We start from the raw sequence: 72,089 nt of genomic DNA on the forward strand, positions 1-72,089 counted from the left end.
ATGTTCCAATCCTGTTGGTGCGTGTTTCCAGACAGAAATGCTTTCAGTAGTGCAGAACTACACAAGTTGAAAAAAGACCAGGTTCACTTCTTAGACGAAGAAGTGAAATATTCTCCTCTCCTGGCAGCATCACAAGAGCTGAATTGCTCCACAGACCCAGGATCTTTGCAAGAAAGCTCCTCAACACCAACTCTTCCTGATGGTCTGATGTCGCCACCATGTGGCAAGTAGAGAGCTTTACCAATAAATCAAAGGCATTATATTGAGACAGGCCAACAGGGCCTGTGTTGATTTCCAACTCTAGTGTATCGATTAAGGATTAAGATTTAGCTTAAAATGCACTGAAATGTGAATTAAAAATGCTTCATGTGTCCTCATCTTGCTTAGTACTACGCAATGTTTCAACATTATCTTTATATATTTGTTCATTGAAGTGGATACCTACGCAGTGCTGTATGACAAAAGGACCTCTACCCCAAGTGATTGATTTATGTAACAATTGGAATTCTTTTGAAGGAAAACTATGTTATTTTCATGTCAAAAGTATGCAACATAAACTACATCAGGAATGCAAACTACATCAGGGGGGGGGGGGGGCGAGAAGGGGAGAAATAACACAAATGTTCATCCATTTTCAACCCATCTTTGTACAATTGGTCCTCACTAATGCTCATAAGACGGCACCATTTCTGTCTACTCTGTCTCAGAGGAGGGTTGTCGACATTTCCGAAACCTGCCTACTAATGACATCACTGGTAGGCAGGTTTGGTCCTTTCAAACAAGATTTCAATCTTTTTTATTTAGACAGGCATGGTTGCAGAAACCACGCCTGTCTGTGGGTGTGTGTATGTCGTGTGACTTCTCCCAGGCATAACTCTGACACCGTCTGACCGAATTACCTAGTGGTGTGCAATAATAATTGGGAATTAGGTCGGAACAACAGTTTCGGAGAAGCAAGAATCCACGAATATATGTATCCGCCTGTCCAGGGTTCTGTGGAGGATGGACTCAATCTCTGTGCGTCTGTGGGGGGGTGGGGGGGGGGGGGGTTGTAGGCATCGGTGTCCCTGATTGGCCAATCTGAACCATAGGCTCCCTGAATTGGCTTAGCTTTGCGTCACATTTGTGCCGCTCGGATTTACTGTATCTCTGACATTTTATCCATAACAAGCTCCAACAGTGATGTAAAATACATGTGTTTCTGATGGGATAAATCAAGATAAGAGCTTAATGTAGCTAATAATGCCAGCTGTTGTCAGTAGGTTCTCTAACGAGACATCCAGTGTTCACCGTGTAGAGTCTGTCTGTTCCATTCAACATGTCCTCAGAAGCCTTAGATGATGAGGATACCTTCAAGATCCTGATTGCCACAGACATTCATCTCGGTTACCTGGAGAAGGATGCTATCCGTGGCAACGACAGTTACTCCTCTATGGAGGAGATCCTACAATGTGCCAAAACACATGAGGTGGATTTCATCCTGCTGGGAGGAGATCTGTTCCATGACAACAAGCCGTCCCGGCGCTGTCTCAACACCTGCATCAGTGCGTTCAGACAGTACTGCATGGGAGACTCTCCCATCCGCTTCAACATCATCAGTGACCAGGCTGTCAACTTCAGCAACAGCAAGTTCCCCTGGGTGAACTATCAGGATGAGAACCTTAACATCTCCATCCCTGTGTTCAGTGTCCATGGAAACCATGACGACCCGTCTGGGTCTGAAGGTCTGTGTGCGTTGGATGTGCTCAGCTCTTGCGGCCTCCTGAACCACTTTGGACGCAACCACTCAGTGGAGAAGATAGAGATTAGTCCCATCCTCATGCAGAAAGGCAACACCAAGCTGGCCTTATATGGGATTGGCTCCATCCCTGATGACCGCCTATATAGAATGTTTGTCAACAACCAGGTAACGATGCTTCGACCCAAAGAAGACCAGGACGAATGGTTTAATCTCCTCACCATCCACCAGAACAGAGCTAAACATGGTCCCACTAACCACATCCCAGAGCAGTTTCTGGATGACTTCCTGGACCTGGTGGTGTGGGGTCATGAACACGAGTGTCTGATCAACCCCACCAGGAACGAACAGAAGCTGTTCTACGTCACACAGCCCGGCAGCTCCGTGGCCACGTCCCTGTCCCCTGGAGAGGCCACCAAGAAACACATAGGGCTGCTGAGGGTGAAGGGCCGTAAGATGAACCTGCAGAAGATTCCACTGAAGACAGTGCGTCAGTTCTTCTTCCAGGACGTGGTGTTGGCCGACCACCAAGACCTCTTCACTCCTGCTACTTACCAGGTCACAAAGAAAGTGGCGGACTTCTGCCAAGCCAAGGTGATGGAGATGCTAGAGGAAGCTGAAAGAGACCGACTTGGCAGTCCTCTCACTCCAGAGAAACCTCTGATTCGCCTCAGAGTGGACTACAGTGGAGGGTTCGAGACCTTCAATACATCTCGTTTCAGTCAGAAGTTTGTCGACCATGTGGCCAACCCCAAAGATGTCGTTAGCTTCCTCAGACAACGTGAAAAAAAGGAGGGCATCAAAGATGAGTCGCCTAACATTGACTACAGCCAGGTGTTAAGAAACACTGCAGTGGAGGGTCTGCGAGTGGAGGACCTTGTCCAACAATACTTTGAGGCAGCTGAAAAGAAGGTGCAGCTCTCCCTGCTTACGGAACAAGGCATGGGGAAGGCCATTCAGGAGTTCGTGGACAAGGACGAGAAGGACGCCATTGAGGAGCTCATCGCCTTCCAGCTGGACAAGACGCAGCGCCACCTACGGGCCAGAGGAGTCAACTCGGAACAAGATATCGACACAGAGATCCAAATTTTCAGAGATTCCAAAAAGAACACAACTGAGGAAGAGGAAGAAATCAAAGAGGTTATGAACCGAGCCAAGGTGCACCGTCTGGAGCGGGGGGAGGAGCCTGCGGACATATCAGAAGGGCTGGACATCGCGATGGACTCCGATGAGCGTTCGGCCCCACCCCCTCCCCCTACACGAGGCAGAGGAAGTCGTGGTGGGAGGGGCAGAGGTGCATCTGACACTGAACCAAAGCCAGCCAGTAGAGGCCGCAACCAGAGATCCTCAGCCCCAACACAGACCAGAAACATCATGGAAGCATTCCAGGCTTCGTCCCAACGGCCGTCTCAGGCCGGAGTGGCCAAGTTCTACGCAGGAGATGACATAACCATTGATGACTCTGATGAAGAGTCTTTTCCCGTAATAAAAGCCACCCGACCCACTCCGAGAACGTCCCAGAGCTCCGCAGCGTCCTCACTCTCCTCCAGAAGTCAGAGCCAGAGCCAGTCCTTTAAAGGAGTGGCATTTGATGACAGTGATGATAATGAGGACGATCCATTTACAGGTCTCCCAAGTCGTGCGCGGAGATAACCACAACCACATTTGAATATAAAATCTGTTGATGGGTTTGATTAGCTGACAAGCTATAAAGTAAACAAACATAATTATGTTTCGCTAGTTAACAGCGGCTCTCAGTGGCTCCACTTGACCTTTTTGTTTGGGTTATTTTTATTTAGCACACTGTGGGTCTCTTTTTGCATAATTTATTTTGGTACCACCTGAGTGGACCAAGGATGGATATGCAGAAAGGGAGCTACAGTGTGCACACTTTTTTTTTGTCCACAAGTTTTGTAATTCAGCACCTGCCTTTAATTGGAAAATGGATGTGTGCGATCCTCATTGTTCTTTTTCTTTAGGACAGGTTGCTTAGACCTAAAACCTCCCCAGCTCTCACACTGTCACCACCTGCTGGCCAACTGTAGAACTGACCCGTGTTATGCCCAGCAGTTTTTGGTTAACACTAACCAGTGTTGTTTTGTTATTGGTCTGTGTTGACCCTCATTTTCTGATGGGAATCAATAAAAAAAAACATTTGTGCCGCTGCACCAATGCTATAAGTAGTTCACAATGGAACTCTGCGGGTCATCTGTCTCCCATTTATGCCCATGTACATCATCAACACGACATCATCTGACGATCTCCATATTTGGTTGATCTGTCATTAATTTTGGTGGATACACCACTGTGTACTTGGACAACGGGTACTCTGACAACAAGTACAATGGGTATTGCATTTCCCGACTCGCTTCGTTCCCGAGTAGGCGGGTGCCCGTGGTGGGGGTGACAGGGCAGTATAGAGATTGGGGTAGACAGACCAGGGTCTTGTATACGTATATGACTCTGGTATGAACATTATTCAGGTATCCTACATTATCAAATAATCATAGCTACATTAAAAAACATGGTGGCATCAACAGCACGAGTAGAGACAAAATATATACTTGTCTGTAGGGATGTCCGATATTATCGGCCGATATTAGCATAAAAATCGATATCGGGAAAATATCGGTATCGTTTTTTTTTTTTTGCGTAGGGACCAAATTCCAAAATGACATCCAGTTGATTTCTGGGTGGCTTGTAAGGGTATGAGGAAAACATTTTCTGGGTAAAACTGCGGATTTGAAGAAACCTAAAGAAATGGGACCTGGGTATATTATGATCTGCATTGAGTGTTTCAAAAGGAATGAATGTCTCGTCTGGGAAGAGATCACAGAAAAACACTGGTATCGGTTTTTGATTTTTTTTTTTTTTTTTTTTGCTTTATAAATAAGTTACAGGAGTTTTTACTGTATATGGTGTGTGTGATATGAAATTTAAGCTTACCCTAATCACAGTAATCCCCGAATATATCGGTATCGGTTGATATCGGTATCGGTAATTAAGAGTTGGACAATATCGGTATATCGGTTATCGGTAAAAAAGCCAATATCGGACAACCCTACTTGTCTGTCCATCATCTCTAAATCTATGTGCAGGAAAACAATATTATAGTAATACCCGGAGTACTTCAGTACTTGCAACAGCTCAGATTCTTCCTCACCTGTGATCATGTGCTCGTCCAGGGCAGTGGCAGAAGCTGCATGCATCTCCAGAGTTTTTTCTGGGGAACACGAACCACCAGAATACATCAGTGGAGCCGGGAAGAAGGTCAGGTTCCTGCAATAAGTTCACAAAAGACAGACAAACTGGTGATTTTGTATGCACTTCATTCAGTAAATACACACGGACACGGTTGCAAAGTGTTGCTTTATTCCTCACTTAATGACAGTGCATATATTCTGCAGCGTTTCCATCAACACAAACTTGTTGTTACCATTAGCAACCACAGGATGGCAGGCTGGGCATACAGTATACAAACAGTGACTAACAGTATTTTATGAATGATGGAATGGCTGTGCAGCGCCCGCACGCACGCACGCACGCACGCGCACACACACACACACACACACACACACACACACACACACACACACACACACACACACACACACACACACACACACACACACACACACACACACACACACACACACACACACACACACACAAATTAAAAACAATATTTCCCAGGGTATCCAGCCTTTCACTCTCAGGTTTCCTCAGCTGTATAATTCCTTGCTTGAGTTGTTTGAAGATTAAGAATGACAAAATTGGAATGACAGACTTTGAGAAAAGGCATTGTTTTCATGGCTTTGTCATTATTAAGCATTTGTTTGTTCTTGTATCAATGTCTCAGAGCTGTCAGAGTTATTGTTTTGCAAACTAAACCCCACAGCCCTGGGTTTCATGTTTTGGGAAGTTCATTCAAGGAAATGTTGGCTGTCACTGGTAAGTGGTAAACATCTCAAGGGATAATTATTGAATAAATTATGCAAAGCCGCTGCTATCCTGATACCAGAGACTAATATGTGGCTTTATTCATATATATTCATATTTAGGCTACATTTATATCATATGGATCAAAATGACTAAATTAATGACTTAAAATTGAGAAACTCTCTCAAAATAATGAGAGACTTTATCAAAATGATGACTTAGTAGTAGTACTAGGCCTCTTAAAATAATGGGAAACTTTCTCAAAATAATCGAGTCGATAAAGTTTCTGACGCCGACCATATGACTTATAGCATTGGTTCTTAAAGTGGGGTCCGGGGACCCCAGGGGTACTTGAGGGGGTTCCAGGGGGTCCTCAGCTAAATGATGGACAGGAACCAAATGGACCATTATGGGTCTGTAACTCTGAGCGTGTACAAATGGAACCAAATGGACCCGGTCCCAGAGGTATAAATGCCATTAAATGGGGGTCCGTAGCCTAATGCATGTTAAACTGGGGGTCCTTGAAATTAAAATGGTTGAAAATCACTGCTAGAGAGCAATAAAAACCTTCTCTTATTGGAGTCCCTGGCTTATCTTTTCAAATGGGGGTCCGTGGGGTAATACGTGTCAATTTGGGGGTCCTTGACATGAAAAAGTTTGAGAACCACTGACTTATAGAATCTTTTTATTTTTTTCCAACACATTGGTGGAAATGGCGGGCTTCCATAAGTGTACAGACAGTATATATTCGTCTGAAGTGCCTGTAAGCACAAACAGCATAGGTTGTTGGTTCAAACATCACAGCAGCTTTTATAGAAGACGTTATATGAAGAAACAACATTGTTTTATGACAATGACGGACCCTTTACAGTTACACAGCTGACATTCTGAATGCTAACCACAACCAGAATAGGTCACGGTAGGCTGTGGGTGTGTTTCATTAAAGTCATTCATTGGTTCTCAAAGTTGGGTCCGGGGACCCGCAGGGGTCCTTGAAGGGGTTCCAGGGGGTCCCCAGCGAAATATGTTATAATACATAATTTTAACCACTTTAACCATGTTTTATTGTTGGCTATTCAAAAATAGCAGCGCTAAGAGCGCTTGTATATCTTGTATTTTTTTTTTTCAGATGGGGGTCCGCGGTCATAATAGATATCAATTTGGGGGTCCTTGGCACGAAAAGGTTTCAGAACTACTGAATTAAGTTACCTGCTGTGTGCCAGCTATGGACACACAGCTGTAGTCTATAGTTAATTAAGGTGGCAGTGTGGCACACAAACACAAACAGCCCGCCAATATCTAACTACTACCGCTCCAACAGTCTGTCTGTCCGGAGAAGTAGCCTACCGTAGGCTACATTAAATTAAAGACGATATTTCCCAAACAAACCTTCTTACGGTCCTGACTTTGGTGACCAGCAGTAACTACATAAACTAGAGACCAAAAGTTTGTTCAACGTTGTGTACTCCTCCTCGCGTGCCGCTAGTCAACGTCCTCCCGGACCATGGGATCTAACCACGGGACGTAACCGTCAGTGTTGCCAGATTTTGTGAGAGAAATAAGCAACCAGGTCCATGAAAACAAGCCCAAAAGAAGTCCAGATGAGCTCTTGATTGAGGCTATTTGAAAATAGCCGATCTACTACAGGCTTGTAGATCACAACACAGTTTTTTTTTGTGCTATTTTTTTAAATAGAAACAAGCATATAGCATAAAATGTTTTCAGATGGGGGGCTCCACAGATAAATACATTAATTTGGGGGTTCTTGACCTGAAAATGTTTGAGAACCATTGGCAGAGGTGGACAGAGTACTCGACCCTAGTACTTCTGGTTAAATTTACTCCACTACAAGTAAAAGTAGCTGAATCAAAATATTACTCAAGTAAGAGTAAAAAAGTCCTTGCTTTTAAATGTACTTAAAGGTAGGGTACGTGATATTTTTTTTAAACAAAAAAACAAAATGTATTTTGTTAAAAGGTTAAAGCACTATATTCTGATAGTAATTATTGCTATAGAGTGTTTGTTCAGTAACAGGAGTCTCCCCATCTCTCCAGCTCTTTAATAAACAGAAAATACATTTTCTGGTAGGTGTCAAAATCTCAGCCAATCAGGAGAAAGTACCCATTTTTAAGCTTAATTTTTATAGTGTTCCAGTTCCAATTTTGCCTGCTCATTTCTTAGTGTCATCACTTCCAATTTCACTTGTTTAAGTACAAGTTAAAGTACATTTCTTATTTTTCACATCAATGAATTGCTGTATTTTTTTTATATGGCTTTTTAAAATCACAAGTCAAATTAGTGCAGCATTGGTTCAAAAGGAGAAATCTAAATGAATGTCTTTATAGCCTAGTGGTGCAGCACAAAATAACCAAATAACCACAAAGTATTACATTTAAATATACTGTCTTGAACAAACGAAATTATGTCTAAAACCTCAGCAATGCCTATGCAACAAAATAACTCATCTAAGCAGTAGCAGGGATGTTAGGTTTTCAATGTAGTTAGTGGGTGTCAGGACCCAGGAGTGGTCATTTGAATGGGTCCCAGCCCAGGGACATTTTGTGATTCTATGAGTCCTAATAAAAACGTTTCCCCATTACCCCATACCATATGTCACTGCTATGTGCTAAATACTAGTGCTACTGCTAGCCTAAACTCCAGTGAGTTTAGGCTGAGAGTGAACCTGGGGACCACTGTTGTGTTGGGTGAGATTAGAGCTAAGATTAGTGCTTTGCTAACACTTGCTACTGTATGCATGCATCCCATGATGATACATCCCACTGTTTCTCAACCAGTGGTCCATGGACTACACAGACACATGCAATTATATGGCCACATTTCCTAATAATGATGACTCCATCAGGCAATTCGGTAAACTTCCCCTTCTTGAGATTCTAACGCCCTTTTCTGTGGAATTTCTGGACCCACGACTTCCCAGAAATTGACAACACTGACATGTCATCATAGGTCACCAGGTCGATAATATGCACTGTTCCATGGAACAAGAAGAAAAAAACATATTGCAACATGGTCAGGGACCACATGCAATACATTCAGGGACCACAAGTGGTCCACGGACCACCTGTTGAAAACCCCTGCTCTAAAGGGATCTAAAATGTTGCGCTTACCTCGACAACAAGAGTTTCCCTATCTACTTCAATGGACTACTTTGTTTGGGCTGTTTGCTGGATTCTTTTTTTAAAACGGGGCAATATTGGGCACACACACACACACACACGCGCACGCACTGATTATTATATTATTGATTTCAGCTGTTACAATTCCAAACATGCAAACATGACCCACTTCAATTACTTCTATATACTTCTATACAGTCTATATTAGTAGCTTATTGACTAGTATTAAAGTGCTGTCATTTTTATGTCCAATGTATTTGTATTTAAGTTCAAAAAGATACACATAGAACATAAGTATAACTAAATGCATTTGAAATTTAATAAAAATGTTACTTTTACTTAGAATTCCAGTTTAAAAAGAAATCCCATGCACTTTGTGTGACATAGAATGACGAAGTACAGAAACATACGGAGATAAGAGGTTTCTGCCCGACAGTATATGCAACGTGGCCCTCTGGAGTGAGTGTGGAAATATAGTGGCCCTCTCCATCATCAATGTTGCCCACCCGTGTGCTAAATACTAGTGCTAGCCTAAACTCCAGTGAGATTTATAGTTTTAAACTCTAAAGCAGGGGTTTTAAACTGATTGTGAACCAGGGACCACCACCCTGATTAAGAATCAACCTGGGGACCACTGTTGTGTTGGGTGCGATTAGAGCTAAGATTAGTGCTTTGCTAACACTTGCTACTGTATGCATGCATTCCATGATACATCCCACTGTTTCTCAACCAGGTCCATGGACTACACAGACACATGAATTATATGGCCACATTTCCTAATAATGATGACTCCATCAGGCAATCCGGTACACTTCCCCTTCTTGAGATTCTAACTCCCTTCTAACACCCACACCCACACCCCCCCCCCCCCCCCCCCACACACACACACACACACACACACACACACACACACACACACACACACACACACCCGTCCTGGCTGCACTTACACAGACTGAGTGGTTGTTTTTGTCTGTGTGCCACAGATTTCAGCAGGGATTTTTTTCATCGTTCGGCCGTGTGCGCATGGCCGAACGAGCGCACGCTACAGGGAACGGACGCTACAGGGAGGGAACATTGGATAGGGTTCCTGCTTTGACGAATACAACGTGTGGCCCATTGCATTTTAGGGGGAAAAACAGCAACCAGCGAACTTAAAAGTGACGTGTACTTTTCAGCCTTCCTTGAAATTTACTTGAGTAAAAGTAAAATATTTGTCTTGAAAATGTACTCGAGTAAGAGTAATAAGTATCAAATAAATCTATTACTCAAGTAAAGTACAGATCCTCAGAATATGTACTTAAGTACAGTACTCAAGTGAATTTACTCCGTTACTGTCCACCTCTGTCCGCAGCTAACCAATATTTACAAACAACTTTACAGAAAAGCAAGCCCAAAGTCGCTTATAAAAAGCAGACATGGCAACGTTGATCAGCGCGGCGCTATCGTCCACCCGGGCCATGGGATCTAAACAATAACGTGAACGCAACGTAACCATGGGGACGTAACCAAGGTGAGCCCACTTCCGTTACCTATCTGAACGGGGCGGGGCCTATTATTACTCAGGAGATCATTGTAGCTTCATTCCTCTGGAAGACTAATCTACAGTAAAACGGGGAAACTTTTAATCAAGGTAAGACGAGTTTGACAATACTTACCTTTCAGTGTGAATCGTGTCTTTTTCTTTTTCCAGGTAATAATTACACAATGTCTTGTTTAGGCTACCTCATCGAATGGTTATACTATACTTTCTAGTAAATCTGTGTTGTTAAGAATAGGCCTAATAATAGCCTTATTATAACAATGTTGAATATAGTACAAAATACGTTCAATATACCAATTCCAGTCCATATGGGCCTATGTTATACAGACATTATCATTAGTTGGCTACTACTACTCAATTGAGGACACTAAAACAGTTAGATGCAGCATTTTCTCCCTGGTTCATGTTTTCATGGAGCCATGGAAATCTGGTAGTTTTTGCAAAGTGCTCTTGCGAGGCCTACCATATCTTCATTTGAAAGGGATTGCCTTCCTTCAGATGTCTTAATACAATGTTACCATTTTACCACATGACTGTAGATACACTCCCATCCCCATACATTTTATGCATATTTCATATCTGTTATTTGATGTATTTTATTTGCACAAGAGACTGTGGAACTCTGTCTTTATTACACAATGTAGGCCTATGTATATTTGATCATATTTGATTACATATTTCATTTGACTCCTACTCCTTAATCTTATTTATGTAATGTAACTGCAATGTGTGGGTACTGTAGCTTGCACTGAAGAATTTCACCCACTCTTTTATACCTATACATTTTTGCCAGTATAGTTTACTCGAGGGAATTGTCAACACATCACTTATGCATGGATACAACTTTTTGAAAAATATACCTTGCAGCTGCATACAGGGAAGGTACAGCAGATATTGAAAAATGTATTCATAAACCTAGCCTGTAGCCTACCCAATCCATACCCCCCCCCCTCGCAACCAACCTTGGCAGCCCTGGAAATATTAAACAGATAATTTGTACTTAGCCTCAGGCCACAGAATACCAAGTGTAACTGTTAAAGCATGTGTGAGTGTGTGTGTGAGTATGTGTGTGTACACGCATGCGTGTGTCCATTGCTCACCAGGTTCTGCGAGAGAGCGTGTCACTGTAATATTGCATTTATGCATATGTGTCTGTGCATGTGTGTTTTGTCTTTGCATACCTGCATGTTTATGTGTATGTGTGCTGTCATTGCATACCACCTTGGACGTGTGTGTGTGTGTGTGTGTGTGTGTGTGTGTGTGTGTGTGTGTGTGTGTGTGTGTGTGTGTGTGTGTGTGTGTGTATGTTAGTGTCATCATTGTTCAGCAGATATCTTTTGCAGGGGGTTCCCAGAGCTGAGGTGAATGGGGATGAGGACGCTGGTGATGGCTGTTGTTGTGCTTCGTATCCTCAGCTCCAAGTCATGTCCCTGCTCGTTACACATTCCACTACACTCAGCCCTCAGCATTCCTTCCTGCCCTCCCATCTTCTCTTCTCTTCTCTTCTCTTCTCTTCTCTTCTCTTCTCTTCTCTTCTCTTCTCTTCTCTTCTCTTCTCTTCTCTTCTCTTCTCTTCTCTTCTCTTCTCTTCTAATCTGCCTGCCTGTCTTGCCTGCCTGTCTGTCTGTCTGTCTGTCTGTCTGTCTGTCTGTCTGTCTGTCTGTCTGTCTGTCTGTCTGTCTGTCTGTCTGTCTGTCAGATAACAACAGATACATTTAATGAAACTGAGCTGGTTCTAGCGAGCAAAACTGTAGAGTAGACAAAGTACAGTATATGACAAAGTATTGTAAAGTGCAGCTCAGAACAGCAAACTTCTCTATAAGCTGTATTGTGGATAACCCTGGATAAGAGCTGCTCCGTTGGTGGTGTTTACCACGTATTATGCTGCCTCATCACTTTTCTCCTGCTGCCACTAGTCAATGCATCTGACAGGTTCTTTGTGCTGTTCACTGCTATTTTATTTGTCAGTCCATTGATTTTGATGACTTAGGACGGGGGCTAGCACTGCGTCAGTTCAACCAGAGTACAGTAGAGAAGCAGTGAGTGAAGTTTTGCCTTCTATTGTGTGGGTATATACAGTTAGTTGAATGAAGAAGCACTGTTTATATTACTGGCCTGGTTCACTGTGTGAACTCCAACTATACAGAATGAGAGAGACTTTCTTTGTGCTGACTATTAATGTGCTGTTTTCATTCCGGTTGTTTCCAAACAAAAGACAGCAAGAGATTGAATCCACGATTCATTGTGTTATCAGTCCTGCTTTGGAACTGAAGGTTTCCCTAATAATGAATGCCTCTTGGAGTCTACCTTTTTACAATAATGATATTGAATACGTAGGAGCATCTAACCCAGTCCATTCCCCTCTATGTGACCAGGGCCATGATCACAGCGGCAGAATATGGCAACACATCATGGGAGCTGGCTGTGCAGGTGGACCAGAGGGAAGGAGACGAGGGCATGAGGTTCAAAATGAGGGTGAAGGGCGACTTGCACATCGGAGGTCTCATGCTCAAGCTGGTGGAGAAAATCAGTAAGTGGGCGTGCGCGCAAGCGGGAATCTGTCTGTCTGTGTAGTAGTCTCCCAGACAGCTGCCCATAACTGCTCATTGTTTACCTGGAAATATATCACCCATATCGTGTGGTTGGTGTAGGCACAATCACAGCGCCTCAACCTCTTCTTGCTGTATCAAGGAGAGATGGCGGGTGTGTGAGAGGTGTACCACACCCTTGTTTGCCCCGCATTCCTCATGTACTGCAGTGCCATTGTTCTACAACAATACTCTGGCAGCATAGCCCCAGGGGACAAAGTTTATTATCTGATATCAGCCATTCACCCATTCAGATCTCTGAATGGGTGTCCCCGCTGGATTTCACCGGGGAAGAGTTAACAACATGAAATTGGCCTCGGCACCGCTGTTGCTGGCTAGATACTGTATGTTAGTTAGGGTTGCTGTCGTGGAGCATGCAAACAGGATGAATGACTAAACAGCCTGTCATCAAAATACAGGATTTGTCTTTGTCTGATATCAGCTCAGAGTCATAACATGATGTCACACACAGACGCATAAAACCACACCTTTTAATGGTCTGTTTATGGTCGACTCCTGTCCGCGTCCATTTGTTAATGGTAGTAATAGTACCAGAGTAAGATTACAAATATGAAGGTGAGGTGAGTCACTGATATGCAGACATGTCATCACAAGGGTGGCTGCATGAATTGTGAATATTGGTAGTAGTAGTACTACGCCTAGTATTGGTAATAATAATGATAATAATAGTAAAAGTAATACAATTTTCTCATATTTTGCTATTTTGTCTCATCTGTTTAAGAAAGTAGGTAGCTGATATATAGCACTTTTACCTTAGCGCTAGGTATACTCTTGGTTGCTTGTTTTTGCAGGAAATGCACTTAAGACTTCTGGTGATTAGTAGTTTCGTTCCCTACCTATGTTGAATGCACTTATTGTAAGTCGCTTTGGATAAAAGCGTCTGCTAAATGACTGTAATGTAATGTAACAATAGTAGTAATACCGATGCTGCAGCAATAATAGTAAATTATGAGGAATATAAATAATGTTGTGTTCATTAACTCCCTCTACAGAAAGAAATACGATATGTTCATATATTATAACAAATAAACTGTCCAAAAGATATAATTGATGGGATTAGTTGTCATATATATATATTTGTTACCTATATAATATATATATAAGTAATAAATATATCATGAGAGGCCAAAATATCAAAAATAACATTCGTTTAAAGTCAATTTACAGGGTCCAAAATATATGTTTGCCACTTGGTTCCATTTGTACACTCTCAGATTTACATAACACTGAGGATTTGCCGCCAGTATCAATATAATAACGTTGTGTTCATCTCCATCTACCAGAGGCTCCTCAGGACTGGTCGGACCACGCCTTGTGGTGGGAGCAGAGGAAATGTTGGCTGCTGAAAACTCACTGGACCCTGGACAAGTATGGGATTCAGGTACAACACTCGGTGTCCTTTTCCTGGTACTGTAAGCACTCCCCAGTTCAGGTGTTTCCTGTCTCCAGTTGTTTATTCTGTCCATGAATACTGTAGCACCTATAGGAGCTGATGATTTCGCAACTGCTTCTATATAGCTACTGCTATATAACTGCTAGTTTCATGATAGTGAATGGGTGAATTTAATGCACGCTGTTCTGTAAATCGCTTTGGAGAAAGGCACTTTATAAATGCACAATTTTTATCATTTACATGCACTAAATCAGTGGGGTCCGGGGACCCCCAGGGGTCCTTGGGGGGGATCCTGGGGGTCCCCAGCAAAATGTGTTAATATGTAATACAGCATCACAAACATTTTAATCACTTTACCCATTTATACGTTGGCTATTCAAAAATAGCAGATCTGCAAGCTCACAGTGCCTCACTTTGTGCCGCGCTGTAAGCTTGTACATCTGCTATTTTTGAACATTTAAAAAAATATATCTTTTACATAAATCTTCACTTCTGGCAGTCCCTGGCACAAAACATTTTCAGATGGGGGTCCGCGGACAAATACATCAATCTGGGGGTTGTAGGCACGAAAAGGTTTGCCTAGGACCTAAACTAAGTTTAGACTTTAGACCTAAACTACAGTAACTGTGTTTCCCAGGCTGACGCTGACCTGCGTTACACACCCCAGCACAAACCCCTGTTACTGCAGCTTCCCAACATGAAGACCATCAAACTGACGGTCAGCTATTCCTGCGTGGTGTTCAAGACGGTGTCTGAGATCTGCAGAACGCTCAGTAAGTGACTCTCATGCTTCAATCCATGAGAGTATAATAATTTCAGGATTTACTGTTTGAGGATTTCCTTTAGTTTTTTGATGATTCGTGCATGTCGAGTGACACGTACTTGTGGCGTAGCTCTACGCCTCTATCAGCTCAATGGTAAAAATGTCAGCACTTGCGCGGGAAACCAGGTTCAAATCCGGGGTAGAAGAGGAAAGGTACATAGTGCAGCTTTAAGTCATGGGTTCAAATCCTGACTTACTGTTGCAGCTCATCTCTGCTGTAAAATAAACAAAAATGCCTTAAAACGGCAACACGTGAAATGTCTGTCCCTCATATTTGACTTCCTTCTCGCACCACGTCAGACATCAGGAGACCAGAGGAACTGTCCTTGCTGAAGCCTCCAGACGATGGGTCCAAGAAAAAGAAGAAGAAAAAGGACTCTGCCCTGGACGAGGTCTTGGACATGGAAGAACTCAGCGGAAGGTCAGGAGTACCAGGTACTGTAAAGTATATAATTGTTTCATAACTACACTAAGCATTCATTTAAGTCTGAGAGTGATAAAAATAGACCTATGTGGGTACATTGTTACACTCTCAGAGTATAACAAAATACAACAGATTGGAAGCTCCTTGCGAGGACTTTCATTTATACTAGAAAAGTGCATAACACGAAATTAGCACATAAAGAGAAGGTGACAAACATACGTATAACATGCAGGTGCGCAATGTGGTTCAAGCTACATTCTCTTCCTCAAGGAAGTACAACTGAGGATGCGTGTTGAGCTTGAACAACACCCTCTAGAGTTAAATTAACATTCAGGACGTTGCTGTGTATGTTATAAAAATAGAATCGGGTTTCAGCCCGATCCGAACCCCATTGGCTATCATTATACGTTTATTATGTGTTTTTCTTGTTTAGCCTATTGGCAATGTGCACAATAAACTTGGTGGTGATTGGTCCGGGGCTCAGAGAAACAGACAGACACACCTACACAGTACACACACAGACCAACTCTCGTATAGACAGATAGCCTCCTGCAGAGCCACGCTGTAAAAAAATCCTTACTGTCCAGTGTTTAGATGCAGAGCCTGGGACAAATTTCTTTCTTTTTTTCCTTCCTTCCTCCAGCCTAGGGAGCCTCCTTCAATGCATGTCATGGGGGAGGCGGTATAGTGACCAGGATTACTGGGACGAATTTCTATCCTTGTAGAGTGCGGGAGTGCCAATCTGTCACATAATCCTTGATGTATGACTCCAAATTTGGGCAAGGTTTCAGGCCCATCTGAGCCCCATTGACTTCCATAATAAGATTCAAGTTCAATATTTCAAAAAATCTGAAAATGAACAGGATGAAGGCAACTGCTAGTGATGGAGAAAAGTTATATGAATAATGGAAAGGTTTATCTGAAACTGTCCACTGTCATTAAGCATTGTTTAGGTGATGTGGTTACATTCCACTGTTATTTGTTATTCATGTATTTTTATTATTTGTTGCACTTTGTTATTGTCCTGGACAACCTTGTAGTTTTTGTCCATGGTGTTTTCTAGTGGCTCTGTGAAAACGCGGTTGTTCTGTACATGTGCAAGTTTCATGACTCCAGTTTAATGACTCCACTGGCTACATCTGAGAGAATTATGTTTTTCTTATGCTACAGAAGCATTTCGCAGAAATAATAAGGCACATCTATACTGTATGTACTGTAGGGCCTCTGTAGATCTGAAGGACTGCAGTTTTCATCACTGACATCTGACAGAATTGTTCAGCGTGGTGCAATATTCTCTGGGCTTTCGTTAGTGTTTCCCCTGCTTTCATTAGGGAACGGATTTACACACACGCACACGCACACACACACACACACACACACACACACACACACACACACACACACACACACACACACACACACACACACACACACACACACACACACACACACACACACACACATACAAACAAACATACAGTTCTTCAGCTAAGCTTTAACACAGACCAAGTTAATGAGTCTTTCTGTTTCCCCCTTAGCTTACTTAAATGTCTATCCACTGCAATAAAAAATAGAAAATAAACAGATAAATTGGTACGAGAATGAAAGTCTCTGAATGTATGCTTTGTTCATAGCTCAAACTTGATTTGACTGAAGCCTGCCGCGCATGTCCACCAACAATCATCACACCCTTGACTGCAACCACAATTCCCTTATTAACAACCGTCCTCATACCAGTCTGTGCCCTTATTGCAGGACATAGAATATTAGCATGTATTTTTATAAGACCTCTTGTCTTCTTCCAGGAAGCCCCATGTACAGTAAGACAATGGTAGCGACCTATGATCCAGAGAACGGGATGCCAGTGTCCGCCACAAGCATGTGGTTTGGAGATAACCCTCTCACTGCCACCCAACCCAACGTACCCCCTGCTGAGCTGGCCAAGATGTACCAGCCCCTTTCAATGGTGGACAAATCCGTTGCCAATGCAGGGTAAATGAAATTACATAACCTAAACAAAAAAAAAAAGAAAATACATTATGCACAAAGAGATCCAGGGCTTAAACCACAGGGGTTAGTTGTTTATGCATTTCAGTTGAGTTTTGACAGTGTAAAGATAAAAATCATGTACAGAGAAATGCAGCTTTGTGCAATTAGATGATAGTAAAGTAACTAGTTAGTTAATTTTCTGTGGAGTCTGAAAAGGAATAAATATGAATAAAGTAATGTAAAATGAACATTATAGACCCCAGAGGGGACATTTGGTCAGTGCCGCAGCAAACAAAGAGATTTAAAGAAAACAAAATGCTAATACTGTATAAAATATTTAGTTATTTCATACTGAATAAAGTGTCCTCACCACTGGCCAGAGGTGCTTTACTATTCACATTGTCAGATTTACATATGTCTACTGTTATGTACAGCATATGACATATGATATATGCACTGTGTAAGTAAAATACAAAATTATTTTACATTGACAAATTGTTATTTGTCAGTGGCAAAGACTGGAGGATATTTGTACACTGTCCATAGCTGAAATGTCTGTTTGTTGCTGCTATTGACAGGTGGTTGGACTCATCTCGTTCTCTGATGGAGCAGGAAATTCAGGATGATGACAGATTACTGCTACGCTTCAAGTATCACTTCTTCTTTGACCTCAATCCTAAGGTAAGAAGAACTTCAAGATTGAAATTCTTCTTGTCTCCCAAGTGTCTGGCATTAATTGACATGCCTGAATTTACAACAAAATAGACCTGGCTGTTACAAAACCTTTTTAGAGTTAGGCTTATAATTAGGAATTGAGGGTTAAGATGAGGCGTTTATCGGTTAGATTTAGGCTTAGGGTTGGAGTTATGCCTGATTCATGAGCGTGTAGATCGGACATTTTCAGCACACAACAATTACAGTTACAAACGCCAGGAAAATGTGTAAAAGTGGCATTCATGAAATTGCTGTACTAAAATGTATTGTGTGTGTGTGTGTGTGTGTGTGTGTGTGTGTGTGTGTGTGTGTGTGTGTGTGTGTGTGTGTGTGTGTGTGTGTGTGTGTGTGTGTGTCTGTGTGTCTGTGTGTGTCTGTGTGTTGCAGTATGATTCCGTCAGGATAAATCAGCTGTATGAGCAGGCTCGCTGGTCCATCCTACTGGAGGAAATAGACTGCACCGATGAAGAGATGCTCATGTTTGCTTCACTACAGGTAAAAACAAACAAAACAACAAAACATGTAATCCATTTTTTCAACATGACCAGAGTCCAGTCAGGTAAAAAATAGATTAATATATTTATTGCGACCGTAGGTCGCACTTACTACAGAAAGCTGCTCCAGGTGTCCGTCCGTCACTCCGTCACTCCGTCACACACGTCACACTTTTGCCCTGCTCATATCTCCGCACCCATTGCCCCGATCCATGCCACATTTTGCACACACACTCCTTACCTGCCAAACTACACCCTCCAAGGACCCCCGGAGCTCCAGGGACCCCCAGCTGCCTCGGGGACCCCCAAGTGTAAAAAATGAGCACATGTGGACAAATTACCAAATGACCACCCCAACGGGGCTGCTCACGGGGCATTCCCGGGGACCACCCACTCCTGGTGCTCCAGAACGGATGCAAAAGTGGTGGCGCCCCCAGTGGAGGACCCCCTGCCACTGCAGCTCACATAAAATGCCTATCCATTGCCCACACAACTAGGAACCAATCGCCGTTACAGCCCTCTTCTGTATACATGTGACCTACGGTCGCTTATCTCCCGATTAGGGAGTCTTACTGGTTAAACTAGAAAATGTGCTCCTCGGAGCACAGGTCTCCGCCAGTACTGTTCCTGATTAATCCTAAACCTATTTATATTACATATTGTCACTTGTCACTTGACCAATGTTAGCTTGGCTGATGGAAGCTCACTTCAAAAAATATAAATGATTTTTTGAAGTGACACACCTATTTATAGGTTTCTATTTCGTCATGCGTCTCGCTAGCCAATCAAAGCACACCCTTTCAATTGTCACGTGTCACGTGAAACTTGACCAATGTTAGCTTGGCGGACACACGGAAGGACGGAGACGAAAACATACTCTCCACCTCTGGCGGAGACAATAAAATAAGGGCATATGAGCCCATTTATCTTACCCTGCCCTTACCTTATCTACTCACAAGTGCACAAGTGTGGTGATTTAAGTTGGTGTTGGTGGTAAATGGTAATGTAGGCCCATCATATCTTCATGGCTAGTAAATGCATCCAGATGTTAGGGACATCTGCTAGAAAACATTTAATCTGCATTGAATTAAGTTCTCCTTGCACAATATTAATGATCTGAGAACAGTAGAAATACACACATTACACAGTATACTGTAATACATATGGTGTAGCAGAGTATGCGTATCCTGGGGCTCAGAATATTATGGGAGAACCAGTTTGGTTTGTCTTAATGCATGGGGAGACATGACACAACATGAGGAGAACCCCCATAGGGGGAAGGGAGAGAGTTAGAGAGAGGCGGGGGAGACTGAGTAGAAAATAGCGTACTGTTAATTTGAGGTGATCAAAGGACACATTTTTCCTGCGAGGAACAAATTATTATAATATATAATGAAATGTGACAAATGATTAGGAGAATGATCATGATGATGATGATGATGACATTGCATCCGTGGGATTCTGGCTGTCTGGCTTTTGATCCCACATGTAATTCACCGGGCTGACATGTAGCAATGGTTAGTTCACAGCCATTTAGAAATCACAGAGATTAAGGTTGTGTTCACCTACATGCACGTCTGTGCCATGACTTGTACAGAGAGGTGGTTTAAAGCCTCTCTGTGACTCATCCCCGGGCCTTGGCTTGCATCACCTCTAGCTAGAGTCTGTTTTATGACTTGTACTTCTAACCGAAGCTCAGCCTTAGCCTTTCTACCAAAGTTCCTCTGACACTTCCAAATGTGGATTAAAGACAAGTGGGCGATGGTATACGTTTTTACCTCAGGGCCCCAGAAATCCTACCCAAAGATATTTCAGTGCCTTGTTTCAAGAAACTGATACAAAACAACTTTCTTCCCAGTCTTATTTAACCACTTAAGCCCTATATAGCCCTATATAGTATACTCTTCCTTTTTTCCTTCTACACCAAATCTCTTTGTCGAAAATGACAGATCTACACTCAAGTGAGACTGTTGAGACATACTGTGAGCTTAGATCTGCTATTTTCACAGAATGTTCGCACATTATGACATGCCCAGGACGCAAGGGTTCAAGTGGTTTAGCCCTGTTTCAAAAATAATTAAAAGCTCACAACGCGTCGCATCGCAATGTGTTGTGAGCGTGTAGACCTAGTAGTTTAGCTATTTGTGAAAATGGATGAAACTCTTTGAACATTTTTGAGACTTTTGATAATAAAATAAAAAAAGTATAATGACTTGCACAAAATAGGGATGCCAGGTTAGGGTGGTCAATTGGTGTTTTCACCATGATTTATTCTTATTCTTATTATTCAGTTTGTAGGTAATCCACTGCACATTATCTATGACCTTTGTTATGGTTTTAAGTTAAGTGAATAATGTGAGGCACTAAATACTAACGCAATGCAAACATCATGTAATTTCAGTATCACATTTGCAAACTGACCATGTCAACCGAGCAACTGGACTACTCCAACGAACCAGAGATAGATGAAGTAGAGGCAGCTCTGTCCAACCTGGAGGTGACACTTGAAGGAGGAAATGCAGACAGGATTCTGGTAAATGTAGTTTTTTTTTACACACAGATAATGACTACACAGCACAGAATACAAACAAATAATTTTGAAGGTTTCGGTGTTACTGTGGCATGGTGATAACAGCTGTTTTGAAGCAGGGGGTTGATGTGTTGGGCCTCTGCTGATTGCATGTCTCGACACGATGATGTCATTGGAGGACACAGGATAATTGACAGTTGTTTGTCCCCGCCCCTAGGAAGACATTACAGACATTCCAGAACTGGCGGACTCCCTAAAGTTGTTTAGGTAAACGCAACACACGCATTACACTCTCCACCTATCCTGTTGTATCTCTGTGCCCGAAACATGAAGGCAGGCAAGGCAGGCCAAGTTTATTTGTGTCGCACGTTTCACACACAGAGGCAATTCAAAATGCTTCACATTAAATTCATAAAAAGAAAATAGTACAGAAAATGAAGTAGCAATTAAAGGCAGAGGTGAACAATGAAAGACTTTAGCCTGTTTTTTAAAGATGTTCTGGACGTTTATTCCAGTTACGTATGTGTAGCATAGGAACTGAACGCAGCTGTTTTAATCCTGTAAACAGTTAGCAGATCGGTCCCTGGTGACATAAGATGTCTAGAAGGTTCTTAGTGTGGGAGCAAGTCAGAGATGTAATTATGAACACGTCCTGCATCCTTTCTGCATGTAATTGTATTCCATCTGCAAGTGTTTAAAATGCTGTCATCTATTTATTGTTTTTACCCGACTAGTCTGTCATGTTTGTAAAATAAAATAAAAATCTGTCTTGTCATTTGTGATGTAGCTTTCTCTACGATGTATTCTCCCGTCTATTAGCTCCACATCAGTCTGTGTATCTTGTGTATCTTAAATCAGACATATCAGAAACATCTACATAAAACTATTACAATAGATTATAATAGGCATTGGCACCTGCCACCCTCTCTTTATTATATTTTCACCTTGTATGCTTTATTTCTAAGAGGAGAGTGTCGAGAGGCAGGAAAACAAAGGCAGAGAGAGGAGTGAAGATTATAGGCATTGGCACCTGCCACCCTCTCTTTATTATATTTTCATCTTGTATGCTTTATTTCTAAGAGGAGAGTGTCGAGAGGCAGAGAGAGGAGTGAAGATTAGACAGGAGTCAGATTCTAACTCGGGTCATCGCGGCTCACAAGGAGCACATGGTCTGTTCACTAACTGACTGGGTCACCAGGCACGCCCATTCTTTTTCTATTTTGACTTTACAAATCAGTCTCACAGACAGACAGACAGATACGCATCCTAGCAGATACTGTATGCTTACTTTCTTTGTCTTTTTTTGTCAAATTTCATCTCACATCTCAGGCCCAAAAGATTGACACTGCGTCCGTACAAAGACTACTGGTTTGTGTTCAAGGACACCACCATCTCTTACTACAAGAACAAAGAGGCCGCCATCGGAGAACCGATAGAGCAGCTTCACCTCCGAGGTCTGTTGTCTGTAGAAGGCCTTATTGTTGTTTAGTACCACTCCATTTTTATAATTCGTTCCTGTGCCCTATAGGACTGCTTTGAGCATGAGAGTATGGAACTGCACATTGATGTGACATTATAGATTGAAGAGTGGGATTTATTACTGGGTATGTGGGAAGCAGCCTTTAACCATTTAAACCAGCATCCGTATTGTGAGGAAAGCTTTTGCTGAATATAGCAGATTGACAAGCTCACAATGCGGCACGTTGTGAGCTTCTCGGTCGGCTATTTTCTGCAAAAGCTTTCTCCACAATAACAGATAACAGAAAATACACTAGTACAGATCCCTGAGGGACTCTGCTCAACCATTTTACCGGTTTAAGTGGTTAATACCAATTCATACAAATCTAAAATAATATGAATACAATTTAATTATGCATAAGAAAGCATAGCTATACATATTAGATATTGATAATTGTAATAATAAATGTTACGTTTGTTTGTTTGTTAAAGTAAATTAAGTACTTAGAAATGATTAAAATTAAGTACTAAGAAATGATTAAATGGAGGATTAGGACTATTGATCTAATAAGAGCTTGAGTCTGATTCAGACATTGTTAGATTGAATATTAAATGAAAGTATCAGTATTGTATTGCAGTGTTTCATTTAGCTACCAGGCTACTGCTATAGCTGGACCTTTATAGACGGCCTTCTACACTGTCGACACCAGCAGTAGCTTCAACTTGCTAAGGCGCTTCTGCACCTAAATTCGCTGTCTCTCCCTGTCACTGTGCCAGGCTGTGAAGTTGTCCCCGACGTCAATGTGACCGACAAGAAGTTTGGCATCAAGCTCCTGCTTCCAGTCGCTGACGGGATGAATGAGGTTTACATCCGATGTGACAACGTAAGACCCCAAATAATGTCACACAGATTAAGACAGAGAGGGCTTGGGGGACACACTGTTGGCTTAATGTGACGACCACACAACAGGGTTTGAGTCCCAGCTCAGGATCTTGGTTGCGTGTCTGCCCTCATCCGTGTCCTCACAGTTATGTTTGATTGATTGATTGAATACTTTAGTTTGCAAATAGTACGATAATGCTAAAAGGATAACACAAAAAGCCCTAAAAATAAGAGCCGCATTTTTGCTCCGCGACACTTCGTCGTTGATGTGAAAGCTTGCATTGACTTTATAGCATTAAAAAAAAAAGGAATTATACGCGTGAAAACATTGCCCCCAGTGTGTAAGGGCCTTAAGGCCTTGTTTCCATTGTGGTCCTATGTATTCAATTCATCAAGACATTTAAAGACATACAATAACATACAAGAAATCATCACCACTAGTATAACAATAAACGTTATACTGTCATTCTTTAAATCCCAATGACAGCATAAATGCCAGAATAACATTTTAAAAACAATATTAAAGATATTGGTTATGTTGGGGCCTTAGGAGACGCAGTATGCTAAATGGAAGGCAGCCTGCATCCTGGCCTCCAAGGGAAAGACCATGGCTTACAGCTCCTACAGGTCAGAGGTGAAGAACATCCAGTCCTTCCTACAGATGAAGAGCCTGGCGCCCCCTCCTGGCCAGGCAGCCCCCAACCTGGAAGCTATGGAGATGAACGCAGAATGTTTTGTCTCCCCACGCTATTCCAAGAAGCACAAAGCCAAACAGGTATGTATTTATGTTTAGTGTGTAACAAGCATTATTTCCCCCCTTTATATACATTTGTATATTTGGGGCGTTTTGAAAGGTTTTGTTTTATATCAAGGCTACATTCGTGCATTTGAAAACGGAACCTGTTCTATTCCTGGTGCTGTTTCTCACCAGCTGACGGCGCGCATTCTGGAGGCCCATCAGAACATAGCCCGGCTTTCGCTCATGGAGGCTAAGATGCGTTTTATCCAGGCCTGGCAGTCACTGCCAGAATTTGGCATCAAGTACTACATCGTCAGGTACAAATTGTCATTTCTTATTACAATGATATGTGGTGAACTGTTGCTCCAAAGTCCAACTAGATAAATAGATTACGGTTCTTAAAAATGAGTTTGTACTCTTCAATAATTCCTGAGAAAACATAATCCAGGGTTGTTGGTTGAAAATGTCCATACTGATGCAAGAAATGTAGAACTATTTACGACAACATTTTGATATATTATACAATCATCAGTTCTGTTCAGTTTATCATAACTGATGATGGCATAATATACTGAAATGTTTTTTGCATTGGTAGCCTTCAGTTTGCAATTCTCCTATTTTATATCTTATTATTTTGACCACATAAATAAATGAATAAATAAATAAACGCAGGTTAAAATGTAAAGCTTATTCTGAAATGCATCCATTTCACTCAGCCCTGAATTCATATAATTGATGAACAATGCATTCATAGTGCATCTTCTTATGCTATGCTGCAGATTCCGAGGTAGTAAGAAGGATGAACTTTTGGGAATCTCCTACAACCGTCTGATCCGTATCGACATGTCCACTGGCTTGCCGGTCACCACATGGAGGTTTGCCAACATGAAGCAGTGGAACGTCAACTGGGAGATCAGACAGGTAAGGGCCGGTACCTCATGTAATGGTCTGTGTGTATGCAGCCAGTATATCTTTGTTTTCATGCTAGATAGAAAGCCGTTTGAGAATTTCACCATAGATATTGCTTTCTGTCAGTTATGATTTATGAAAGAGTACAAAGATGAGAAAGGAGAGAAGAAATGAGTTGCCAGAGACTGATCCACTGTGCCACAATGAGGACTATTTTCGTCAGCTGTAGGAAATGATCATAGAATGTTATGTTCACACTAGCGACAACAAAGCAACAGGCTATAAGTCATTTTCAATGGAAGCCAGCTATAATGCAAGGCCCAACGCACTGCATGGCGAGCTATAAATCAAAGCTAATCTGGACTCAACTTTTTTCTATGCTCCAATGACACAGTGAAGCATCAAATAATCATGTTTTTGTTTCACCATTTCCACTCCCCGTCTATCTCCCCCACAATTCCTCCTCTGTTCCATAAATGGAAGAGAAAATGAATTCTTGCCGTTAACCAGTTCCCTGTGCTATTTAAACTGAAACCAAACCGTTTCATTTACGCAGTGTGGCTTGAGCAACACGTCAACAGTGACTCTGTAGCAATGTGGCTGACCACGCTTGGACATTTTTTGTAACTTTGTCGCCGCTTGCGTGAACGCAGCATTATACTGTTGGCCACTGAGCAGCTCCACACGAGCAGTTATGGGTTCTGTGCCTTGAGCAAGGGCACTTCACTGGTGGGTGTTGTTGAGGGAGGGAGGGGTGAGTGTTCATTCACTTCCCCACCGAGTTTTGTCCTGCCTGTTGATGGTACACTTCCAATACTGTTCACACTGCCCTCACACGCTATATTCCTTTTATTTATATTTTTAGTTTTATACTTATTTTGCTGTATATATTAAAGTATGTGTATATATGTATAACTATATATGTATTATGTATTCATATTTATATATACATAATGTGTCTGAGAGCAATTCACAAAGTCAATAAAGACAATAAAGAGATTCTAAATTCATTTCATTTTTTTGTTTCAGGTGGCCATAGAGTTTGACCAGAATGTGACGATAGCCTTTGCGTGCATCAGCTGTGACTGCAAGGTGGTCCATGAATACATTGGCGGCTACATATTCCTCTCCACGCGATCCAAAGACCAGAATGAGACGCTAGATGAGGAACTGTTCCACAAACTCACTGGAGGACAAGAATGAAACATGTGTTAAGTGATTTGATTTTCATGTTTGGATGTTCCAACGATCAACATTCGCCTGCATTCTCTTAACCGTGAAGCACCAACCACTGCTGGAGAATATGTGATACTAGAAGAACATACTTCATCCATATGTTCCTCCAAAAAGAAAACTGGTACAGGATCAGTGTTTTTGAAGTAATGTTTTATCACTGCAAATCGTATTTTACCTTTTATTTAACCAGGAGAGTCAAGATTAAGAATCTCTTTTTAAAGGCAGACCTGGCCGAGACATAATTAAAAGCACATTGTCACAGACAGTGAAAAACACTGGCATGTTAAGGAATCTGCCTCTAATTATTAAAATCAAAGCAAAATGGACATTCTGCAACATACTGTATTCCATGCCAAGGATGCAGAATACACAAAAGCCCAATTGTCCTATTTCCACACAGGCATTTGGGACATAAATTAATGAATTATTGTCTGACACTTTCTCCTGCACGATAAAGACACATAGGGTGCGTTCGGAAATACAGCACTGAGTGCCCTGGCCAATACAAACTAATAGGCGAGTGCACTCCGGTACGGAATTTCCTAACGCACCCAATAGATAATATGGGAGCAGACCAAGAATTGCCTTATAAGGTGTGCAGGACCAATGACTGAGCCTATGGGTGGCCAGAGTGTGTCCTGAGACACACAGTGGTGAGTCAGAGATTTACAATTGGTAATGAACCTCAAGTATTTAATTGTGCACAACTACTGAAAAATACAGTATGCTTGTGAGGATTGATATTGTTGTAAATAAACTGAGAGAAATGTTATTGTTGACTGATGTTTGACCAACTGAGTCAAAGGAATGTCCATGGCTAAGTTGATCATAAAGATACTGTAAACAGAGACGTGGAAAAGCATTGTTTATCTACTTATTTGCTGACATGAATACAGATCATTTTAATGACTTTAATGACACATTTTCTATGACTCAATTTCAATTGCATTTTATGTGAAAAGATTGCTTGCTTTTAACAGTAAAATGTCTGTGAGAATTGTTTTTATATGTAGCTATTTTTGTATTTTCACATCTGTAACCTTGCTGAAACACAGAACTGGTGGTTTCACTTTTAAACTGATTATTCTGGTCACACTGACCATTGTAGGACAATATCTCAAACGCATTTTCTGTATGTGGATGTGGGTGAATGTAGTAGCAAGGTTAACTTTAATAGCGGATTTTTACTCTTTCATTAAAAACATTCTTCTACAGCCTTTTTAACAGAGCATTTCTTTGTGAATAGGGGCTGCACCCACTAGCACTCATTTACTGTGTGTGAAGCCTGATCTCATAGAATAGGGTTGCAGCGTGTGTGTGTGTGTGTGTGTGTGTGTTGTGTACAGGATATCTAATGTCACTATAGCTGCTTGGCCTGCTTCTGCCAGCAAGCCAAGGACCTCAATTCTCAAATATGTTTCAAATTGGAGTGTGTGTGTGTGTGTGTGTGTGTGTGTGTGTGTGTGTGTGTGTGTGTGTGTGTGTGTGTGTGTGTGTGTGTGTGTGTGTGTGTGTGTGTGTGTGTGTGTGTGTGTGTGTGTGTGTGTGCGTGCGTGCGTGCGTGCGTGCGTGCGTGCGTGCGTGCGTGCGTGCGTGTGTGTGTGCGCGCGTGTGCATATACTGTACTGTATACATATTATGTACATATACATATGTACTTTTCCCTAATTTAAGCTGTTTTATGCAACATGCTATTATTTGTCACACATATTTGTTGTAATAGACGCATTTATTTTGATATCTACCAACCAGAAGTCATGTCCATACTACTAACTAGACATAATCTGTGTGTCCTACATGAATGATGCTGGTTTAATTGGGACCATAGGCTTGAGACGCACGCACGCACGCACGCACGCACGCACACACACACACACACACACACACACACACACACACACACACACACACACACACACACACACACACACACACACACACACACACACACACACACACACACACACACACACACACACACACACACACACACACACACACACACACAGTGGTCCCCTTCACCCCATGTGTCGAAGAGACTAGCGCGGCGATTGGCTGTGTTGGTTGCCAGGCAACAGCTGTCGCCTGGAAGAAAACACATTGTGGATGTGTGTTGCATGGCCGGTCTGTGAGCTATTATCATTGATCTAAAACGACAGTTTCATTAATAGGTCATCTTATTTTGACTACTTTTTCCTTCTACAGTCAAAGTATTTGAACAACATTACTACCTAGACAGTTCCCTGCTGCCAACTAGCCAATCACAGAGAAGACCGTCCCTCTGGTCTATGGGATGAATCGTACCATCCGCGATCGATTGGTCGTCCTGCAACGCTAAGGAAATAGAGGAAATACAAGCTAACACGTGTGTGTGTGAATGCCTTTTCTATCAGGATTCAGGAATCATTTCATTTTGTATGCAGTAGCTCGTTCAAAACAACACTATAAACAACTAACAGTCCATAATAGGGTTTATCATGGCAGACGATGATGAGTCCCAGAACAGGATGAAAGAGGGAGACTACGTTGTGTTGAAACGTGGAGATATCTTCAAAGCTGTCCAGATTCAGCCAAAGAAGTGAGTTTTTTCATTCGATTTTACATTCAACTTTCTAATATGTTTTCTTTTTCTTATTTCTTTCTTTCTTTTATGGACTTATTATAAAGATTATTGATTGGTTGATTGATTGATTGAATACTTTATTAACAGTTTGCAAAAAAGCACAGAGGTACAGTTCCATACAAAAGGATGCTAAAAGGATTAAACCTAAGAAAGCACTATGGCTTGTTTCCATTGGGGTCCTGTGTATTCAATTCATCGAAACAGTAATGACAAACAATAATATAATACTATGCACAAACATCATTAAAACGAGTAATCAACGATTACTACTCGTTACTAGCCTTAGATCAAGACTCGTAGATGTATTTTTATCGAGTCTGACTTTTACGTTCATATCTACGAGTCTTAGCGACTACCCCACCAGTTTGCCCTGGAATGTCACCAGGAAATCCCGTATTTCTCCGAACATGTACACATGCAAAATATAAGGTGCTTACCCGCTTTTCCCAAATGTTACCTAGGTGTATTTGTGCAATTTATTAGTCCATATGTTTCAATTCAGAAGTGTTTTAATCCCGGCTGTGGCCGATTCGGTTGGAAGTTCCCAATGGGCGGTAGTGACAAGGCGCATCCGGTGAAAGCCGGAATTGGACTTAATGTAAACAGGAAGTAAACGAGGGGGGAATGGCGTTCGGCCACAGACGAGGTTAAAACACTTATTTATTGAAAAATATGGACTAATACATTGCACAAATACTCCGGACACCTAGTTAACATTTGGGGCCAGCGGGTAAGCACCTTTTATATTTTGCATGTGTACTTGTTTGGCGAAATACGGGCTTTACTGCGGGGGTGGTCGTGAAGACTCTCGTAGATACGAAAGTAATAGTTAGACTCGATTAAATACATCTACGATAGTCTTGATCTAAGGCTAACTCGTTACTACTATTAGCAAACATGCACCTAAATGCTAGATATTGTAGAAGAACTAATGCGTATATATTCAATTAGTTAGTAGGCCTATCTAATCAAGAGATGAATGTCATGTCATGCCATATTTTACCTTCTCATTTTCCAGGAAAGTAAACTTTGAGAAGCAGTGGTTCTTCCTGGATAAGGCGGTGGGAGAGTTCTACAGCACAACGTTTGAGATTGCTTCTGGAGGCAATCTACAGCCACAGAAACCTAAGAATACAGAGAGCTCCACAGGTATTGAAATAAATGTCATATAATAACACCACTGCATGTACAAACTACAAGCCTTTAAGACCTGAGGCTGATTCTACAGATGTCTTCTAAATCCTAACAGTTTTCTGCAAAACGTATGTTATATCAGTGGTTCTCAAACCTTTTCATGTCAAACCTTTTCATGCTTCTGGAACCCCCAGAAGCAAAGATTTGAGTCAACTATATTCACTGTAAATATACTGTGTATATATATATACTCAAAGATTTGCACACATTTTCACGATTTCTTGCTATGAGCTTGCAGATCTGCCATTTTTGCCAAGTATAAAATATGGTTAAAGTGGTTGTTACACAGATGCTTTCCCGGTTTGAATGGGATAATAGAACCCCTACATGGCTGTGGTCCAGTGCAGCGTACAGTGTTACAGCTGTGCCTCACTATCTGTCGAAGACTACCTGTATGTTAACAGCCAGAGAACGTCTCACCATCTGCACTTTAGTGACTGACTGGGCAGAATTCCCTTTCATTACTCACTGAAGTAAAGACATTTTTCAATTGATCGAAGACTGTTGTTCATGATGGCAATGGCATGGAGAACAGTCTTTCATCACTTTTATACTGCCTTTACCTAAGTGAGTAACGAAAGTGTAAGGCTAGATATACAGTAGTAGCCTAGAATATAAGTTAAAGCACACGGTCACTAAAGCAAGATGTACACTTGGTTGCGCACCAGTGTCACTGATAAAGATCTACAAGCTCACAATGTGTTGTACTGCAATGCGTTTTGTGAGCTTGTAGATCTGCTGTTTTTGGTGCACAACACTGCATGCAACATCAAGCCCTTTATGTATTTGTGTAGCAGCATGAAATATTCTATGGGCTCGCTCTTAACATTGGTTTCAAACAGTTCAAGAAAACTACTTGTACTACTAAGGTACTGGTGGTGGTGTGTGTGTGTGTGTGTGTGTGTGTGTGTGTGTGTGTGTGGTGGAATAAATGTGCAGTGGAAAATGTTGGAAGTATTATGTTAAACCATACCACATTCAGGAAAGCAGTTTACTACATTAATATCTTTACAGTCTTGGTTTGTACTGATGTTTCGTTCTGTAAATACCCATCCATGTCATTTCAGTTTAGTTTGTTCAACATCAGTTTTGGACAAAAACATCTCTCTGTTCCTTTTTGTAGATGCAAAGGAGGCCGGCACGGACAATCGAAACATTGTGGATGATGGGAAATCCCAGAAACTCACCCGGGATGACATTGAGACGCTCAAAGAGCAAGGTCTGAAGGGACAGGTACATGCAAACACTTGTATAGCAAGTTATTAGATATTGATGCATGGCCTTGTGACGCTTTGTGAGCTTGTAGATCTGCTATTTTTGAAAATCTTAGAAAATATAAAAAAAAATATTGTAATCATTGCTATAGAGTGTTTCAGTAACGGGGTCTCTCTGTCCCTCCACCTCTTTAGTAAACAGAAAATACATTTTCAGGTCAGGATACAAATATCAATCCAATCAGGAGCGAGACCTCATTCAGAATACAGGATAAACATGGGAAATTGGAAGTGATGAAACCAAAAAATGAACTCTACACTATAAAATTGAAGCTGATGAATGGGTGCTCTTTCCTGATTGGATGAAATTGGTGACCCACCTAAAATACATATTTTCTGTTTATTAAAGAGCTGGAGAGAGGTGGAGGCCACTGTTACTGAACAAACAACACACTATAGCAGTGATTATTATCAGAATATACAGCAGCTTTAACTTTTATGCTGCAAATTATCACTTGCAGCATTCCAGCCGAGAGAACAAACCAATGTCATGAAGTGCATGTAGGTTTTCATTGTGCCTTGAAGGTCCCACAATGTTCTTATGTTCTGTACAGGAAATCGTCCAGCAGCTCATAGACAACAGCACAACGTTCAGAGACAAGACCGAGTTTGCACAGAACAAATACATTAACAAGAAAAAGAAGAAGTGAGTCATTGCTATTGATTAATACATGGTTTGTGTTTATAGATTTTAATGTTCGCGACCCTGATAACAAAATCATGTAGCTATTCTTGTGCTTAATTTTGTATTATGAAATGCAATGCAATACAACCGGGATAATTGGTACATCACTTTTAGCTAAACACCGTTTCCGTTTCAAGAGTAACTTGCAAAATGCACTTATTATTCATAAATGGTCTCTTGTATCTGCATAGGACAACATTAACTGTATGTGTTATGTGTTCCACATAACACAACTGGATTTGCAGTTGAAAGATTCTCCTTAGGGAGTAGTGTCAAATACCACTTTCTCTGGGTTAGGGTAAAAAAAATTAAGTATATTCAGCATCTTGCAGTTGATGCATTTGTGTTTGGTAATAATATTGTGATTTCAATGCGTTCATTCCTGTGTTGTATTCCTGCAGGTATGAGAATAACGTCACAATAGTAAAACCTTCCTGTCGTATCCTGGCCATGATGTACCATGGCAGAGAGCCAGGGAAGATATGGTGAGTCAGCGCATGGATTTGCTACATCAAAGTGTATGGAAACACTCTGCTCTGCTGAAAAGAGCTGTTATAACCCCAGGTGTGTGTGTGTGTGTGTGTGTGTGTGTGTGTGTGTGTGTGTGTGTGCGTATGTCCCCTTCAGTCACATGCGGTATGACACATTAGCCCAGATGTTGGCCCTAGGGAACATACACGCTGGCAGCAAAGTCCTGGTGTTCGAGACGTGTGCTGGTCTGGTGCTGGGAGCCGTTATGGAGAGAATGGGAGGTATGCTAGTCGGCATGCGTTATGCTGCAGTCAGTGGTGAAAGTAACTACTCATTATTCATAATGTACTTAAAGTTTTCAGTACTTTGAAGTATTTCCAATTTACAATACTTTTACTTCTACTCCACTACATCTCAGAGGCAAATATTGTACTTTTTACTCCACTACAATTGTTTGAAAACTTTATTTTGTAGATTTTGATTATTATTACAAAACATACATTAACCGCTTCAGCCCTATTTAAACTTTGGCTATTTTAAAATAGCCGATTTACAAGCCCACAACGCGTTGCGATGCAACGTTTTTTGAGCTTGTAGATCTGCTATTTTCAAGCATTTCAGACATGAAAACTTGTGAAACGGGGCATTCTGCATAATGAGTACTTTTACTTGTATGAATGAATGAACCATTGCAAAGCGCTTTCAGCACTTGGAAAAGCGCTATAAAAATGCAATTCATTATTATTATCATTACTTAAGGTACTTCAAGTATATTTTGATGCCATTACTTTTGTAGTTTTACGCAAGTAAATTTTGATTACCAGACTTTTACTTGTAACAGCGTGTTTCTACTTTCCAGTATTGATACTTTTACTTGAGTAAAACATTTTGAGTACTTTTTCCACCACTGGCTGCAGTGAAGCTGTTAACAGAAGGTCTTTTTACAGTCCAGTAAGTTCAGAATTCCTTTTGTTGTCGTCGATTGGCTGCAGTTGGACTCGAATCGACTGAGCAGCCACACTCTCTCTATATTTCTAACTCCAGCTCTCGTCTCATTCCCATCCAGGCTACGGTTCAGTGGTCCAAATGTATCCAGGCGGAGGCCCGGTTCGAGCGGGTATGGAGAGTTTTGGCTTCCCTGCTCACTTCCACGACATGCTGCATGAGTTTCCCATCTGCCATGTCAACGCTCTGCTGGCAGGCACCTTGGACACCGCTGCCAAGGACACCGATAATGGTAGGGCATTTTTCTTTTTATTAGCGGCCTTTTTCTAAAGTGAGATGGAACAAAGAAAGGGATGGAACATATAAAAGAAAAAGCTTACTGCTCGTCCTGCTATGACACCTGAATTTCACCACGGGGCTCAATAAAGTTCTATTTAACAAGATAAAGAGAGAAAATTACTGCTTATCCCCAAGGGGGGATTGTTTTGTTACAGAAGCCAGTTGCAAAAATAAAACGGGTAGACCAGAAATGGAAGCACTACGATTCATTATGTCATTCGACTGCAGATGCCAGCCAGTCTGTCAGAGAGGAAGCGAAGCAGCCTGTTCCAGCAGAACAGCAGGACAGTTCAGCGGAGCGGAAAATGGAGACTAACTCTAGTGCTGACCCAGCACTGGACAAGGAGAGTGAGGAACGGGAAAAGCGCAAGGAAATCAAAGTAGGTCATCTGTGTCCTATCCAGACAACAACACATCTTGAAAAATACTGGCCAATTAATTTGCTGTGCACCTTCATGCTCCCCAGAGGATGATTTAGGTGATGCATTAGCATTACTTGTTTCTTCCCTTGTGACAGAAAACTAGCATAGACCTATTGTATGTTATACGCTTGTGTAGCGCAAGAATACATTCATTGCTGTCACACACACACACAACACACTCCCTTAAAAGGAGGGAGGCCACAGAACACTACACTTGAGGAGTTTGCTCGGTTGTGCCAATAAACATAAACACTCTCTTTGCAAATTGAAGTAATCACCCACAACTAGTTGTGTCTAAGACAACAGTAACACCACGGGCCCTGTCTGTTTTCTTCCCCAGGCTTTTAACAGAAACTCCCTAAGTTTACTGAACACTGGTTTGTTCAATCAACTCTCTGTAGCTCCTCACTGGGGGGGAGGAATGATATTATAGTAATTTGGTCACCACTCTTTGGGGTGTTTTTGTCACGGTATATTTGCACATACATTTGTACTCATGTACTCATTTTCCCATCCTATAACTACTAGGTCCAGCCATTAGTACAGTGCTCGGGGAGCAGCTATGGGTTAAGTGTCTTGCTCAGGGATACTTTGACACATTGCTGAGGCCTGGAATCGAATCTTCCCATGCGAGCTCTCTAACCATTCAGCTATTGCCGACCAAAGGCAATACCATTACCTGAGCAGAAAGCAGACAAGAAAACACACACACACACACACACACACACACACACACAGCTACAGCTGTAACATTTACAGTGTTGTGCAACAGGACTAATAGATAAACTTCAATTAAATCCAGGTTAAAATGAATCCTTGTTGAGGCAACCCACCCTCAGTCTTTATTTCTTTCCTTATAACCGACAACAGACATTGATCCTGAGCGTAAAAAGTTGTTGCATGAGTAACAACAACGCAATATGTTTATGTATGTGTATTGTAAAACATTGAACGTATGACCATGAATTGGAAATTGATTATGACGATTATGCAAAAATAATTGCGATTAGGCGGTTATGTAATAATTGTGACAGGCCTAGTTACAGATCAAACATCACACATGCTGACTTATGAAGACTGTAAAGAGAGTGAGAATCAGAAAACACTCAATTCTTTTGACTGATGAAACCATCTTTTGTCCTGGTTTGAACGTGCAGGCCCAGGAAAGGAGGGTGAAGATGGAGGAGAAGAGGAAGAAGCTAGCGTCCGTTGCTGCTCTGTTGGAGGGGAGGAACGCAGACGGGTGAGTGTCATTTCTGCCCCATTTTCATACATTCTCTTCAATCTCTTCCCCAGTTCCCAAGTATTTTTCTTCTGTTCCTCATCGTCTCTCCCTCCAGCATTACTCTGCCTCTCTTTGTTCTCTTGTATAATTAACTTTCGATTGGGCTCTGGAAGCAACGTGCGCTAGCTAAAATTGATGTGTCATGATTAAGGCAATTACTCGGTTACCCTCTTTCAGCATAGTCACGATGAAACCTCTGCAATCATCCAAATTCAGCACGGTCACGATGAAGGCTCTTGCTATCATCCAAACTCGAGGCACAATGATTAGAGGCTGAAATGTCCTCGCAAGGTGAATGTGCAGTTTCCTCGGACGTTTCCTTCCCATACCAAGTGATAAAACTTAGCATTGCTAGCGATGTTATGATTAATAATAAAAAAAGACACATTTGTTTGGCATGCCGACATGTCTCTGGGTCACCTCTAACTTCAACACAACTATATAATAAATTATACGCAAGTGACACATTTCTCAGTCGATCCCAGAAGAACCTAGCAGGTGCTATAAAGTAGTACTGCCTTAAGGTTTCAAGCACAATCTCACCCCTAGCCATGCAGGGATTGCCTCTTGGATGAGCAGTAGAGATTTGCTGTCACAACCTAGCTCAGAATCCTGGGTTGGACATAAGTTACGGGTAGCACATTTAATAAGCATAGCGGGGATAATGCACATAAATCACTGGTAAGCTAACTTTAAGTGGTAAGTTACTGCAGTAAGCAGTAAGTTACTGCTTACCGACGCTTTTCCAACAAGGAACTGTGCTTTAGAATCCATTTCCTGTCAGGCAGGTTTTGATTGATTGTCAGTTCAGGTATCCTTCCCTTTCTACTCTAGGCTGATCATTGCCAGTCGGTTCCACCCGAGTTCAGTTCTTCTGGGACTCCTGAAGTTCCTCGCTCCCTCCAGGCCATTCGTGGTTTACTCCCAATACAAAGAGGTAAGACGTTAAGATGACGTGAGACTTAATTTATCCATAATGTCCGTTTCAGTAGCTTTAAAGGGATCGACTGTTTTTTTTCCTATCGATTAGTCACCCCATGGAGACTTGAATTCATGGATATTTTTTAGTTTTTGTCGCATTCCAAAGCCAATAATTTGATGACTGGCGGCGGTTCGTGTGGGAGACACAAAGAGTCTCCTTTGTATCGCCTACCGGTCCGCTGGTCATCAAATTATTGGCCTAGGAATGCGACAAAAACTAAAAAATATGTCTCCATGCGGGGACTAATAAAAAAAAGGCATTTTGGGGGTGGACTATCCCTTTAAGCACCACAATAGAAATGATGGATATGTATATATATATATATATACACTGCTCAAAATAATAAAGCGAACACTTTGATCCCTTAATTCTTTTGCGCAGTTTTCGTTAGCATTATGTACACAGTTCATGAAAAAACTCAAAACAATGAAGGGATCAAAGTGTTCCCTTTATTTTTTTGAGCAGTGTATATGTATATATATATATATATATATATATATATATATATATATATATATATATATATATATATATATATATATAGCAAAAATAGACACTTCAGTAGATAGCGGAGTGCATTAAAACTCCAGAAATACTGTGGGACACCTGACCTCGCACTGATGGAAGCTCATTAGTGTTCTTTTAGATGGATTTCTTATCGTTCGCTGCCATTACACAGAGCCTCGCCTCATTGCTCAGAATTCCGCAGGGACAGCTCTTTTACTTTAACTGCTTGTGGACTGTCCTGCCACTGCAGAGGAGTTCTAATGCCAATCACTACATCGTGCCTATTACTTCTGTTGTGCCCGTGTTCCTGCCTAGGCTCACACTAAAACCCCTTTCCCTTTTTTGTTTGTTTCCCTATTTTGATTTATGGTTTCTGAGCTTTTCAGCCTCTTTTCATAGCTGTAATTTGTGTCTGTTTTTGTTCACTTATCTACTTTGTAATGCATTGCTTCTCTGCAGGCCAGTGAAGCGGCTAGATTTCCCCATGGGGATTATCTACCTCTTTTTATATTTTGTGTGCTTTTTCCCCGCAGCCTCTCATCGAGTGTTACAATAAACTCAAGGAACAAGGAGGCACTGTCGGCCTCAAGCTCACCGATTCCTGGCTCAGACATTACCAGGTGACTGTTCTTGTTCTTTAAACTGTTCTCTGAAGAAAAAAAAACTGTTCCCTCTTGTCCGTTTCGCTCAAAGTGTTCCACATCCTATCCTAACTGACCTAACGGTTGTATTTCTGTCATCTCCCCCCAGGTATTGGAGAACAGAACTCATCCCGTGCTGCAGATGAGCGGTGGCGGAGGCTACCTTCTCTCAGGAACAACCGTCGAGGCGGCGAGACCCAAGCCCGCGGGCTCACAGAAGGCAGGGGAACCGGCGCCAAAGAGACTCAAATTGACAGAGACCGAGGGATAAACAAAAAACACGACTCCCAGACACGAGTGACATATAAGGGAGAGTTTCCAGTAGCCCAGAGCGAACGGCGCCCCGCAGGATGGAGCCCCGCTTTTTCAGCTGAACTGATTTGACATTTCTGGAACGGCGGCGGGGGTGGACTATGTGTCCAGTTAGCGTTCCATCAGAATAGCCCCGCCGTCCCTGTCTTGTGTTCTCAGATCAGTGCAGATGAAGGCCTGGGGGGTGAAGCGCACTGTATGCCTGTGTGAATTATCACAGGACTTATTGTTTGTGTTGCGCAATGAGCCGTTAAATGGGTCGCAACCTTCTGTTGGTTGCTTTAAGTTGTTGACAAAATATTTTTTTGGGGGGTGTGAATCCTCTCCCATCTTTTAGGTTTTATGTTTTTTATTTTTAAGCATAAAAGTGCCATGTAGAATAAAGGAGTCAGTAACTGACGCATCTTTACAATATTGCTTACATCTGCCTTCTTCACAGAATAACATGCGTGTACTATGTCTGTGTAATGAGCCCTGGTATGATGAGATGCGGTAAAAAAGAAAAGAAAAGATTGCAAGCTATTCGTTTGGTCCCAGAATATAATCATTTCTCTTTTATTGAACGCAGACTGAGCAAACATTTAGAAACGGAATTAAACAACAATTTGGGCTCGGCACAATTTGAATATATATTTTATACTCTGAACAAATTAGCAAAGCTCATTTCATAGCATTTTCTTAATTACAGATATGTATAAATATGAAAACCATTCCCATGCTGATTGATTTCAGAACATCAAAACACATAAGATGATAAGTTAATAGAATCTTTTTGGCAAGGCTTTTGTCCTTGTTTGTTTTTTTACACATGGACAGCACAGAGTTGGTAGCCTCAGGGTTGAAGTGTTGCCAGGGCCACAGCGTATTCACTTCACTTTTCATGCAGCTTGGTAACGATCTTCTGCAGCTCCTTGTCCATCGCTGTCAGATTCTCCAGCTGCTTTTCCTGGGAACGATAATATGAATTGTCAGCAACCATATTTTCTCAATTTGGCCCAGGGTCTTGAATTGGTCTGCATTTTCAGACCAACCATATGGTGTAGAAGTCAGCATTGTGTGATGATGGATTGCCCCTGTTTATTTGCTAAATCTCCTTAATTGACTACTGGGCATTTAGTGTTACTATTGTCTTTGAAATCCCAGGAGTGGAGTGTGTCAATGTCAGGCTCTACAACCCATAAGTCATCCAACCCTGGCCTGGGCCCATCACCCTATCTCAGGTGTTTGACTTATCCAAAGAACATAGTCACAGACAATGTTCCCTAATGGGTTTTTCATAACACAGTTGGAGAGATGGAGTGGATATAATTGGGACGTTTCTGGTTCAATTAAGTGAAGACATGAAAGACTGTGGTTGAGGGAATTAAAAGAGACATTCAAGATGAGGAAAACGAGAGATGCCGTCTAGAATGGCAAACGGTAACTGCCATTTATCCTTTATAGCATAGAATTACCTGTATTTCACTCAACGAAACTATCAACAACGGAGTGTTAATATATCAGTGCCGGCAGTAATAGTTCTTTATCATTTTGAAGACTGCCGGAGTCGCAGAGCAATCCGTTGCACAGGAATACATTAATCACTTTTCCTTTTCTTACCCGACAGCCTATCTAGGGCACGCTCTGTTTGTCACAGAGGTGGTTCTGAAGGCTCGAACTGAGACCTAGTCTATCTAGCCCAGAAATTTCCATAACCATGGCTCCTCCTTGCCCAAGAGAAACTGTCCCGTGACTTTATTGGGTCAGTTAAATATACAATAGACCAGTTTATCAAAACCTCCTGGAACAGAGGTCCATGAAACAGAATGACTGATTTCCACTATTCAGAACACATTATCTGTACTGTAAATGCTTTGTAGAGCTTTTGCCACGTACGTAAACGTCATAACTCGAAAATGCTGTGTTTTTACTTCCACGCCACAATACTGTAAAGTTGGAATCAGCGGAATACACTTTCAGTCCACATGAGTTAGCTTCTCCTCCTTTATATCCTATACAGGGAAGGCTGATGTGTGGTGAGTTGTGTAGGGGTTATTCTGTTAGACGCAGTGCAGTAGAGAGAGAGGGGGGGGAATTAAAGACTGAGTAGATGGGATGCGACACAGTGTCACGATGCAGATTCAAACCCGTGACGTCGAGATAGCCTGTGTGTGCAGTATGCACTACTAACTGGTTGAACCAGCAGAATATACTGATGTTTTGAAACTTAAGTGAACTTGGCAGCACATTCATGTTCAGGAATGCGCATCATTCCTGAACCACTGAAACCCTACATACTTTGCCGTACAACAAATAGTGAAAATGACCGATCTACACGCTCACAACACAACACGATGTGACTTGTGAGCTTGTAGATCTGCTATTTAAGCTATTTCTGAACATTTTGACATTTCTTGAAAGGTTTTTGAATGTTTATGACATGTCCAAAATAAGGTCGCCAGGTTGAAAGTAGTTGAAGGTAATTTTCTGCTTTTAGTGAATGTCATTAATGAGATTGGTACCTCCAGGGGGGTAAGCGGTCTCCGGGGTGTGATTCTCTGCTCTTCATGGTTGGCTAGCTGGTTCATCTTTTGGTTCAACAGTTTGGCCACTTCTTCCATCTGCACACAGAAAGACAGTCTTTGTTTATAACTCTGACCTGCATAACGGAGGACAAAGATGCTGATCTACAGTGCCTGTCTTAACAATAGTGGAAAAAATACTAATGAAAAACTGAACAATGCTGAGTTGGTGCATCAAAACAGCATGCAAGGTAAGTGGAACAAAAGATAATGTGTAGTCAATCTTACATTAAGATTTGGAAAAGCTTATAAACATTTTTTTTTAGACCAGATCAACTTTATTATCCTCCTGCTCATGGAAATTAATTTAGTTTTCCTGGCGTATACCTTTTATTGGTTAATAAATGAAGCCCACATCCTTCATCACACTGTCCAGGACATAATAGGTGGAGGAGATTATGTGAGGCAGTTATTTTTTACTTGTATATCTAACGGGCAGATTTGTGTCCGATATGCCATGTAAGTGTTTTATTATTTTATCTACAGTATGTGCTATCGTGAGCAACATTAAATACACTTCTGCATCTGAGTGGCTTCCCACCTTTCCTTCTTTATCTATATTGCCCTTTTGAGGACCTTTTTTTACTGGTTACTAGTAGAAACTTCACACTGAACAAACACAGAACCTCATTAATCTACACATCATGTACCTGGTGCGATGTCCCCTCATGTCCCTCAGTGCTCCTTTTCCAGTCAGGGTGGTAGAAGCTACGGTAGACCCAAGGATTGCGCTTCTCAAGTTCTTCCCCCTCTCCCAGCAGCTTGCTTCTCTTGTCCGCCAAATACCTGATGAACAGCTTCCGTTAGATGGTCATCTATTCACACTGTATCTCCCTTACATGTATCTCCCTTACGTGTGTATGTTATTTAGATGACAACAAATGCTAAAAGGTGTATGTGGATGTATAGCATGTTTTTTTAGGCAGATGCTAGGTTTGACATAGCCGCGGGAAGTAGGGGTGCTGGGGGGGCTGCAGCACCCCCTGAAAATAATCTATGAAAAATTAAAATATATATTTTTTTTTGCATAATGTGCCTGTTGTTGTTGGTCGTTATTTGGGGGGGATTTAGTGCAATATGTGTTCTGGAACAGAATGAACCGAATTTAAGTAACAAAAACCCCACAAAAAAGTCACAAATCCGGAAAAAAACAGCACCCTTAACCTAAAACATCTTCCCGCGGCTATGAGGTTTGATGTTTAACTGGCATCCTCCTAGATACTTAGTAGATCTGGGATCATAGACATACACGGTTTCCACCCGACAGCAACCATATGTTTTCTTTAGTTTGCACTGTATTTACTTTTCCCCCCTGTCGTTTGTTGACTAGGATTCATGTCACGTACTCCGATTCTGTCACTCTGGATAAGAGCGTCTGCTAAATTGTCAATTGTAAATTGTACATGTAAGCCTCTTAAAACTGCCATGGGTAATTACCTCTACCCTGATTCACATTGATTTTTGATCACTGTGAACTAATGTTCCATGTGTATTGCTGAACGCTGTACTATACAATATATAGTGCCTATTTGTTTTAAATGCTGAATCTCTGCTTAACAGTAAAATATTGAACAACACAACACAAGTCTGGATGCATATTGATCATGGATCAATAGATGATTGTCGTATAGCATCATAATAGATGGAAGGTGTCAGCAGAATATAATGGAATTGATAAATACCTTAGAGCTTCCACCCTGGCTTCCTCCTCAGCACCTCCTGCATTTCTTTTGTTGAAATCCCAAGACTCTTGACTGCGTTCGTCGTCCTCCTCATTGCGCTTGCGTACTGAATGTCGTGTTTGATGTTTTATGTTGGGCCTACTCCTCTTGTCTCGCTCCTCGTCAAGACCCCAAGACTCTTGACTGCGTTCCTCATCTGGATCTTCGGAAAGTTCTTCGTCTCGCTTGTGTCGTGTTTGACTTTTTCTGAAGGACCTCCTCTTCTCCCGCTCGCCCTCAAGACCCCAAGACTCTTGACTGCGATCCTCATCTGGATCTTCGGAAAGTTCTTCGTCTCGTTTGTGTCGTGTTTGACTTTTTCTGAAGGACCTCCTCTTCTCCCGCTCGTTGCCAAGATCCCAAGACTCTTGACTGCGATCCTCATCTGGATCTTCGGAAAGTTCTTCGTCTCGCTTGTGTCGTGTTTGACTTTTTCTGAAGGACCTCCTCTTCTCCCGCTCGCCCTCAAGACCCCAAGACTCTTGACTGCGATCCTCATCTGGATCTTCGGAAAGTTCTTCGTCTCGCTTGTGTCGTGTTTGACTTTTTCTGAAGGACCTCCTCTTCTCCCGCTCGCCATCAAGACCCCAAGACTCTTGACTGCGATCCTCATCTGGATCTTCGGAAAGTTCTTCGTCTCGTTTGTGTCGTGTTTGACTTTTTCTGAAGGACCTCCTCTTCTCCCGCTCGCCCTCAAGACCCCAAGACTCTTGACTGCGATCATAATCTGGATCTTCGGAAAGTTCTTCGTCTCGCTTGTGTCGTGTTTGACTTTTTCTGAAGGACCTCCTCTTCTCCCGCTCGCCCTCAAGACCCCAAGACTCTTGACTGCGATCCTCATCTGGATCTTCGGAAAGTTCTTCGTCTCGCTTGTGTCGTGTTTGACTTTTTCTGAAGGACCTCCTCTTCTCCCGCTCGCCCTCAAGACCCCAAGACTCTTGACTGCGATCCACATCTGGATCTTCGGACAGTTCTTCGTCTCGCTTGTGTCGCGTTTGACTTTTTCTGAAGGACCTCCTCTTCTCCTGCTCGTTGCCAAGATCCCAAGACTCTTGACTGCGATCCTCATCTGGATCTTCGGAAAGTTCTTCGTCTCGCTTGTGTCGTGTTTGACTTTTTCTGAAGGACCTCCTCTTCTCCCGCTCGTCCTCTAGACCCCACGACTCTTGACTGCGATCCTCATCTGGATCTTCGGAAAGTTCTTCGTCTCGCTTGTGTCGTGTTTGACTTTTTCTGAAGGACCTCCTCTTCTCCCGCTCGCCCTCTAGACCCCAAGACTCTTGACTGCGATCCTCATCTGGATCTTCGGACAGTTCTTCGTCTCGCTTGTGTCGCGTTTGACTTTTTCTGAAGGACCTCCTCTTCTCCCGTTCGCCCTCTAGACCCCAAGACTCTTGACTGCGATCCTCATCTGGATCTTCGGAAAGTTCTTCGTCTCGCTTGTGTCGTGTTTGACTTTTTCTGAAGGACCTCCTCTTCTCCCGCTCGTTGCCAAGATCCCAAGACTCTTGACTGCGATCCTCATCTGGATCTTCGGAAAGTTCTTCGTCTCGCTTGTGTCGTGTTTGACTTTTTCTGAAGGACCTCCTCTTCTCCCGCTCGTCCTCTAGACCCCAAGACTCTTGACTGCGATCCTCATCTGGATCTTCGGAAAGTTCTTCGTCGCGCTTGTGTCGTGTTTGACTTTTTCTGAAGGACCTCCTCTTCTCCCGCTCGCCCTCAAGACCCCAAGAATCTTGACTGCGATCCTCATCTGGATCTTCGGAAAGTTCTTCGTCGCGCTTGTGTCGTGTTTGACTTTTTCTGAAGGACCTCCTCTTCTCCCGCTCGTCGCCAAGATCCCAAGACTCTTGACTGCGATCCTCATCTGGATCTTCGGAAAGTTCTTCGTCTCGCTTGTGTCGTGTTTGACTTTTTCTGAAGGACCTCCTCTTCTCCCGCTCGTCGCCAAGACCCCAAGACTCTTGGCTGCGTTCCTCGTCTCCGTCCTCCTCTGGGGCCTCCTCATCGCGTTTGTGTTTCCGCTGGTGGTATCGTCCAGGTCTCCAGTTGGACCTCTTGTCTCGATCGTCACCATCGAGGTCCCATGTCTCCTGGCTGCGTTCGTCCTCTGGGGCCTCTCTCTTTGCGTCCACAGACTTCAGGAGTTCCTCGATGTCTTTCACGTCCGCTCCCTTTGTCTCGGTCTCCTGTGCAAGCCCTATAACCTCCTCATTAGCGAGAGCCTCAACATCACTCTTCTTGTCGAGAGGAGCATTTCTGACCCCTGGAACAGAAGGGGAAAGATGAGGGTTACGGTAGAATATAACATCAAATAAAAACTAAAGTCGATTCAAGATTTATTATACACAACTGATGAATTAGTTGTTTAATAGCAGGGTTCTAACAAGTGCCTGTATATAATGTCAGTTGAAAGACCACTCCTAAATACTGTTCTATCATTATACCGGCTTCCTCTGTGAAAATAAATAAGATGAAGACTGTAGTGCACATAATATAGTCTACATACAAACTACTACTGTGCTATCATTTCTGAACATGAGCTCCCCAGAGGCTCAGTGACCCCACATGAGAAAATGCTGCATCAAACACAATGCAACTCAACTCTGTATCAGCCTACAATGTGTGTGTTTCTGTCTTTGACTGCTGTGCCACACATCTCCATCATTACAGAGTCATTTGGGTGATGTGAGTAGACTACTCCTCCTGAGGCAGTTTAAAGATCAATTTCAATTTTCAGTTGGTACAGCGTTTATTGTAAATAACCTAAGGGCTTGTATACTTGGCTCTTCATTAACCGGAATTCTATGTTTTATAGCAGCTTGTTGCCCTGTGCTACACACCTGCTTGAAGAATGTCTTTGCATTCCTGATCCAGTGGATGAGAGTCGGACTTGGAGAGAGCTTTGGACAAGACTTCAACCAAACACCGTTTTACCTGCAACAACAACAACAGCAACTCAGACTTTCGGTGAAAATGAGCGTTTGCGCTCATTTTTCTAGTCGTCTGTGTGCTTGAGAATGATTTATGATCAATAATTTAAAACAAAACGTACCAAAACTTCTCTCTGCCCCTCATTTCCAACTGGAAGCGATAGATTTTCTGCGCAGGGTAAGGAAAGTATGTGTCAAGCGTGGCAAGGAAAACAAATATCCTTGTCAGTTGTGCTATAACTAATAGTCTACTTAATATAGGCATGCACAACATGATCGCGTCGTTAACAAATCAGGAGAACATATTGGCAACACAGATACATCAACCGAAAGAAACAATGCACTGCAGTCCGTTCCATTCACTCAATGTCTCTGTCCGTGGTGCTGAACTGAAGTTTACGCAGCCTGCGAGGCTGGAGAAACAGCAGCCACTCTGCATTCATACACTTAACACCAGTGATGGAAGAAGTACTCCATGTTTTTACTTAAGTAAAAGTATCAATACCCTATTGTAGAAATGGTCTGTTACAAGTACAAGTTCGGTATTCAAAATTTACTTGAGTTACCAAAAGTAAGCACTCATTATGCAGAATGTCCCATTTCACACGTTTTTAAATGTATAAAGTGCATAGAAGAATCCTTTGAAAATAGCAGATCTAGCGTGGCTTTGCGTTTGTAGATCTGTTATGTTCAAACTTTTGCCAAAGTAGCCTGTATAGGTCTGAAGTGCTTTTGTAATAATAATCAAAATCTACAAAGTAACTACTAGTAGTAACTCAAGTTTTCAAATAAATTGTAGTGGAGTAAAAGTACAATATTTGCCACTGAGATGTAGTGGAGTAGAAGTAAAATTATTGAAAATTGGAAGTACTCCAGTAAAGTAAAGCATTCCTCAAATGTGTACTTAAGTACAGTGCTTGAGTACATGTACTTAGTTACTTTCCACCACTGCATACACACACTCAACACCTACCTGCGAAGAGAGACAAGACCACCGCGACCACCACGACGACGACGCGATTCATCTTGGCCGAGGAAGAAGAGTACATCCCCAGAAGATTCAAAGTGGAGAACAGGCTCAACAACAACTCCTTTATAGATGAGCTCCTCCGCAGTCGGAGGCTGGCGCGCTCTTGGGGCGCATCTGCTCTGCTGCTGTGTGGAGTGTCTGGAGGAGGGGAGCTCCCCTTTATTAAGAGAGCGGGGGAAGGAGGCGAGGTGCGTGGGAGAGGAACGGGGTGCACGAGTGCGCCTCAGGCCCCTCTTATGTCACGACTTATTAGACTTCCAGTAAAGGAAATAATAGCCTGTGTCGAACAACGAGGGCTTGCTCAGGGAAGATGGGCTATCCTATAGGCTACTTCGTGTGAAAGTTATATGCTAATTTGATTCGTGCCACAATCAATGACAGCTATGGTTAGAGGTTAATACGCACAACAGTTTAAAACGGATAAGAACTTGTTTCAGCTTGTGGAGTTATGTAATGTTTCTGCTACATTAACTCCAGCTGGAGGGTATAGTTTTTTTCCCATATATTTGTTTTATAATTCACCTTGTTGTCTCCCACCCCTCTGTGTGTGTGTGTGTGTGTGTGTGTGTGTGTGTGTGTGTGTGTGTGTGTGTGTGCGTGTGGTTCCTGTTCATTAGAGCATGTAATTAGTTGCAGCTGGTGGAGGGTCTCTTACTCTGAAAAGCTGAAAGGGAATGTTATCATGTGAAGTCTATTTATTCTATGACTCATCGAAGATAACAGATTTTCAAGTGGGAATACGCGACTTCACAGAACAAAATTATGACTTTGAAGTTGATCTCTACATCTTTACTGATGACTTTCTGGTTTGTATTGGCTTTTCGCGATTGATAGCCCTTTATAGGCCTAATTATCTCCTCAGCCGGCAGCCGAAAGATTGTTTCCCCACATCCCCGTTAATGTCATAGAGAGGGAGTGCTTATCGGACATTCAGGTCGTGTCCAATATAACTTATGTCTTCATGCATATAGGGTGGAATACCAGGCTATAGCATCTTTGTATGAAGATGGAGCTTCCAAATGTTTGTTTCACAGATGTTTATATCCCTATATTAGGCCTAATTGATCGCATTAGCTGTATCGTTAAGCTGAATGTATAGCCTACTTCATCGTGCATTTTGCCAAAAAGATCAGATCCACAAGCTATTAATGTGTTGCTTCGCCACATGGTAGTTCTGTAGGCCTATGCTGCACCTCAAGGAGCTATCCTTTCAATGCATTCATACGTTGCAGGACTTTTTCCCCCTTTGGTATGTTATTTTAATCTTAAAACTTTCAATCTCTTGCTGTTTGTGGGTGGCACCCTCAGCAGTCCTGCACCATTGTGACCTGAGGGGGCGACTTGTAACATACTGTAGGCAATCTGATAGGTGTGTTGACCATTCAAAGCTTTAAACACAAATAAAATGTAAAATCTCCCTCCCTGTAAAATCTCCCTCCCTCTCTCTCTCTCTCTCTTTCTTTCTTTCTTTCTTTCTTTCTTTCTTTCTTTCTTTCTCTCTCTCTCTCTCTCTCTCTCTCTCTCTCTCTCTCTCTCTCTCTCTCTCTCTCTCTCTCTCTCTCTCTCTCTCTCTCTCTCTCTTCATCCAGATATGGTTGACATATCCATTCATACATTCACTGGTGACAGATTGTACATTTATACTTATATTTATTGATAGGCAAGTGCTTTGATAGAATGTAGAATTATGTTAACTCATTCAGACTCTGCCCCAGTGCAAATGTCCAGTTAAGTCTAACTTTCTTTTTTTTATGTAACGTTATTCTTATCTATCTTGGATTGGTTCTTGACTACTCTTATGCTGTGTTTCAGTCTCACTGCTGTTGCTGATATGACACCTGAATTTCACCAAAGTGATCAATAAAGGTTTATTCTCTTAGCAAAGGCTTCCCCTCTTTGAAGCTCACATTTTAAGAAACTAAGCCCATGTTATCATTACATGGCACCCTAGGGATCGGACAGAGCCCCAGCTCAGACCATTTACACAGACGCCTTTAGAGATAAACTCAAGCTGACATTGAAATACTGATCTGGAATTTACGGCTTATTGTAACACTTAATTTGAAGGGGTGTGCTTATGACACACGTGTCAAGACATACTATATTTATGAAAATGGCCACATTGTACCACTGTAGGTGAGATCAGGGTAATTAATCATGAGAGTTATATGGGTATTATGTCAGCCAATGTCCAAATCAACCACATGTAACCGTTAAATATAGTATTAACGCAACTATATAGTGTAGTCACTATATCTTGAGTTCAGTCTCAATGCCCCGGTGTTCAAGTCACCAACAGTGACAAATAGAAGCCCTGCACTCAAGGAAAACAACAATGTCAAATAGGGCTTTTAAGTTTGCTAAGTAGGCCTGCTATGTCACCACACGTTGTGTAATGTCAAGCTGTCATAACCAATACATCCCAAACGATGTCAACTGTGACTTGAAAGTGACATAATTGCATCAATGCATCACTCATCGAAGATATCTGAATTTCAACAGACAGTGGTTTCGCCTTTCTTTTTTTTACATTGAGCAACGCGACAAACCATATAGACATCTTCTGTCTTTCTTATTAGAGTCATATGATATGGTATTTCTTCCTCTTTAAGTAGACATGGAGAAGACAGACTATCTCAGAATAAGACGCCTCACAGCACAGATAAAGTCTCATCTATTTGGAGCTGTAGATTTGAAAATCAGCAAAACCTGAACGAAAACAACATAAGAAACGTAAAAAAAAAATGCTTTTTCAGATGCAGATACATAATTCTATATTAGCCCCTTCTGAGACTTTATACCTATTCATGAACTTTATTTATTTAGCTATTTATTTAGCATTTCCGTGTCTACACATCAAGGCATAACCTTTATATTGGAGTTATGTACAACCTAATTCAGTCATGTCTTTGAAACCAGAAAACCATGAATTTCAACTGCCTTGAGGATAATGATTTATACTGTTATGCAGTTGAGCCTGTGTTGTGCCTGTCTGCATGACTGGCTTTACTGTCTTCAATCCTTAGGGTTGAAGGCAGTCCACAGTGTGGCCACTGTAATTATTTCTCATCAGACCATAGCACAGTTATGTCAGATGGTCCAACATGGGAGAGCATTACTTATTGATCCAAAGCTGTCACGTCTCCAATGAATGATAGTAGCCTATAGGCCAATTCTCCACTTTGGCATGTTTTGCACCATGCAGGAATGGCGAGGGCCTTATGATGTCCAGTAGCATCCTCCTCACCCGTCCCTCTGATGGCCCTGCCCTCCTGATGGCGCCGTCCTAGGGGCCCTGGGAGGAAGGCATGTCTGTGACAGTAATGTACATGTAGTGTGCCACCCATGCACAGATTTCAAAAGCGCTGAGCCGAGAAATTTTGAAAACTGTCTTCTCATAATATGCCCTTGTTGTGTCTGTATCTGCGTGGTACGTGTGCGTCTTTGTGTGTGTGGGTGGGTGGGTGGGTGGATGGATGGGTGTGTGTGTGTGCATCATCAACACCTGCACGTGTACAAATGTGTGTGTATTTATGTGTGCAGATGAGACTATGCCTGATTAATATTCTAATAGTCATAAAGACAGGGGAAGGGCTTGAAGATTTGAGAGAGGAACTCTGTTTACTCATCACCAGTATTTACATGTCCAAACAAAAAGCGAGGGGCAATTCAGAAGCACGGCATGAAAGCTTCTGGGGGTGAGCTTTGATCTCGGCAGTGACAAAGCTTTGCGTTTGCTCAGGAGAAGCTAATTCGGTCCTCCGAGAACAATAAGGCCAAGATCTATGGTTTTCTAGCGCCAAAACGAGCCAGTTTATGTTGTTTTTTCCATCTCAGGTCTTATTTCACTCCCAGAGAACAGCATTATATCAAACCTTTTCAAAAATAGCAGTCCTATAAGCTCATAGTGCCTCACATTGCGACACGTTGTGAGCTTGTAGATTGGAAATCGCCCAAGTATAAAATGGGGTAAAAGTGGTTAAACAGATTTCTATGCTATCAACAAATTTTGCTCTGGAACCTTGACTCATGATTTGCAAGTAAACACTTCGGACCGCAAGTTGAACCTCTCATAATCCCTTCAAACTTTAAATGTTTTTTGCTTGTTCTTCAGAATATTTTGTTGAGTCATTACTTCAGCCTCTGTGATTTGAGCTACAAAGTGGCCACAATAGAACCAGCCACTATTAACTGAAATATACTATTAACTGAAAAACTAGAGTCTAAAAGCTCTGACTTTAATCTAATGACTCAAGCGGTTGGAACCAACCCACCAACCGATATAACTTTGGATATTATTTCACACAGTTTCATTGTGTGTAAGGTTGCAGCAAAACAAGTGCCAACTAACCAGCACATTATGATTTGGTTAATTGTAACTGAGCTGACACAGGTTTTTTGGCACTGAAGGGGGGCTTCACCCAGGGCATCATGCAAGCTATAAACACCACTGCGGTCCACAAAGTCCGATCAAAATGAGGAACAGTATATAACCACTGAAGCTCTATTTGAAAAATAGCAAAAATCTAGAAAGATCTACAAGCTCACAACTTTTGTAGATCAGCTATTTTTAAAAGAACCGAGAGTTGTAGTAGACGTGCTGTTCTCTTGGAGTTTGTTCCAGATATGGAGATATGTGTGTATGTATAAAAGCTGAAAGCTGCTTCTCCACATTTAGTTTGGAGTCTGGGGACAGAAAGCATGACCTGTAGCAGGTGACCTGAGATGTCTGGATGGTTTATAACAGAAGATCAGAAATGTATCTTGGCACTGCACCATTCAGTGCTTTATAAAGCACTGAATGGTGCTTTATAAAGTATTTTGAAATCAATTATTTCACAGATCTGAGAACTGGAAATATATAATACATAATACACTTTCTTGGTTTTAGTTGAGTCAACTGAACTGATGATAAATAAGAATTTATTTATTTATTTTAAAATCATGCTGAGACATACAGTACAAAGTCCTTTAATCGTTGATATATTATTAAGAGACGTATCTGTACTATATTTCAAACGTACCATCTGTGGATGGATTGGTTGAGATTCAACTGCATTTTATTTTTTTCACCTTTAATTACCCTGGGGAGGTTCGCTGAGAACAAATTCTCTTTTTCAGGAACGCGCCGCATCACACTAGCTCACACAGACAACACACACACATTAAAACCTGGAAGCTTACCAGTACAACCACAGTCTCATACTGTTTGCCACTGAACAGCTCCACTTTTATCTGCCGGTCAGGGGAATCAAACCAGGAACATTTCCGTTACAAACTCGCTCCTCTTAACATCTCTGTAGTTTCTCTATATCAAATGTAATAGACATTGGTGCATCATTCATAAGCGTCCGATAAATCTACTGTGGATGGTTGGACAATGGGAGAGTACAGAGGGCACAGAGTGACGTTGTCTGTCTGGGGCTAGAATGATATGCAGGTGTAATTTCAAAGCCAGATGCTTGCTTATGCATTCAGGAAACTGATTCAGTGTGTTGGAGGACCTGTGTTTTTGTGACGCTATTGTCTCCCGGCTCCTACTCAGACAGGCCACGCTTACTGAGCCCACCACTGTAGTAACAGGGGGGCTCTCTCAGTGCACCAGGACCCAAAAGGCGTCCTGTGACTCAACAGGACCGAAGCAGCCCATGCAGAAAGGATTAAATGTTTATTAATTGCAGAACACTTGAATTGTCTTTATGGACTAGCTACAGTACATTAAGGGTAATTTATTTGAAAGCCCTCTCCAGCAACTACGACTTCTTTTAGTTGTAAATTAGTGCCGGTTCATGAAATATGAGTCTGTGAGAATTCAAACGCATTGAATCTGAAGGCAGACTCTTGGACAAAAAGGATAATTCTATATGGATTTCTCTCAGTATCTCTCTCTTTCTCGCTTTGTTGGAAATCAAGTATGGATCACCACCCCCACAGTGTGTGTGTGTGTGTGTGTGTGTGTGTGTGTGTGTGTGTGTGTGTGTGTGTGTGTGTGTGTGTGTGTGTGTGTGTGTGTGTGTGTGTGTGTGTGTGCGTGTGCGTGTGCACACATTGCCTGCAGTGCACCCAATCGGAAATGGAGAAATCCATTCTTATACTATTGTGGATGCACTAGTGTGTATGTTTTTTGTTGCTCTGTCAGAATGTCAGATCCTCCGTGAGGAGTATATGTTTTGAACGACGTGCCATATCCGAGGTGAAACGTTTAATTGGAGCACAAACTGCAAAACGGTAAAGCTGAAGAAAGAGGAAGTAATGAGGTCTGTGGAGGAAAGAGAACCAGGGGTAAAAGAGAGGGAGGATTAATGTGAATAATTGAAGAGCAGCTCAATGCAGCAGAGTGTTCCTAAATAATGTCACGACTCGAATAGTGTACTTCTGACAGAATAATTATCATCATTAAGGTTATCACATTGAGTTGTTCTTTAGTGGCGGCCATGGTATCCCACAGTCAAACCAACACACTGTTATCTGTCTAATATAACATGTGTAAGGAATATCCATGGCACTTACCCTTACTGCCTACACACTGCAGTTAGCATTTAAGTACACTATTAATGTCACCTACTACCTAAATCTCAAGTCCTATCTCAGCTGTTTAATGTAGTTTAGTATTTAGTAATGTTATGTCTGAATGTGCAGTCATGTCCTGTGTAATGTATTGCTATTGCATCATGTATATGGCCATACACACGGTTGGAAGGCCTGTTTAAAGTGTTAAACTTTTTGGGTTTGATTGTGACTCTGATTGTATTAAGGATAAGAAGAAGAAAGTCTGCACACTGTTCTCAAGTTCCAAAAAAACTCACATTTTATTTATGCACCTTCTAGGTCTTCATCAGGTAAATAGAATGACTGACTGACTTGCCATGATATTATTGTTGATTGGTTTGAGTAGGATTGTCACAGTGTCACTTCTTAAGCGGGGCTTGCCTTGCCAAAATAAAGATTCTCGAGGGGCTTAACCCTGAAGCCCCCGCTAATGTAGGATTAGATCCTCTCAGATTCTGTCTCCCCTAAGACCCCTGTACTCTGTGTGCATTTACTGAAGCTCCACTATTGTCTGTGTTAATAAAGAAAAGGGAAATGGAATAAACAACAACTAAGGATCCTGGAGGCTTGCTCTCTGGGGTATTGAAGGCACTTTTACTACAATTGTGTGTCAGACAATGTAGTGGGTTTTGGCTAATAATTTCAGATTTGCTGCTGGTAGCTGTAAATGCCCCTAAGTTTGCAGAAGTATGAAGAATGCAGTCTCAACTTTGATCAAACTTCTGCTTTTATATTGTAGTTAATCGGTTATTAGAATGGACTGCATTTGCATTCAGTTCTCTCTGATCTGGAGGTGAACTGTGAAAGATTATATGCAAATTATGTGCACAAAACTCGACCCTAAATTTCCATCTGTGTTGAAAATTCTATTATATTCTATTCCACGAAGGGACAGTGCATTCAAAACTAATGGTTGTTGTTGCTACTGATCATTAATATTCTCCAAGAGACCCGTCTCTCCCTGCTGCACATTAATGCTATATATGGCTGCTTGAGCTTCCCTGTTGACCATGCATATTTCATCACAAATAATATCGCACAACAAAGGACTGGTTATCATAACAATAGGGCTATTCACAACACTGTAGTCGGGAATGTTGTTAAACTTTAATGTGAGCAGTAGGATTGCTGAATACGCTCTCCTGCTCTGGCCTTTCATCATATGTATTGATTTAAATGCATTAATACTATGCTAGCTTAATTACACATAATACTCATGCCTGGCCAGGCAAATAACTGTCCACATGGGATCAATACAGACTTAAAAGTGTCATTCAACCATTTATTAAAGTGAGAGATAGGTGGACAGCCAGATTTGTAAACGGGCAATAATTCAATTCATTGGAACTGTGATATCTTCTTCTTGTGTCTTCCTGACTGTATGTAGATTTGTTTCCTTCCTTCCTTCTTCTATTTATTAACACTTGGCATGGCTTGAAATATTTTATCATACTGTAAATAGCCCCTACATATCCTCAAAACCTACAGTCCACAACACAGCCTCAGGAATTATGTACATTCTCTGTAACACTCAGAACATTCATGGCGTTTCATCTGTCATTGTGCATTACTCTGCCATGTTAGTTGAAAACAAGCATCTGAGCAGTGGCAAGACTCTGATTCTTATTTCTGTTTTTTCGTCCTGTCAGGCTGTTTCCTCATAAGCTTATAAAGATAATATATCTCAAGACAAATGCATAATCTCAATAACCTTAAGACTATATATTTTATTGACTTGAGAAAATCTAATCTAATATAAACCAGGCCTAGGCAGTTTGTAAATGGAAGTGCACATTTTAGAATAGCTTCAGATTTATTGTATTTATTGTATGTTCCCCATTCATATTTTGAGACAGCCTTTTCATGAGAGTTCTCTGAATATCAAATTACCAAAAATGTCATTGATTGGGCTCCAGTAATTGCTGGTCACACCTGAGAGAGTGTATTGTAGAGTTGCAGTTTGCAGGTAATTGTTATAACTGTCTTGGTTTACTTGAGCTCTGGGCAAGCGTCCATTTCCACCACTGGGAATATCTAGCTTTATTGGAATTACTGTGGACTCAGTAGTTACACTTTCAAAGTCTCAAAAGGAGCTGCATTGCTTTGCTGTGGGGCAGAAAACAAAACTGTTACTGTTCATTGTCATGAAAAACTATTTTATTTCAAAGCCAATATATTTGTCAATCTCATTTCACATCTCATATAACATTTTAGCCCAGCAGCAAACTTTTACTGGTTAGCCAAAATACCAGATAGACCCTGATGAAGACCTTCTAGGTCGAAACGCGTTGGTCATACTCATTTGCCTTGCTCTAAATAAATTCATCCATTTTTTCACATGAGACGGAGTGCCTTGGAATTCTTTTCTTTGTAAGTCTGCATTTCACACCTTTTTGGCAAGCAGTACTTCTTTGGAAATCCTTTTTTGCTTATATGACCCTACCTGTGTCACCAAGAGCACCTACTGTATCTCAGAGCCACTGAATGATCCCTGCAGTGCTTCTTTCTCTTGCTTTTTGTATTACTGGTTAACGTTACTGTTTTGAAAGTTGGTGACCATTGCTTGGTTATTTTAATCATTTAATTAAGTAAGGCGGTATAATTGCTTATAGCATGTCCAAAAATCTACTTTGCACCACATTATGATAAAAAACATTTGATAACACGTATTCATTTTATTAACTTGGTTGAATGGCTGATTGTCTGTGTGCATAGCCAATAGGAAACTATCTATGTAGACACAAGATGACTGATGTGTCCTTAGAGCAGCCAGACTTTTCCTGGCATGACCTTTCAGCACTCCATTTAGACTGACACTGATTCTGATGTGTTGTTCACAGAGGTGGTTGAGGTGAGGTGAGCAAAGGAGAGATTTGATTATTTTGTTTAAATTCTCCCCACGGGCTCCAAGTTTGATAGGATGTCACTAACTACAAAGTTCACCTCTGCTTTTAGTGGGTCAGACTGACCTTAGATCAGGCCTCAAGGGCATCCCATCAATGACATTACATCTGACCTGTTGATTTGAAAGGTGGCCTTTGACCATGAATGAAATAGCAAATGATAGACTACAGTTACTGACTGAAATGTTAGACTTGCCCTACATTTGTAATGATGCTTTGAAGATAGATGTGGCTGTTAATATCACCAGTGTCTGCGATTTAGGGACACACAATACATCTTGTATAGATATTTGTGAGGAAACAAAACTCAAAATTTGTGATTTTATGTATGTTTCAGCAATTCATTTAATATACACTATATAAAGTAAATGTACTGTACTTATTAGCCTTTCCAAACATATAAGGACAGTAGCAGGCGGTGACTACAGATAGTATATACTGTATATAACCTTGATGGGTCTAACTGTAGACTAATGTTAATTTACCACAATAGTACCCTTTTAACTATAGTTAATAGTACCTCTCTCTTCTCTCGACTGGAAATATTATAACTTGTATATAATATAACAAATTCTTGTGAAATGAGACTTTTCTTCCTGTCGAAACTGAGAGTTTTTAATGCTAACTCCTCAGTGTTTATTATCAGTACAACATCTGTACTTTTAGCCAGTGCTTCATTTTCTGCAGTGGTTTACTGAGGTGCCATGCCTGCCAGCTTTGCAGCAGAATATGGGAACAGGCTGAATAATAAGGCAATTAAAAAAGCTGTTTCCATTATTGGTATCCCCCCAACTCTTTAGAAACTGTCACAGAGCAACGTACAAAGAAAAAAGAATGCACCATACTGCAGTATGATGGTCACTTTTAGGGGTGTAAAAGTAAGCGTTTTACGAAGTTCTTTGTCCCCACTGCCATGAGGTGTTTCGATGAAGAAGCTGTCTAATTCACAACTGGACTAGAGCGATGTTTGTTTGTTGTTTGTTTTACACTGTACAGATAGATGTGTGATGGTGAATGTCCCCTCTGTTTCTTCTTTAGTTTTTTGTGTCCTCTATTTTATCATCATCATCATCATCATTAACAACATCACTACTGGACGAAAACACACCAACAAGTAATACAAAACATAGTAAGAATACAAACAATATAATAAGTCCAGAGACAGGCCTGAAATGCAACTGCAGTTATGTTAAAACCCTGCGGTCACAAATGTTTCACTGGATATGTTTTTCTATTTTAATCAATAGGATAGTAGTACGAAACACTGTGTGCGAACACAGACAATTGTGTTCATTGGAGTGCCTAGCGGGAAGCAGCTCAGAGGAATCGAACCCCACTGAAGTCTCCACTTCAGTGGGCAGAAACGTCGCCCCTGCGGCACCCAGACGCAGACATGCTCCAGTTTTACTGTAGACTTCTCCGAATCATCTGTCCTCATGACAGTGAGTCAGAAACACAATGTTCCACTGTGCAATGTCATTTGCAAATTTGCCACATGGACTTAGGGCCATGATCATGATGGTGTACATTCAAGCGCAAATGTACTGTCCACGTCAGTGCCTCTGCCATGGCTGAAATGATGAAATTACACATAGTAAGAAAAGCAGAATAACACGACATTGTTATGGTGCAGTCAGTGGTGCTGTTAATCTGTCATATATCTTGGGACACATCATTGTCATATAAAGGGTGTTTTAAGACCACCACTGCACCCATAACACAGGCTTCAAAGCCACATACATACTTACTTACTTACTCATTAAGGAGTAAATCTCTGTGCTTTAATTGCTGCTGAGTTGAGTGAGAACCTAAACCACAAGACAATGTAGGAATGAAAGCTCTTAGAGTAGCTAGAAAATGAGAAAACAAACCTGTCCGGTTTAATCTACAAACCCATAAAGATGCATTATTTCTAAAAATGTTTCAGGGCATTAATGGGGCTCTAGATCTCAACCACCAGTGTATTCCTGGAAAGTGCATCCGTTCATAATATAAATCTCATCACAAGTGTCAAATTCCCACTTTGTATTCTGCATTTTGCAAATGAATACAAACACATCAGCACAATCTCTCTTTGACTCGTTTTAACCATTACTTCTGCCAACAGATTTGGATGGGTTTGTCTGTTAACTTGAGAATGGATGGGTATATTTTCATATAACTTAGAGGGAATGAGATTAGTAGGCTGCCCCGTGTAGATGATTAACTTCCGGGTCAAAAAGGTCAAAGGAAAAGGTCACAATCAAGGACAAGCTCAAAATCACATAATCCCCAATGACATATGTTGACAACTTGGCAGAGGTGCACCCTACTAAGTACAATCTCTCTAGTTACCTGTGCATAGTTATAGGAAGAGAGCTGAGATGCAATGTCAGGCTGACCGAGCATTCTTTTGTGGTCCTAGATAATTTCCTTGGAGAAAAAAATGCACCAAAATAGTCCTCATTGACTGGAGTCAATGGCTCAGTAATTATTACTGGGTTATTGTGCCCCAGCTCCCACACACCATGATGTAATGAGGGGAAGCTTTTCCAGGCAGCAGAAAATACATAATACAATGTACAGCTACTAAGTTATATGTAGATTCGAGACCTGCACCAGGACCCCTGTTGTTCTCGCCATATTGTAAATGAATGAGTAAGAACTGCTGTTCTGTTAACTGCCTAACTAGATCATTGTTTTTTATCAGCCCATAAATGACTAAATGGGAGGGACTTGCTTATCAAAGATCAAATATCATTCTTAGCATCTCATTCTCCCTCCATGTGTTTCCCTTCTTAGGTCAACTCAGTCTGAAAGACCCAGAAACAAGCTTTTACATTAGATGACAATGGGGAATAAGAGCAGTGGCCTCGACCATCATGTTTTTGATGTGAGTACGAAATCTTCATTCATCCAGATTAATACATATATGTATTAAAAATACATAATATGTCTGATTCTCACCAAATCAAAATCTGATCAGATCAGAATCCAAATTGGAATCAGAAACCTGATGACCATCAGGCTTCAACTCATATGATTGTATTTCTCTTCACATAATGTGTACTGGGATAGAGAGCTAGTTCAGGGTTCAATGTTTGCAATTGCTTCACATCTTACCCACAAACAATAAGGTATGGAATTGTCTCTGAGCACAGGCATGCACTGAGCTAAATTAGAAAGTCTTTTACATTATGTTTTTCAGATAAAAAAAATATACCACATATTTTACGCTGAAAAACAAAGGTATTGTCTCTGTATGTTTTTGTCTGTTTTTTTGTGTGTGTGTAAATCTCATATAGGCCTACAGTACCACTACAGTAGACCGATCAGCGACAAATTTCTTGTGTATGCCAGTAGTTAGAAAAAGTTACAAACAGACAATAATATTTATCATTGGTTGTTTTTATTGCTTTCATGGTTTATTCATGTTCTTACAAAGTTCAGAGGAGTGCATGCACACCAAACCTTTTGAGGTGCCGGCTGCAGGAGCAGAACTAGGAGGATGAAAGTAGCCGCACACTCTTAGCTTCTGTGCCAAACTTCATTCTGGCTAATCTGTTTATTTGCGCCTTTGATCTGCATTTTTATGGTTTATGTTGATGGTTTCTGTATTTAGGATTTAGCTACCCCCTGCTCTGTATAGCACTTTGGTCAAGGAACGCTGTTTTAACGCTGCGTTATCAATTTGACTGCCTGCATTACAACATCTGCACTGGGAGTGACCTCTTGTTGTCTCTGTCTGTTCCTAACACTCGTCTGTGTGGCGTTTACATGGCACTGCAGACAGATGAACAGCATGTCAGTGACAGAGAGGATTGTGGTAGCAGCCGTTCAGCGAAGGATGACAGAAACAAACTGGCGTACTGTGTGACTGACACACCTCCCTGGTACCTGTGTATCCTCCTGGCCATTCAAGTAGGTGCATCTCTTCCTGTGTTGTGGGCTGTGCTGCTGTTTTTAAAGGGGCAGCTTCTCCGACTTTTAACCTGAATCTGTCGTTATATTGTATATTGAAGTAGACTCCTAGTTTATGCGAAACACCTTGTTTTTCTCAACACACAGAAGGCATTGTACAGTAACTATTATGTCAGATCTTCACTCGTCTTCTTCACAGTAGAACGATAGGATTCATAAAAATGGGCGAAGTTACTGGACTGGACTGACTCTTTAGACAGGATCTCAGTGAATGTCTTGTGTGAATGTCCTGCTTGCTGTGCCACATTGTGGCCACAATGTGGCCACAATGTTTCAGTGATAATAGAGAAAATATCTACACAAAACGTCCCCTTGTTTTCAACAGCAAATTAAATCAGCATAATGAAAACAGAGAACATCTTGGCCAGAAATCTTCCACGGACATGGAATATTCTGCTCCATGTCCATGTTGAATTTACAGTGCTCATTTCCCATTGAGTCATATACCCTCGAAAATTTGTCATGTCAAGTCCCTGTGAATTTGTTGTACCAAACAAGTAAACTGAAATGAAAAGGATGAGATGGGATGCATAGGTCTGGTTTACTACAGTAGGTGTTGTGGTATGATTATGTATATTCACTCTCCTTTCCTCCTATCTAGCATTACCTGACAGCGTTTGGCGGCATCCTCTCGATTCCTCTGATCCTCTCTGAGGGCCTTTGTCTGCAACATGATGGCCTGACACAGAGTCAGCTCATCAGCACCATTTTCCTTGTCTCTGGCGTCTGCACCTTACTGCAGGTCACCTTTGGTGTCAGGTGAGTAGGTGGTGGGTCATTCATTCAATCGATCGATCATCCACCATTATGATGATCATTATTTTATTGTACTGTATATGAGGGCAGAACAACCTCATGAATATGATCAGAAACACTGTATTGTACCCAAGTGTCAGTTACACACAGTTTGTCTTGGCGTGTTGCAGTGACAGCCCAATGTAAATCAATTGACACTTAAAGAGATTTTAAAGATAAATACATATTTGGGTTTGATATTGCACAATGCACATACCAAGGTCCTGGTCAATTATTTGAAAACATTATTTAAATCATCACTATGGTTATTGAGAAATACCCATGGAATCTTGTCAGCATTTTTACCTCCACCAAGCAAAGTATGTTTTCTCACCATTGGCAAGTTAGCAAAATAATACTTCAGAACAGATGGTCGGATTTTAGCTTTTGGGTTGAAAAGGTAAAAGGCCATGATTTTACAATCCAGGTCAAGGTCAAAATCATGAACAGATCTGTGGATTTTCATGATGTTTGGTGAGAATGATCAGTAGCCTGCCCGAAGAGATGAGTAACTTTTGGTTCAAATAAATCAAAGGACAAAGCCTAGTTCAGAAATGCTAATGGAAGTAATTGAGGTCAGTAAGTCAGTTATCCAGTATCTAACAAAAAACAGTTCCTACTGGTTTACTGAAACTATTAGTTTTCATTGGTATAGCTACAAAATGCTAACAAGCTTCCAGTTCACATTTCTCAGTAGCTGCAGTGCCATATTAGACTAGCAGATTATACTGTGTGCAAAGTTGACATTTTGGCCTAAAGGCAGCACTAGAGGAGAGGTCACTCTGAACTGTGTTCAAGTGCAATGCATAGTGTTATTAAAATACAGAGGACACACTGTCTCATGGCACCACAGACATACAGATACAGTATCTGTATTTTTAGAAAATAATTGCAGTGTATTTGAGTAGCCTATGGAAACTGCAGTATTTTGTCCTTTGGCTGAGTTTCAAGAAGGACTCATGGAAGGAAAGAGACACTGATAAGATGGAGCTGAATTTGAAAGCAGTGCTTTCAAAAGTAGTATTTGCTGTGCTGATTTTTCAGCTTAATGTGCAGCAAACTTTCTTGGTTGACCTTTAAGGCCAGGTACATGGAGTTAACTAATGGTAGGAGAGATGATTCACTGTGCAGGTGTGAAGTCTTATTAAACATTTACAGTGTGTATTGTCATATTACTTCCCTTTTCACAACTCCATCAATGTGTGACAATTCAAGTCAATATAAGTTAATCTTTGATATTATACTTTACAGTACAATTGATAAAGGCTGTAATAGTCTGCAGTAGGCTATAAGGTAAGGTGTGGTCTGAAGACAGATTTCATTCTTCATAGAAGTTTAATTATCCAGCTTCAACTTTATCAACTTCACTTCAACTATATGATAGATTTAATCTTCCTCTTTACTAGCAGAAGTAGGTGTGTGCGCTTTTGGATGAGACATTTGTAATGTCTCATCCAAAAGCGCACATACCTACTTACACATTAAGAGATGTATGCAGAAATGTATGTGTTGGTTGTGTCATCCATTCATGTGCCTAGCTGTGCCGCTGAAACAAACATAATTCTCTATGGGGTCGTGGTGGGACAATACAGACCCCTGTACTAGGTCACACCATTCTCAGTACTGCATGTGGGTAATTAGAACTCTTTATGAGAGTATGACTCTCATAAAACATGTTTCACATGTTTTACTATGGGTCATTTAAGATCATACAATCATTTGCAAAATAAAAGAGCCTCAGAGGTGTTTTCCAAGAGACCAAGACCAAGATGGGGGTCTTGGAAAATCGTGAGTTAGATCATGAAAATAGGTTGACAATCATAAACATTGAGAGTTGAAGCAATAAGGAAAATCGCAACGCGTTCAGAGCTTGTACATCTGCTATTTTTGGTGCGCAACACCAGCGTGCAACTAAGTATAAATCCGGCTTGAGAGTTTTGTTTTTCTCTTCCAGATTGCCCATCCTGCAGGGTGGTACGTTCGCTCTGCTGGCTCCCTGCATGTCCATGTTGTCCATGCCAGAGTGGCAGTGTCCAGCCTGGACGCAGAACGCTAGCTTGGTGAACACTTCCTCTCCGGTTTTCATAGAGGTGTGGCAGACACGTCTGAGAACCGTGAGTCAGCCAGCACAAACAAAAACAAAAGCTTTTTTTCTAGGAAGCTCGTGAAAAACAGCACTTCAATTGAACGTGTTAATGATTCAATCTCAATGACTGAACTCATGTGATTTGAGCTCCAGGAAGTCATCATCCGTCCCGTTTAGTGTTAGCAATTAATTGCTTTAACACAGCGGTTCTCAAACACTTTCATGTCAAGGACCCCCACATTTATACGCATTAAGCCACGCTGCGACGGACCCTCCATTTGAAAATATTTGGTGCCACTTTCGTTATATAGGAACGTTGGTGTTCCTATTTTGTGCTTGGCAAATTTTGAAAATAGCAGATCTACATGCTCATGACCTTGTGAGCATGTAGATCGGCTATTTTTGAAATAGTGTTTGTGTGGTTGAACTGTTCCTCATTTTGCTGGGGACCCCCTACAATCCCCTCAAGGACTCCTGGGGGTCACAAGCCCCACTTTGAGAACCACTGCTCTAACACTGTGATGCTAATTGTCAGTGAGACTTTGCATGGTCTTGCCCTTAAGGGGTTTATTTTCCAGAAATTACCGCCTCACTGAACATTATCCCTTTTATTACACTGCTATGCAGTGGTGGAAAAAGTACTAAAATGTTTTACTTAAGTAAAAGTATCAATACTGCAATGTAGAAGTACTCCGTTACAAGTAAAAGTTCGGAATTCAAAATTTACTTGAGTAAAAGTACAAAGGTATTGGTATCAAAATGTACTTAAAGTACCAAAAGTAGAAAGTACTCATTATGCAGGATGTCCCATTTCACAAGTTTTCAAATATATAAAATGTTTGAAAATCTTTTGAAAATAGCAGATCTACAAGCTCACAATGCGTTGCATTGCAACGCATTTTGAGCTTGTAGATCGACTATTTTTAAATGGCCGAAATGTATATACTGTAGGGCTGAGGCTCAAATAATTGTAGTGGAGTAGAAGTAAAACGATGGGAAATTGGAAATACCCAAGTTAAAATACAAATACCTCAAAATTGTACTTAAGTACAGTACAGTAAATGTACTTAGTTACTTTACACCACTGCTGCTATGAGTATGTAAGGAACATACTGAGTATGTAAGGAACATACTCATAGCATGAGTATGTTTCATTTTGAGTTGACGCAAAATATTGATAACATTCTTTTATGGTCTTAAACCTTTCAGTCTGCAATCAGCAACATAATCAGAGAAAGAGCAACGTCCTGTTATTGAGATCAGAGGTCCGCAAAAAAATTGCAGACAGCATACTGCTGTGACTGACCAATCAGAATTGAGCATTCGACAAAGGCACTGTAATATATGTGAGCCAAAGGATGATGAATGTTGAGCTGTGCAGTTATCTAACAATAATGCATGACGTTGGCTCATTTCCATTCTGTGACCATGGCGTAATGAACCGTGTGCCTGTACTGTATGTCCCGTTCCACATGCAGCTTCAGGGCTCCATCATGGTGGGTTCCGTCTTCCAGATACTGGTGGGCTGCACGGGTCTCATAGGCTTCCTAATGCGCTTCATTGGCCCCCTCACCATTGCCCCCACCATCTCGCTGATATCCCTGTCCCAGTACGATATGGTTGGAACCAAAGCCGGCAGCCACTGGGCCATCTCTGCTTTGTGAGTACTATAGTGAGTGAATTTACATGAACAGTAATACCCAGATTACTGGGAATAATCAGGTTCACGGCGATAATTTGATTTAAGCATTAGCATAATTAGCATCAGTGTGATTATGACAACCCGTGTTTAGTTGCAATCACTATGTTTTACTCAAAAGTCAGGCGTTGTGTATTCTTTCTACATCCAGTGAAGCTACTTCTTACAGCCGTAACTGATCCATATGGAAAGTTTTTAAAAACTGTCCCCCAGGTATTGCCTGGAGTAAGATTGACTTGTTGTGCATTTATGTAAATCAATTAGGTTAAATCCTGCTGAAATGGTTCTTCTTATGCATGCAGGACCATAGCGCTGATCGTCCTGTTCTCCCAGTTCCTCTGCAGCATACCAGTCCCTATCCCTGCGTATAGCAAGACAAAGAAACTGCACACCTCAAAGATGTACATCTTCCAGATAATACCAGTATGTTCATGATGAGTCAGTATTTCTACTTTTTGGGAAGGTTGTTGTCTATCTTAATTAGATCCACAGCCAGAGGAGCAGTCCATCCAGGGTAAAAGTTTAACTATGACCAGCTAGTGTTTAAATGAAGCCATGATTTAAGATGCATTCCACTGAGAAGTGGCTGTGTGATAAAACAAATGTTTACCCTTAAACACCCTGAACCTGGCGGAACAAGATTAAATGAACTCCCCCTGGTTGAGTACCTGTGTGCATTCCTCACTCTGGACAAATAATGAAGTATAGGACAACACTCTCATAGCTTCTGTGAGGGGACGAGTAACCAGCAAAAAATAATTATACTTTGATATTATTAGAACATGATGCAATTTTTCTATGCATTGGTGGAAGTAATTTGGAAAATGTATGAAGCTGTATTGATATTACACTGATGTTAATTATGTCCAGAAGATGCTGATATCTTTGGAGATTCAAAAGGCAGATGTCACCAAAGTTATTAAATGGTGCATTTTGCTATTGCAATTATATGTACTAGATTTTCAGGCCGCTATGCAGCCTTCCAATCCAGTATGGCCATTTGAAATGTTAGACACTGCTGTAACACTACTGTAGTGCCCCATATGTGTGCAATTTAGTTTTTTCTGGTGAGGATTGGAGCATTGGTGTGCCTGTGGCCCCTGGGGGTCCCTAACGTGGCTCCTAGTGTGACTTTGGCAGGCCCCTGAACAGTGTATGTCAAGTTTGGTGCAGATTGGAGCCGGGGCCCTAGGACTAACCTGTCCTTGAGCAAGACACTGAACCCCTGCTCCTGATGAGCTTGTTGGTATCTTTCCTCTACCGTCAGTGTGTGAATGTCTGTGTGAATGCAATGCACATTGTAGAGCACTTTGGATAAAGGCGCTATATAAATGCACCATTTACCAAGTAAAACATCTGAATGCTTCTTCCACCACTGTGCTCAGGTGCTTCTGGCCATGGCTGTCTCGTGGCTGGTCTGCTACCTCCTGACCATCTATGACGTCCTTCCCTCAGACCCAGACCAGTACGGCTACCTGGCTCGCACCGACGTGAAGGGAGACGTGGTGGGCTCTGCCTCCTGGTTCACCTTTCCTTATCCCGGTAAAGTCGTGGCTGTTCATTCATCGTTTCATTTGTTCTATCTCAAACGTGTTCGCGGCTCACCCATCTGACCACTTAACACGGCAGCCGTGTTAAGTGGTCAGATGGGTGAGCATGCATTTTCAGAGCATGTTTATTTGAACGATTGATCAATCGATGGAACTAATAGTATGCTTAAATTCCTATTTATCTGTATCACAATGAAAAGTAATTTTTCAGATTTTCAATGGAAAGGCTTAATGATTGTGAACGACGTGAGCCCTATTTCGAAAACATGAACCCACACAACCAAGGGGAGGAGGAGAAGAGAGAGAACGAGAAGAGAGAGGAAGGGGATGTAAGGAAGAGGGGAGGGGTGGGGGGGTGGGGGGGGGGTAGAGAGGGAGAGAGGACAGAGGAGAGAGCGGAGAGGGAGATGTCCCATCTATCTTTTGCCTTTTACTTGCTTCTTACCCTTTTAACTTTTAGGGTGACCGAGTACTGAGAAAAGCAATCAAGCTATTGGCTTTATCATGAAGAAAGGTTTTTAATCTAGTCTTAAATATACACAGTGTGTCTGCTTCACGGACCGATCGAAGGTTCCACAGCTGAGGTGCCTGAAACTTAAATGCTCTGCCTCCTGTTCTAACCTTAAGTATGTTTGGAACCTTAAGCATTTTTGCATATTGTGAACGCACTGGTGTTCTAGCAGGTTGATAAGGCTTGATGAGTTCTTTGAGATACCGGTGCCTGTCCATTGAGAGCTTTGTAGGTGAGGAGGAGAATTTTTTATTATATTCTGTATTTAACCAGGAGCCAGTGCAGAGAGGCCAGTGAAGGAGTGATATGATCTCTTCTTCTGGTTCCTGTCAGTATACGCACATCAGCATTTCTGGACTAGCTGTAGGCTGTTTAGAGACTTACTTGGGCAGCCTGATAATAAGGAGTTGCAGTAGTCCAGCCTAGAAGTAACAAATGCGTGAACAAGTTTTTCTGTATCATTTTGAGACTGTGTGTGAGAATGTGCCTAACTTTTAGAATATTACGCAGGTGAAAAACGTCCTTGAAATTTGATTTATGTGGGATTAAAAGGACATATATTGGTCAAACATAAGTCCCAGATTCTTTACAGTGGCCCTGGAGGCCAAGGTAATGCCATCTATTTTTGAACCACACAGGAAAGTAATATACGTTTAAAAAAGCACATAATGGCTTCATCGTTCATAGTTGAGATATTAACTTCAACTTTACTTGTCCCCAAAGTCTAATGGTTTTGCAGCACTGAGTGAAACAAAAAAATACATTAGTAAGCATAGCACAGAATCAACAGCATTGCATCAATGAACAAGCACAGGCCTAATCATCAGAACAGCAACAAGAACAATACAACGATGACTAACCTGTCACGCTCCCCTATATAAAGTAGAAAATAATTATAAAACATCAACAAAATCCTCTGGCGGCAACAACATGAACAGAAATCAGCAGCATCATCCTTCAAGTAGATGGGGAAGCTCCTTTTCCCTACATTGAGGAGGGTAATGGCTGTGGGGGAATCTGAAGCAGGTACCAGCGGGTAGGGATTGACACTCCTGATAAAGAGGGCATAGGGCAGTGGTGATTTGGATGTGCGCAAAAAATACAAGGGGATGAAGTGAGCTTGCGATAGGAAAATGCCGTTGGCTTCCCTGACAGGCACTCATTCACCCTCACCCTGTGGGTTCTGCTAGAGAGGAAATTAGGATCCAAACAGCCAGTCGAGCAAACGTATTTATCATCGTATCTCCATTTTTGTGGCAGGACCTAAATAAAAAGAATCATTGTCAGTGTCCAACTCCTGAAAACCCAAACTCTTGAAAAATGTCATGGGTCCATCGGGCTTAACATGAGTGCAGGGGAGGGGAATGCGATTCAGGATTAGATACAGCTAGATGAAAGGTGGCGAATATAACTCTTTAATTACACTTTAATTAATGGATGTTTGGGGGTGAATTTGTGTTTAAATTACTCCCAGAGTAATGGCGTAGAAATGTGTATCTTGCAGATGGCAATCAATCGCGTGTTTCATATCAGCCTTGTGCTTAGAATGAGAGTACAGTTTTTAAAACAAAACCTATGATTTATTTCAAGTGAACTCACTATACTGATAGTAGTAGTTGTATAGATACTGAACACCATACCGATTCTCCTCCTTCAGTCGGCAGCCGACTAACTTGGCGTACAGCTCTGTTTCTGTTCTTCTGTTTCGGTTTCTGTAGAAGAAAAGCATTTACAAATTGAGTCCAAGAAGTGAGTTACTAAATCCATCCCATAAAAAAGGTCTCTGTGTGTGTATGCAACAATAGTGATTACAGGGCGCCTCTATACCAGACTGTGAAGTTTTTTGGTGTTTGTTTTGTCTTTCAAGACAGAGAAGTTTTGTGGGTTAAGGTTAGGGTTAGGGGTTAGTACATCCCCATCCATTATATTAATGAGTGTAGAAACTGGTCAATAGAGAGCGCTGTTGAACTTTGTGAACTGGAGACAGCTCATAGAGGATACCGTATATTGAAGTCATGAACTTGACAAACGTTGCTGCAGTGGAGCAGAATTGAAAATGAATTTAGGACAAAACACCTCAAGACACCTTTTATTATGGCAAGTGAAAGTACCAACACTGGTCTTTTATTTCTATGGTGGATGATTTAGCATGAAATAGAACCAAGGAAAAATGCATTGCTTACCTAAGCTAGTGGTTCTGCAGACAGACCCCCAGGGATCCTTGAGGAGGTTCCAGGGGGTCCCCAGCCAAATTAGTTCATATAGCATCAAAATCAGTTGCACTACCTCGTCTATTTAAAAATAGCCCATCTACAAGCTCACAACACGCCGCGATGTGACGCATTTTGAGCTTGTAGATCTGCTATTTAAAAAAAAAATCTTTCAAAAATGTTACACATTTGGAACATTTTTAAAACATTTTAACCCAACAAATCCTTTGTTGTTATCGCGTTATTCCTATTGCGTTGTTGGCTTTGAGTGGCTATGTGCTGTAAATCTCTGTATTTCCCTCACAGGAGTGTTTGTTCAGTAACAGGGGGTCTCTCTGTCTCTCCAACTATTTAATAAACAGAAAAAAAATGTTTAGGTGGGTCACCGATTCCATCCAATAAGGAGATAGAACCCAAGGGGCAAGGGGGAAGACAGATCAATCAAAGAAAACAAACAAATGATCTACATATTTACACTTATAGTACCTGAAGACATAAGGGCGTGAGCCACTTACATTAATGCCACTTGTATTTTGACCACTCCTTCAGGTCAGTGGGGCGTACCACTGGTAAATGTGGCAGGGGTGATGGGCATCATGGCTGGCATCATATCCTCCATGATAGAGTCTGTGGGAGACTACTATTCCTGTGCCAGGCTTTCGGGGGCCCCACCTCCCCCAAAGCATGCCATTAACAGAGGGATTGCCGTGGAGGGGATTGGCTGTCTGTTGGCAGGAGCATGGGGCACAGGGAATGGCACCACCTCCTTCAGTGAGAATGTGGGAGTCCTGGGCATCACCAAGGTGAGATACATGGGGCACGGCCCATGGTACAGTAGAAGCCACACACACACACACACACACACACACACACACACACACACACACACACACACACACACACACACACACACACACACACACACACACACACACACACACACACACACACTTATTTATCATGAAGAGCAATACTGTAGCATAGAGCACTACAGGATACATCTTTGTTTAGGCACTCCTGGAAGTTGCCTCCTCCATAGGTTCCCACCGCAGATTTTAAATGGAAAGGCTTATGACGTTAACCTCCTATGCCCCATTTCGAAATAGCTAAAATACTGATCTACTATGCAATGCATTGTGAACTTGTAGATCTGCTATTTTTTTTTAAGTTTGATTTTTAAACATGGCCAAAATAGTGATGCCAGGCAGTTCAGTCAGTTCAGCAAGATCATCTCCACAAATAAACACACTTAAAAAAAAATAACAATAATTGAACCACACAGGAAATATATAAGCACATAATGGCTTTATGATTCATAGTTGCGATATTAACTTCAACTTCAACAACTATTTGTCCCCAAAGGGTAATGGTTTTGCAGCACAGAGTCACATAAAAACAAGCAAACAAAATGACATTAGTAAACATAGCACAGACTCAACAGCACTGCATCAATGAACAAGCACAGGCCTAATCATCAGAACAGCAATAAGAACAATACAACGATTCGATTACTAACCTGTCATGCTTCCTGTGAAGTGACTGGAACGGCCAAAAATCCAAGAATTAATTGGTATTTATTTTTATGATAGCAACTGTATAGACTGTGTGCTTGCAATGTTCCTCTCTTATAGACAGCTAGACTCCTGCAGAACCACAAATAATCAAGCACAGCACAGGGCCATGACTTGATCCATCACCATGTATCACTGTCAAGTTATCAGTGACCCTACAACTGAGTCACTTGCAAACTTCAGGATGTATTGATTCTCAAACTGGCTCTGACATTCATGTGTATACAGAATATAGAAGAGTGGTGACTGGCGAGAGAACTCACCCTTGGGGTGAACCTGTAGATGAAGCGAGCTCCCCTGACATGCATTCATTCACCCTCACCCTGCGGGCTCTGTTGGAGAGGAAATTAAGGATCAAAACAGCCAAACTAGAGTCAACACCAAAGTAGTTACAGAGTTTATCCACTAATAGGTGGATGAAAAATTCACAAACACTGTTCCATAAGTTTTACTGCCCTCTAGGTGTTTGAATAAAGGGTCAAGCAAGGTGAAAACAGTACACCTCGCCCGGCCTTACATGCAAACTGAAACGGATCAGGATGGTACTGGGTTTTGTCCAGAAGCTCCTGTTTTATCAGTTTCTCAAAGGACTTTATGATCAAGGTTGTCAGGGCAACTGGCCTGTAGGCTTTTGGGAACAGGAATCACAGACTACATTTCTGTAGCGGCTGTAAATTATGTTGTAGAATAAAACATGAAACTCTCCTAGACTTATGTTAACGACGGACCATATTTTGTGCATAAATCGAGAACCTAGTGGTAAAAAAACAAATAACAAACAGTGGGAACCCACTGTGACCACAGATTTAGGACTAGCAACTGTAGCACTCTGTAGCAGCGGGGAAGCAAGTATTGCAGTGGATACATTATACACACAAGTGAATAAGTGGGTAGCCATATTCGCTTGTGTAAAATCCCTGTTGGGTTCCTTGATGGGTTTATCATACAATGAATACACTTCATGATAATGGTCTGTTACTTCTTTAATCATTTAAACCCTATACTTTGCTGACTGGGGTCCCCCCAAGAGGTACACTCCTTTTTTCCCTGAACACCAAATCTCTTCACCGAAAGTAGCCGATCCACATGGTCTCTAAACGTCTTGTGAGCTTGTAAATCTGCCATTTTCACTGAACGTTCTCTCCAGAATAGTGACGTTATGGTTCATGGGGTTAAGATGAAATTTGAAACTTGAATTCAATACAGACAAAATTGAAATGCGTAAAACTCCTTGGAGACAAGGTCAAAGTTGAACGTGCTGGCTGTGTGGTTACAGGTAGGCAGTCGAGCGGTTATCATGGTCAGCGGAGTCTTGATGATTTTCATGGGGGTGCTGGGTAAAATGGGAGCCATCTTCACCACTATCCCCACACCTGTGGTTGGCGGGATGCTCTTTATCATGTTTGGGGTCATCACTGCTGCTGGGATCTCTAATCTGCAGGTAAACTGTTCTGTAAAAGGCCATTTTAAATGTTTGTTATGTATGAATCCGACCAGCGGATTCTCCTCACATGAAATGCTTTGTTTTGGTTTTGGTTGCTAAAATGCCTCACTTTACAGTTTGCAGACATGAACACCTCCAGGAACCTCTTCATCTTTGGTTTCTCCATGTTCTCTGCACTTGTCATTCCAAACTGGATCAACAAACATCCTGAATTCCTCACTACTGGTATAATGGAACCAACTCTGAGAGAGTATAAACTCTGTCAACATTAAATTAATACTGAAGATGTAACTGTGTAGCTACTGGAACTTCTATGCCATTATACTAT

The 72,089-nt window shown here is 41.6% G+C and overlaps 4 protein-coding genes across 4 annotated transcripts in view; all 4 read left to right on the forward strand.

Annotated features, from left to right (window-relative positions):
• The first annotated feature begins 1,278 nt into the window (after positions 1-1,278).
• On the forward strand, positions 1,279-3,880 carry LOC311063251 (double-strand break repair protein MRE11-like). Its single transcript, XM_084082551.1, has one exon. The coding sequence runs from the start codon at positions 1,319-1,321 to the stop codon at positions 3,389-3,391; it is 2,073 nt and encodes a 690-aa protein (XP_083938677.1). The 5' UTR covers positions 1,279-1,318; the 3' UTR covers positions 3,392-3,880.
• A 6,484-nt stretch (positions 3,881-10,364) lies between these two features.
• On the forward strand, positions 10,365-27,772 carry fermt1 (FERM domain containing kindlin 1). Its single transcript, XM_084081693.1, has 16 exons — positions 10,365-10,447; positions 12,733-12,887; positions 14,250-14,347; positions 14,997-15,132; positions 15,483-15,617; positions 17,412-17,598; positions 18,174-18,276; positions 18,697-18,804; positions 21,205-21,336; positions 21,551-21,600; positions 22,663-22,787; positions 23,569-23,675; positions 24,225-24,449; positions 24,606-24,730; positions 25,193-25,334; positions 26,352-27,772. Exons 2-16 carry the CDS (start codon positions 12,737-12,739, stop codon positions 26,523-26,525), a joined length of 1,998 nt encoding a protein of 665 aa, XP_083937819.1. The 5' UTR covers positions 10,365-10,447; positions 12,733-12,736; the 3' UTR covers positions 26,526-27,772.
• A 1,120-nt stretch (positions 27,773-28,892) lies between these two features.
• trmt6 (tRNA methyltransferase 6 non-catalytic subunit) lies at positions 28,893-38,650 on the forward strand. The gene is made up of 12 exons (XM_084081865.1): positions 28,893-29,136; positions 30,200-30,330; positions 31,499-31,608; positions 32,204-32,295; positions 32,736-32,819; positions 32,962-33,086; positions 33,872-34,042; positions 34,318-34,469; positions 35,669-35,754; positions 36,631-36,733; positions 37,819-37,905; positions 38,036-38,650. Exons 1-12 carry the CDS (start codon positions 29,036-29,038, stop codon positions 38,195-38,197), a joined length of 1,404 nt encoding a protein of 467 aa, XP_083937991.1. The 5' UTR covers positions 28,893-29,035; the 3' UTR covers positions 38,198-38,650.
• A 21,041-nt stretch (positions 38,651-59,691) lies between these two features.
• Positions 59,692-72,089, forward strand: part of LOC311062847 (solute carrier family 23 member 1-like) — a gene marked incomplete at both ends in the record, with an annotated part of 13,335 nt that continues 937 nt past the window's right edge. The window contains 9 exons of the mRNA XM_084082066.1: positions 59,692-59,835; positions 60,497-60,654; positions 62,645-62,804; positions 64,255-64,436; positions 64,778-64,898; positions 65,861-66,017; positions 69,296-69,549; positions 71,594-71,758; positions 71,878-71,986. Coding sequence (XP_083938192.1) covers positions 59,692-59,835; positions 60,497-60,654; positions 62,645-62,804; positions 64,255-64,436; positions 64,778-64,898; positions 65,861-66,017; positions 69,296-69,549; positions 71,594-71,758; positions 71,878-71,986 — 1,450 coding nt within the window. The remainder of the gene's footprint in view (positions 59,836-60,496; positions 60,655-62,644; positions 62,805-64,254; positions 64,437-64,777; positions 64,899-65,860; positions 66,018-69,295; positions 69,550-71,593; positions 71,759-71,877; positions 71,987-72,089) is intronic.

Source organism: Gymnoscopelus microlampas, assembly GCF_963454915.1.
Source record: "Gymnoscopelus microlampas genome assembly, chromosome: 16".
Taxonomy (NCBI): domain Eukaryota; kingdom Metazoa; phylum Chordata; class Actinopteri; order Myctophiformes; family Myctophidae; genus Gymnoscopelus; species Gymnoscopelus microlampas.

Excerpts from the sequence above, each read along its gene's own strand:
- LOC311063251 (XM_084082551.1), top strand. The coding sequence starts at position 1,319 with ATGTCCTCAGAAGCCTTAGATGATGAGGATACCTTCAAGATCCTGATT.
- fermt1 (XM_084081693.1), top strand. The coding sequence starts at position 12,737 with ATGATCACAGCGGCAGAATATGGCAACACATCATGGGAGCTGGCTGTG. Across the intron at positions 21,601-22,662 it reads GACTCCCTAAAGTTGTTTAG|GCCCAAAAGATTGACACTGC; the intron begins GTAAACGCAACA and ends CTCACATCTCAG. Across the intron at positions 22,788-23,568 it reads AGAGCAGCTTCACCTCCGAG|GCTGTGAAGTTGTCCCCGAC; the intron begins GTCTGTTGTCTG and ends TCACTGTGCCAG.
- trmt6 (XM_084081865.1), top strand. The coding sequence starts at position 29,036 with ATGGCAGACGATGATGAGTCCCAGAACAGGATGAAAGAGGGAGACTAC. Across the intron at positions 30,331-31,498 it reads GAATACAGAGAGCTCCACAG|ATGCAAAGGAGGCCGGCACG; the intron begins GTATTGAAATAA and ends TCCTTTTTGTAG. Across the intron at positions 34,470-35,668 it reads AAAAGCGCAAGGAAATCAAA|GCCCAGGAAAGGAGGGTGAA; the intron begins GTAGGTCATCTG and ends TTGAACGTGCAG.